General features: G+C 45.8%; 1 long non-coding RNA gene across 2 annotated transcripts; it reads left to right on the top strand.

The window, feature by feature from the left end:
- The first annotated feature begins 17121 nt into the window (after window positions 1-17121).
- Window positions 17122-68364, top strand: LOC120843488. 2 transcript variants are annotated; one of them, XR_005716197.2, is made up of 6 exons: window positions 17122-17193; window positions 30233-30289; window positions 37999-38037; window positions 41067-41102; window positions 60612-60677; window positions 68242-68364. It is a non-coding gene; the product is annotated as an uncharacterized LOC120843488 (long non-coding RNA). The 2 variants fall into 2 exon arrangements; XR_005716198.1 differs by lacking the exon at window positions 17122-17193 and adding an exon at window positions 18310-18387.
- Window positions 68365-72089: the final 3725 nt, after the last annotated feature.

Genomic DNA, 72089 nt, shown 5'->3' with positions numbered 1-72089 from the left:
TACGCCGTTGTTCTACCGGCCCGTTGTAAGAAGCGACAATCGCTTGAACGTTTCCCGATACGACTCGCGCAGCTAGTGTTTGCTCCTCTCGTGATCCGACGAGTGAGCGTTCTGTGTCCTGACCGAAACTCGGTGGGACGGAAAAGGGGATAAGGGGAATCAACGGATTATAGTGGTATCCGTGATTCTTCAAGTCTATGATAATCCCCTCCCGGCAGACGAAGTCCTGTCCTAATATCACAGGAATTTGCATGCCTGGCAGATAGAGAAAACGCTGCCTTCTTCGTCTGCCGTCGAGGCTAAGGTGAAGGCGTATTGCGCTTTGTGTCCTAGCCGATCCTGCTGCTAAACGCAGCGCGGTAGGAACTTCCCGCACGTGAAGTGCTCGTCGGCGAGAGTCTTCGTAGACTCTGTCGCCGATTAGGGAAAGAGTCGAACCAGTGTCAATTAGTGCGTTGTAAATGTTACCACCGATCTCGACGCGCACGTACGGCCCCTTCTCAGATGTCAAACCCTGAGTCCGACATGCCGACGGGGCAAACACCGACCTGTCGCTGACCGCAACTCCAGCCCCGTTGGCAGACTGATGAGGGGGCTCAGCAGCGGCCGGCAACCGCGAGTCGGGAAGTCCAATTAGTGGCGCCGGCCTCTCCCGTTTCCCTGAGACCCATGGGGGGGAACTGCCGTCCATGTGCACTGACGATTGATATGCGCAAGCTGATTGCATTTAAAGCACCTGACCTGACTTCAGTCATTGTGTGCTGGGTGGCCGCCATTACCAACCCGCGATGCAGTGTCACGCCGAGGGTCATTGTAGTTCCCGCGACCCTCGTAATGATCCGCGACTCCGCGGTGGTCGGCTGTGCCGCCTCCCCTACGGGGATGCGCCCTGGAAGAGCCGGCGTCAGCTGCTCTGCGCCTCTGTTCAAAAGCGAAGGGATCTAAGGCGCGGGGCACACCAGTTTCGCCACTCCTGCGTCCTGTAACGGCTACGTACGGCGTACGTGGGTCGTCGCCAGCTCCCGTCCCTCGTCCTGTCCAGGCGCAACCCGGCTCCAGATATTCCTCTGCGCGTGGAGGGGGGCGATACTGTAGCTCGGCGAGCAAGCCCGCCTGAACGGTTCGCGCTTCTCTGGCAAGCACTTCTAGGTTAACAAAATCGCGTCCACGCAGGTAGGCTTTGAACCTACGGTGACACTGGCGGATTGCCCTAGCTACCTTTTCTGCGTCGGACGCTGCAGGCTCAGCCCTCGAGTAGAGCTCATGTAATGCGCGGACGTACTCCACGAGGCTCTCGTCCGGGTGATGAGTGCGGCTAGCCAATTCGTCTCTGATCCGCATCTCATAGTCGGGAGGTAAAAATTCCTCCGTGAATCGCACCCGAAAATCTGCCATTGTCTGGAACGGTCTTTGCAGCCGCCTCCAGCGCGCGGCGTCGCCCGTCAATGCGATCGGGACGATCTGCGTCAAGGCCGTTACGTCCGATGCCCCCAACGCCACAATGTATGCGTCCAAGTCCTGAAGAAAATCGTGCACCGATTTGCCATCTGAGTATCCCGAGTAACTCGGGGTGGGCACGCTTAACCGCGGACGGGGTACGGACATCGGTGCGGCGTTCGCGACTGTTGGGGTTGTCCCCATTTGTCGCGAAAACGTCTGGAACATCGCCGTCATGGATCGTAGAAGTTCGCTGACGTCTCCCGCGCCTGTCACCGCAGCCGTGGGCAAAGTCCCGGCCCCCGGCGTCGCTGCGCCGTCCGCCTGTGCATTCGCGGCTTCTCGCGCACCTGCAGCGACGTCTGACACCGCCTGGACATCTCTCTCGGCCGGGACGCCCTTATTCCGAGCTGACCTTAACATCGTTAGTGTCTAACTAACACTCAACGGGCTTCGGTGGAAACTTCCGTCCAAAAAGAGAGCGAGGCGCAATGTGTGTGGCCTCCCGGGACGAACAGGAGCAGCGGCAATCCGATCGGGCCCCACGTTGGAAGCGCCAATTTATGTGACTGTCCTACTGCCCCTGCCCGCTCGGACCGCGTTCCGCTCGCTCACCGAGAAACCAGACGACACCAGGCGACAAAAGAAGAGGTTTTATAAACACAGTTCTCTGCAGTGCCGGTGGCTTGGCCTCCCCGGTTGTGGTGACCGCCGCTGCCTTGCAAGTCTGCCTCGATGGTGCAATCCCTAATATGATGTGAAGGTCTGGGTCCGCGACCCCGCGATGGAAAAGCTTCTGTCCTCGAGCTCCGCCGGATTCGACTGCCCCGTACGTGCTGTCTCGTCCCACCTCCTCCTTTTCCCTTTTTCTTCTGGTCCCTCGCGGCTCGCCCTATGCCTCTCTTCTTCCTCGTCCCCTACAACCTCAAAGCAAGCTCCCTCGAGGTCTACCCACTATCCTTCAATCAGAGCCAGCCAGGACTCGTCATTTCTGACGTCACCAAAACCCCCTGCAAAGCAAAAAAAAAACAAAAAAAAACAGACGAACATGCGTTTTGCATTGTGTTGAAGCTTGTTTACTTTATCTGCTCTATATCACCCGCTAAACCAATCACCTGGAGGAAAGGCCCCCGAATCCTCAATTTCCTTTTCTTTTTTTTTTTGAGGGGGGCGGGTGTGCTAACAATTGCGCAAAAGCGACGAGCACCATGACGATACTCTTTGGGAATCGTCATTTTGGTCCCGGCGCTTTTGTCCTCGTCTTTGTACCTGTTGATAGCTTGCCTGAGTTAACGACTTCACGCGGATCTTCAAGTCTTCCGGGACAGCGCTCAAATCGCCGGCAATCTCAAACTTGGCCACACTCATCGTGAAGGATAGCAGAATTCTTTTCGTGATGCGAGTTCGTTCCTTCGTTACCACGAAGACAGAAAAAGTCTAAAAAAAGAAAAAAGGCTAGTGGCAAAAATGTTGCGCGACAAAGTTGCATTCACTTAAATTAACTCGATCCTGGGAAGGATATATCCTTCGTATTGTTGCCATTGTGGGCCATAAAAATCAGCGGCTTCTGTTTAACATCTCGATTTCTTTTATTGAGAGCCGATTTGGATTTACGGCGACAAGTTGATTTATAAATACATTTCTTGATTACGATAACGAAAGAGACATAGAAGACAAACAGACGACGGCTTGTCGAAAATAATCCCTTGAGAAGGGAAAGAACGCGGACAAGGAACAAACACAAATCTCCAAATACAGCTACGTGACTGGTGCGCGGCCGAAAAAAATCCGCCGGGTTCTTGTTTCCATCCAGGGACCTCTCCACTTCCAATGAAGAGCTCCACCAATTCAGCTAACCAGGACTTTATCGAGACCAGGACTGAGCGGCTTTTTTCGGTCGCGCACCAGTCACCTAGCTCTTTTTTGGAGATTTTTGTTTGTCCTTTGTCCCTCTTGTTCCCCATCCCCAGGGAATATTTTCGTCGTCCTTGTCCAGCTCGCTGGCACCTTTGCATTTAATTGCATTACCATCATCACGGCCCGTGTCGTCTGTTTGTCTTCTATGTTCCTTTTTTGTTATCCTAATTTATACGCCAACACGCTCAACCATCCACACACTTATTGTATGCCGAGTTTTTGTTGTCCACACACCAACGAGACAAGCGCAGCTCTCTTCACCGGCACATGTGGCGTCGCCGCTTGGCAGCGTTGAAAAAAAGATTCCTGTTTGAAACGCGCAATAAAGACAATATCGTCACAAGATATCTTTGAAGAGAAGCACCATAGATAAGTTGAGTGCCTACATAGTGGCAAAGACGCTAACAGAGACGAGGAACCCTCTAGTATCACGAGACTCCGTAGCGATCATGGCGCGGTGGGTTCACCATTACCTCTTCCCGGCAGGGGCTCCGGAACCGGGGGGCAGGGGGGGCCGTCCGCCACCCTCATGTCTTTTTTGTAGGGGTCATGCCCCCCCCCCCCCGGACAGGGGCTCCGGAACTGGGGGGGGGGGGGGGGCAGGGGGGGCGTCCGCTTCTTTATGTTTTTTTCGTAGGGGTCATGCCCCCCGACGCTGAAGGCCGACACACAACCCTCCCTTCTGCTTCAGAGGCCCGTCACGCGCTGTTGCTTTGTTATGAAAGAATGTAGTCAGAGAAACATGCTACAGCGCCTTCCAAGCTTGAAGAGGAGTAAGAAAGGACAGCGACGTTTTGTCGGGACGAGAATTGGTAGTAAAGCTGATACCCCTGTTAAGTGCTGGAGTAAACGTTTCTTCTGAGCCAGCCTTGAGGCGCGCGTATCGGTCACATCTTAATCACTGGCAGCAGGACGAAGACAGCTTAGGAAAGGCACCTTTCTACCATTCCTTGTCATCGGAAAGGATGGCGGGGAGGAAGCCTCCTTCCGGCTCTGGATAAGCCTCCCCAAACGTAAAACCTCTTGCCGCGGGAAATTGGTCTGTGGCAGAGGGCTTCGACGAACAGCAGTACGGAGCATATGTCCTTAAAGAGACTGCAGAGTCTCTTTGACGAGTTTTGCTTGGGATCGGCTCTCGCAGGCTCGGCCATGCCAATACCGTGCCAATTAAGCGCACTGATCCGATAATGGCCGGAGAGGGTTGAGAGTTGGCCTAGCACGGGAGGCGCCCCTTGAAGTTTCTGCTCGACGCCTAGACACGAAAAGCATTTCTGCCATCCGTCAATCATTTTAGTAATTTTGTTCGGTGTGACAGGGGAGGCCAGGGAAACGCTCTTGCGTGCTAGAGATTTTCAAGATCTCTTTTTGCTACTCAGAAAAGATTTCGGCTAAACAAAGGTCGCTTCCTCCATTTCGGTTTTTCCGCGCGTACGGTCTTCAAAGTGTGTGTGTGTGGGGGGGGGGGGGGGGGGGGGGGCGGATACCTTAGCATCGTAGATACCGTCGTGGAATCATGTTTTGTGATTCCAACAATGTGAGAGCTGTGGCGAAAAATGTACACGAGAAAGTATAGAAAGTTGTTTACCGAACTATTCTGGCACTGTCATTCAAAACAGGGATTATTTATTAAACAGTGTAGTCAGCAATAAACAGAAGAAAAAGGCAGCGGCTGCAGTGACAGGCCTGCAATAAGATAATTACTTATTGTCCGAACGTTAGCATTACGTTTTACGTAAAACGGCAGGATGCATTTATTATAATTAATATGGCACGCATGCTCTCTAGCGTCTTGCGGTCCCGGGAAGTACCTAGAAAAGGCAACGGATTTGGCCTTCACAGAGTAGTAACTTGCAGATTCTTGATTGAAAATTACTGCAACTCATCGGACAGGACCGCTTTTTTGGTTAAAGTAGAATCAGGCAAAACATAAAGAACCGCTGTGGGACCGCTCTTGTTCCTTGTATATTCAAGAAGCACACACACAAAAAAAACGGAATATATATTTTACAAAATCAGTATTTATTTTTACGCGCTAAAGTTTTAGTCACTTGTATAGTGCTCTCCATCTGATGAAATACACCTGTGATGTTTCATGAACTGCTCAAAATAACCTTTAAACTTGTTGGTTTTGGTGCCTTTCAGTGTCTCCGCCGCTTTTTGTTTCACATCTTGTACGTCGGAAATTTTCAATCTGAGAATTTCTTCCATTCACCGACACCAAAAAGTCACTCGGGGCGAGTTCGGATAAGTAGGTAGGATGGGGCACGAGAGTCATGCTATTCTTAGTCAGAAACTCTCGAATACTCAGCACGGTGTGGGCAGACCGGTACATTCACCAAGACAAAGCTCCAGCCCACACCGCGTTGGGTGTTCAGCAGTTTTTTACCGAAAGCGGCATGATTCCCCTGCCACACCCTCCCTGTACCCCGACCTCGCCGCATCTGACTTTTCATTTCGTTTTCCCATATAAAATTTTGATTCAAAGATAGACGGTTTGACGATTTGGAAGCGGTCACACAAAAAGCGCCACAACTGAAAGGCATCAAAATCAAAGAATTTAAATGATGCTTTAATATTTGGCGGAGACGTCTCGACAAGTGCATTGTATCAGTAAAAGCATGCTTTCAAGTTTGCCTGAAATTTAAGACCGTAAAAATCTATACACGATTTTGAAAAACTACACGTATTCTGTTTGTTCCAACACTCAAAGGTTGTTTTTTTTGTTTTTGCTTGTTTTTTTTTATAATATCGAGCATAAGAATGAACGCTCGCGACTTTCATCTGCAAGAAAACTAACCAAGTCTCGAAAATTATCCTCTGGCTGCAAGATCTAGATCCATCCGAATCCTGCATATTATCAACATACACGTACAGTTCTGCAATAACAATTATAATAAAAATGGAAGACGTTTAAAAACCTCTGTGATGCGAAATTAGAGTGCAACTCTTGAGAAGGAGGAGGAGAGAGTACGGAGGGGAGGGTATGCTCCTCCTCCTCCTCTCCTCCCCTTCTCTTCCTTCTTTTCTTTCTCCCTTCCTCCTGCCTCTGAATTTGTTCATGGATGACGTGACATGAAGTCGTGAAGTCACTTTTCCCGCTAAATTCAGCGGGGAAACTTAAGCCGCGAAAATTAGCGGGGAAATTTTCTCGCAAAATTTAGCGGGGAAGCAAACGCCTCATAATAGTTTTCGTAGGACGCGTTTCCCTCTCCGCGAAGCCCTCCATAACGAAGAAGCCGCTCTGCGCCTGCGCGCCGATGGCCCTGACTGTGCAGTTGCGGGTATCGTAGAGGGTTGCGGGGAGGGCGTTGCGGGACGGCGAAAGCGATGTACGAAAAATTCCTAATGTAACTCGCGCGCTTACGCCGACGCCAACGGCGACGCCGACGCCTACACCGGCGCCGCTCAACCCGGAAAGGGGCACCTAAGACCTGCGCTCTAAAATAGCAATAAATTAATCAAAATCGTATATGCCATCAAAGCGAATATGTTTGATTTCAATTACTCAATATCAAGCTGTCTAGAAAATACCCGCCTTCCGTTTTTTTTTGCCTTTTTTTTGCCGTTTTTTTTACTGCACGATTATTTAGAGGGAAGCTGACGGGGTTCCTGAATATAGAAAAAAAAAGTGTGGAAGGTTTAACGCAGGCATCTCAAAAATGACGTATCCTGGTTTTTTTCTCTGTCTTATCTGTGGAGCGTCGTAATTGTCAATTAAAACTTCAATGTAGCACCGCCCGCCTTAGAGCGTGAGAGGTGTGGAAAAACATGCAAAAGTGAGGTCTTCGAAGATGTCAGATGACCCTTGCTGGAAAACGAAGCTGGGACGAGGATGCGACCAATGATTTCATGATGCTTTGAACCAATAACACTCGACAGAGAAATCTGCTGCATGCTCTGCGGCAATCGCTGCAAGCAGTTTTCAAAATCTAGGCGGTTTACGTTTACATCTGGCCAAGTTAGGTGCGATAACTGAATTTACGATACAAAAAGCTATAGACGCCCGCTCCTAACTAGATTTTTCTGAAAAGTACTTCAGCTTCCTTTTAAGGGAGGTTTTTCCCGAAGAGGGTCGATGCAGGTGCTTTTGCGTTTTTATGTTTTAGAGGTTCTGCTGGCTCTTTATTGAGAGCTTGGCAGGTGTGGGTTCGTACATATCGTTGGAGAGGGAAAAGATAATACTTTTGGATATCAACTATACATATGTTTGGTACAACAGCAACGCGCATCTCGGTTTAAAATAATATAATAGCATATCATGGTCAAGCTCGTCCTGACATTCAATATAGATTAATAATCAAAACGACCTTCAGCTTTTGTTTCCTCTTATTCTGTCTACTTCACTCTTTCATTACCATAGGAGGCCAGGTTATTGTCATTTCAGATTCTATTGTGTCCTCCTCAGCATTGGCCTTTGAGGAGGTTCGCCAACGGCAGCTATAAGACAAGGGCAGCAATGGCGGCTGTAACCTGGCGTTTAAAGCGTCTGGCATGCTGAGAGTCAAGCGCTAATGCATATAGTTCAAACGGTAGAAAAATTGTACAACGCTCTTACAAACGGCGCCTCCCTGTGGAAGCCGGTTCCATTTCTCAAGGGTAATAAAAAGAAGTCGTACGGCTTGAGAAGGGCATTAGTGAACGCAGTGAATACTTTTAACCCCGCGGGTCTTTATTATTCTTGCGTACTTAAGGAAATTTATATTAAATGTGTTGTTTAATAATCAGAGCGAGAGAGTCAACTGAAAGGAGTATTTTGTGAATAAATGATAAACCTCGATTGCCAGGCTTGCAACGCCATATACATTTCGTCATACGTGTCCAACGTGTACTGGCTTGTCGCATAAATATTATAGGCTGACTCTGACAGAAAGAACAAGGGTCTCTATAAATGCAGGAGAAAAACTACATAAAAGATGACGAATTTCGGAAATATTGTTTTATTTCCGCATATGATGAAAGAACAGTCCGCTTGCACGTTTATACTGCTGATGTCACAGCTGTCACAACCACTTGTAATTCCACCTTACAGCGTACTACGTTATAACTCGGATAACGAGATCTGCCACAGCCGAAACCATATGTTGCAATAGGAAAGTCTAAATGCGTTTCCAGCTATTATATACTTTTTTAATTCCACAGTTTTATGTTTGACGTGATTTTGGTAAAGCGTATGCCCTCAGCGCATCTACGCTTTTGGTTAACTTCCGAACATTTTTCAGTCATGACCTAAATAAACAAATGGAAGATTCAAGGCGTTCTCATAAGAAAGCTTACCTCAGATATTAACGGCTGGGGACTAAATAAAAAAAGTCAGTACGTTCAATTTTACAAGTTTCAACTACCCACAAAATATCCAAATTTAAACTGTAATCTAGACCAGAGGTTCAGAAACTTTTCGGCTAGGGGTCCAGATCGGGGATTTGTCGCTGTCTTAATGGCAAAAAAAAAAAATATATGCACGAGGAACAATTAAAAACACAATTCTGGACAAGTATAGAAAGTCAAAGTTAAAATGTAGAGTAAACATTTAAGAATAAAAATCTAAGATGGATGAATACCTGTTATTTAGTTTATAAATCAACATTTATATTTAGCTAATGATTATATTCAACTTGATTGAGACCAAAATGTTGAACGTGAACCGAACCGGAAACCGGAACCGAGGCGTTTTGTTTCTGGTTGAACTGAAACGGAACCGAACCGAAATCGTCGCCGGCATTTTCAGGCTGAACCAGAATTGAATTGTAAAAGTAATTAACGGTGACCGGCTCAAAACAGTTCACCTTTTTTTTTTTTGTTAATACCGCTTGAGAGTTTAAAGCGGAAATTGTAGCAGGTTTTTAATATCTATTAGAAAATCGTCGTATACGGAATTGCAATGAATGAGAAAATGTGAAATTTCCACGGCGGGTTTGTATTAGCACTCTAATTAATTATAGGACGTCATGGATCATGTGGTAACGTGAAATCACGACGTCAGGTAGTTGCGTAGCGTTACGCGATAACATAACTTTACACTAAGCGATTACACCTAACGTTACTAGATCCAGTATGCGTTGCTGAGACCGAAACATCAGGTGACATCACAACTTGCGGCCTGTGTCAAGGTATACCATGAGGCACTCGATTGTCGTACGCCCGAAAACTCTACTAGGCTCATGACAATTTTAGCATTGGACAACATTCGAGCAATGGGTCGTGTTCAATCAAAGGTGGAAACATAGGAACTCTTTTAACACCTTCTGAAGCTCAGCCCGTGCCGTATGCTTTGCCGTTCCCAGAGCATGGTTGATTGACATCGACGGGATCTAACCAGAACAGGAGCACCTGGCCGCTTGTTCAATTTGCGAGTCTAGGGGGAACACTGCTTTTTTTTTCTGAGACTGCCACTTTGTGGAGAGAAGAGCTACTGCTTTTTTCCGCAAGTTGTCGACTGCAAGGATTAGTTCCAAGCGGAATGTGTACTGAAAGAGCAAACTTCGTTGATTGATTGAGTGGAGTTTATTGACACTAAGGCACCTTAGACCATAGAGCGCCAAACATCGTACTATTGCAGGAAAAGGTTTAGAAGGAGGAAAGGAGCTTTAGTAGCCATTGAACAAATAAAACGATGAGCATGACACAGTGTGTATAATTATGTAAGTGATAATATAAAAATTATGGTTTCAAACTACAGTCGGTGTAAAAGGCCGAGGTCTTTTAGGAAATTAAAAAAAATTAACATGGTTAATGAAAGGTTTGTCTTCAAGCAACAGAGCAATGTGTAAAGGAAGGCGGGCGCTATAAAACTGGGAGAAGTGAACTTGGTGTTCACTGTCATATGCAGGGCATTCAAGGAGAATATGCACTACACTTACGGGTTCTGTACAGCGCTCACACAGGGGTGGATCCTCTTGGCAAAGCAAGTACGCATCCCTGAGATGCGTATGGCCAATTCTTAACCAGCACAGGATTACCTCGAAGAAGCGTTCCCGGTGCCGGGCGCTCGCCCACTCCTTTAAAATGGGCTTTAGAGAATAGAGTGTGTTGTTGACTTCACTGTTCCATTCTTGTTGCCCTTTATATCTGATGTGTTTCCTTAGGGCTGCACGGCGGTCTCTGTATTGTATGTTTTCAACATCCACATTTCCTTCACTACATTAGTTTGCAGCACAATCAGCGTCTTCATTTCCGGCAATTCCTACGTGGCTTGGAACCCAGCAGAAGACTATTTGAATATTGTTCTCCAATGCAGTACTCACTTTGAACTGTAAATCCCTAACAAGGGCATTTTTTGTTGCCTCAAGTGATGCGATTGCTCTTAGAGCACTGAGGGAGTCAGTGTAGACTATGGAGGATGGAACTCTATTTTTTGTTATGCGATTTGTGGCGAGAAGCAAACCATATAGCTCTGCCGTTAAAATTGGCGCGTTGCTATTAATTTTCCGCACACATTCATACGAAGGCCCGATTGCGGAGCAACCGACCGAGGAGTTACTTTTTGTGCCATCGGTGTAAAAGCTGATGTAGTTGTCATACTTCTCTTGCAGTTGAAATAATTCCTGCCTTAAAACTTCGTGGGGGCGTCTTTCTTGTTGTATTGGGTCAACGACCGGTCTACAACAGGCAAACATTGCCATGGAGCTATTGTTCTTAAAACCGAAGCGAGAGGTAGGTTGATGTCAAGACCTGCCGAGACGGCTTCAGATTTATTTCACATTCAAAATGATGCAACGATTGAGGGTTCCGGATACCCCACGTCTCGGTCGGATTGCCGAATACGCGCATATTTACGCCGACCTCGGAAGCGCTCGTCCTGACGCCCGCTGTACGTCGGGATTACGCCCGCCAGAACGCTCGCAAATGCGTCGCAAATGCGCCCTATGTGGTTCGGGCTTTAGGACGTCCTCTGAGATCACACCGCGTACGGTGTTCAATGTACGATGGGCGGACACGGTGACCTTGATATCTTGGATGGTTTCATGGTTGAGTAAAGCTGTAGCTTCGTATTTTTCATTCACATGAACGAGGAGATGTCCTGAAAGGAGCCTTTTTGCTTCAAATTCAGCTCCCAAGATGCCTTGAAGCACCTTAGTAACAATGAATAGAGAAAGCTTAGAGAGTGGTTTGAAGTTTTCTTCAGGGTGCAAGACGAAGAATTTTGTAAAGTGGTCACTTGAGTCATTTATACTAAGGAAATTAGACAGAGCTTCGGTGCGGACCCTTTTCCGGGTTAAAAGGTTAAAACAGCGCAAAAAACGACGGACAGGGTAAAGAAGGACACGGACAGAGAACTGACTAGCAAATAAATCTTTACCGGACTCAACGGGGCAATATATACGCACAATTGAAAACAAAAAGAATAAAATCAGCCTAAAAAACACTTAAAACAAAAGCACAAAAAACGAAGTATCACATCTAAAAAGACAAACAAAGACACGGGCTACAACCAAGCTAATCAAGTGGCCAGAAAATTAATCTCCTTCCTTGATAAGGCAACGGAAGGGCTGCTGACGCACATGAGTCCCAATCTGTATATTTCTAGGGCCTCCAAAATTTCACGTATCAGCTGGTCCCGGTGATGTTTAACGACCTCGCACTGTTGAAACTGAGGCTGGCATCTGCAGTCACGGCAATGTATGCCAAGGTGCGGACCCTTTTCAGGGACCAATCGGAGGTTTCGTTGTGCTTGGAATCCACATAGATGGGAAAGAAATTTCAGTGCTCGGGTGCACCGCCCACCACGGAGCCAAACAAGGGGGTAGGTAATGTGCCATAGCAAGATGGGCTTGGCTGACACAATTACTCTACCAGTGCTGCCCGGGCACTATACCCTAGTGTGGTTGCACGGACAGGACCTGTTTCCACTCAAGGTTGGCCCTTGCCGCCTGAGAAGGTGAAAAAGGAAGGAAGAGAGTGTAGAAGAAAAGAGGAAGGGGTGGAAGGAAAAGTGAAAGAAAGAAGAAGAGGGAGGAAGAGGCGACTGACTGAATCATCTTGGTCTGGCCAAGCCAGGACACCCGTCTGCGAGAAGCAGGGGCCGAAGCGGCGTATTGCCTCACCCGGGGGGCCCCGAAGGGCCCAAACACACCCCGGGCTCAGCTCAACCACCAGGGTCCCCCTTTCCCCTGGCACGGGTTAAGCCACGCACAGCCAGCCTGTTTGGGCGAACCCACAGGGCTCGGGGTTCGTAGTGACCCCACTCACCAAGCACCTACTAAGGTAGGTGCGTGCGGGTATGGTGGCCCACGTGGCTGGGATCCGTGCTGACGCTACTCACAAAGCACCAAGCAGCTAAAGTGCAGGCGCCCCCTGCGGAGCTTGGGGTCCATGGAGACGGTACTCTCCAAACACCTGCTTTCACAGGTGCCCCCTGCGGGGAGCAAACATCGTTGCACGGCCAGTTTAACATGTACGTAACAGCAGGAGACTCGTATGCCCCCTTTACTTCCATAGCGCTAGAATGCTATCGTTATATTTTTATTTACATACAAATGATTTATCTTCAGATGATATTTTCCCCTAGAGATTATTCGCCGGTTGCAGACTGTAGTCCGTAACTCGCGGTAGGGGCAGACAAGTTAACGTCACTAAAATTCAGTATATATTATGTATCTATTCTTCTACTTCTGCAATGATCCGATGTGTTTAATTGTCTCGTAAACAAGTCCATAAAAACATGCAATGGCTGCATTCATACATATTACTGCGTTACAAAGACAATTGCGTTTCCATATGTTTTGTTCATTCAAAGTATTTTTGATACTTTCACAATTCAATGAACCTCAACAATATCGATTAAATGATTAATTAGTTAATGAAACTAATAATCAATACATAGTCGGTTATATTTGTTATTTTTTTTCGCTGCACGGCTTTTGAAAACATTTTCTGCGCCCGGTTTACTGGTTCCGCACCGCGCAACGTGTATAATGGATAATTATACTCCGTTATTTTTGTCAGCACGCAATTAAAAGTGAAATTTAGTTCGCTGTGTCCGAGGCGTGTTGAACGTTGTCCTCTATAAATGCAATATATATATACTAAGGGCAGCCCCAATAGGCAATTTGATATCTGTAACATCAAGGAGATGCGCATTCTCGGGAGGGTAATCAGTGAATAAATAAAAAAGAGCAAACAAAACTGATAAATTTTAACAGGAATCAATTTCAGGAGATTAATATTTTTGCGAAGTTTTTCTGTGGACACTTTTCGATAAAAGAGCAGAGCGTGACCTAACCTTCTTGTGCAAGCTAGTAAATGAATCGTAACAAATATACTAGAATGCTTTCAGCTTACGAAGAAATTCATGTCCCACCTCGTTCGACTAGAAATCATTGTACCTTTTATGCTTACACCTTACATTTTTCATCAGTTTTAATGCTCATTCACTCACTTTTTAAACCTATAGATAAATCAAGGAGAGACTTATTTCGCTACTTCACTAATTTCAGAAAGCAAGGGGAAAGGCTTCGGAAATTGAGAGTTCCTTAGGTTCCTGACCTCTTTATCGTATGTTTTGCTCTCTTTCTTTCGTTTTTTCTTTTCATGTGGCCTATTTGGGCTCAAAAGGGAAGACCTTCCGGTAGTTTTTGAGCACGCAAAAGTAAATATTATTATTATTGTTATTATTATTATTATTATTATGAAGATTAATATTTTCTTTTTTATTTTATATTTGTGTATCCCTGCCTTAGATTTTGTGGTAGTTTAATGACACATATATACTGTAAGCAATATTAAATTTACTCTTTTTTACTTATGTGTAACAGGAAAAATATTTTGTGAGCACTTGATTTTCTGTTTTGTCTCTTCAAGAGTTGCACGCTCGCCCATCAAAGTGGTGTTCTTCATTCAAGTATTAGATGATTTTGATTAACTCGAATCTGTACCTCATTTTGTATGTTCCTGCAATAGAGGATTTTATTAATATCTTTATTAGTATCAATATTAGTATAATTATTAATAATATTTTTCGAGCCCGATGCTCAAACATTGTGCCTTGGAAGATAAAGAAGTTATGATGTGCAGTGGTCTTCTTCTCGCACAGGTGTGAGGATGTCAGGTCAAGGCGGTCACTGGAAGTGCCGCAGTCTTCAGAATGCCTAGCAAGAAGAAAGAGCGGTCTGAAGGGGAGAGATCTGAACGGATCTCTCCCCTTCGTGTAAAAAACATATTTCTTTAGTGAAAATGGACGGACATTTAATGCGCAGTTACCCGCAATGAGAGTCGCCACAATTTAATTAGGGAATTATAGTCTTCACAAGACACTATCACTATCATGTTACATTTTGACGCTGTATGCGCATATAGGCTAAACCGTGGTTCAACATTGACACCAGTGAATCGCGCAACAGTGGTTTGGGTTGCACTTTTGAAAAAGCCGAGCAATCGCTTCATTGTCGACACGAAGGAAAAGACCAGCTGTGCCTGACAAGAAGCCAGTCTCACCTACAATCGAATCTTACTTCATGTAATCAAAAAGTAGTGCAGCTCCTCACTCTTAACACCCCCCCCCCCCCCCCTTGTCATATGACCTTTCTTCATCCGATGATTGGTAACAGTGCAATTCATTGCGTCGGAACGTCCGAGTTTTATTTCAATCTGTCAAATCTGTATTTATGCGGAGGCAAACAACTAAAACATGAAGTATAAACTGAAGGATTGACCAAGACAAAACCAGAGAGTGAGTTTCTACAGAAAAATACAGTTGAGAGTGCCTACCGACAATCTCTCTCGGTCGCTATGTTCAGAATGACCCAAAATATAGCAGGAATGAAACTTAAATAAACATTTAGAAGGGCAGTTCACAAATGCTAGCACCTCCATGCACACGAAGGTGCTCATTTTTACACTGTTCGCAAAGTAACAGAAGGTGCAATGTGAGCCATGTTGTCCCTCTCGAGGGGATTGCCCCTGTTTCCCACCTTCTCCGCGTTCTTTACTTATTGTTTTCAAGCCAAATTCATAAATGACCTCGTATCTTCTTAACGTTTTACAAAGTGCGAGTTCGTGTTACGCACCTTTGTCCCAGATGAGCCTGGACTAAAAAAAAATAAACCAAAGTTTTCCGTGGAAAGTCCAGCCCCGCCCGAGCCTGGCCCATGCACGAAGGCAGTCGATTTTACGGAGCGCTATGCTGAAACGCGTTGTTTTCTAAAGGGTTTCATTCACCAGATTTTTCTGCTCTTCCTCGATTTATTCGAAATTGCCAAAAAACCAAGCGATGTTGTTATTTGTTTATTTAAGAAGTTTATTTACTCTTTCGTTTGCTCGTGGTGAAGGCGGTAGAAGCGAGGAATAGTATATTTTTCATTAACAAAAATGAATACGTCGCGTAGACGTCGTATCTGATTCTCGTTCATTATTGTTTTTGTATTGCGTATGCGAGCAAACGTAAGCAGTGTTTCTTTGTGTTAGCATGGCGTATTCCACACTTCGCTTGTACGAAACTCAAAGTGCGACCTGGATCGACGCATGGCGACGACGCGCATGCCAATCGTGGAGACGCAACGCTAACGTTTTTCCTCCTTTACGCAATACTAAAACTTTATATCATCAAGATTTGTACATCGCACGCTTCACTTGCGAGCATGGAGATATCAAGCAGTGTCCGTGATTTTTTCCCCTCGGCAACAGAACAGCCGCGTCGACGTCGCAGGCGTGTTAAAGCCTTGCGCCACATTCTCGAACAGCTGTCTGCTGAGTTTTGTCTGAGTAACCTGATTGGCTAGATCCATCATGGTTCTTGCCTGAAGGTTCTATTTAAAAGAAGATTATTTCTTGGGAACGCCAAATCGTCGTCGAAGACCTCTGCTTGCCTGGCCGCCGTTCCGAACAAAGGTAAGCGGTTCGTTCGTGCGTTCTACTGTCCTGTAAGGCACGTCGCTTCCAGTTAACCGGACTGCTATAGAAAGCTGAAGTCCAATACCGTTACACGGTTTTTATGGAACCTAAGCATTGCACGGACTTGTTCCAGGAAAAAAAGCTCAGTTTTAAATTACAGTTCAAGCCGTTCGCCTCCTGGTAACGTTAAACGAGCCGGTGTAACTTTGAGTATGCTTACTTTATTGAGCGCATCTAGTGAATGATTTTGAATAAACTTACTACAAACGATGACGTTTAAGCGTGAAGATATACAGGCAGCAGCAATAACAGTTTTGTATTTCTTAAACCCTGTAAAGAAGATGAGGTATTGTACGCAAAAAAAAAAAACAAAGTCTGAATTGTCTCTGGGATGACCTGCGAGTACACCCGGTCAAACGCGTTTTTGATATACTTTCACCCCCCCCCCCCCCCCGGCTCCCATAACCTCTGTTTTCAATATTTATCTGTTGTTTGGGTTGTTTCCTAAGGAAATCCAGGTAACAAAATAATGTTGATAATGCAATTAAGGCAAAGGTGCAAGCGAGCTGGACAAGAATAACGATAATGATTCCTAGAGAGGGGAACAAGGGAGACAATGGACAAACACACCTCCAAGACCGATTTTAAACATGGAAGGAAAAAGACAATATAAGTATAGTTTTAGTAATTTTCCACTAAATTTTTGTTCCTTTGAATCCTGGAGCAATTATTACGGACACATACGTTTTGAAATGGGAAGAATTGACTGGTATACATTCTCAATCGTTTTTTTTTCCTCTGGGAAACGCCGTAAAGTTGTTTAGTTTTGTTAGTTGAAGAAGGGACAACATACCTGATAAAACTTTGACATCATTATGGTGGTACGTAGTTGGCATGCTCGTTGATTCTACGAAAGTGAAGAAAACACCAGGATATGCCTTCAAAAAGTGTTTGTTTCTTTTCTATATGTGCCTCTTCAGTCTTCAGACTGCGACGCGTCAGACTTGCCTTCAAGTAAGTGTTTACATTTATGTTAACGGAGATATAACTATCATGTATGCTACGTCTAGAATATCTCCCTGTAATAGCCCATGGGCCGAGGGTACTAGAAAATAAATAAATAAATATGAAAAAACGAGCTTGTGATCATTCATGCTATTATGCTTTGTAAACTTCATTACGATCGAAGTCGTAAGCAAACTTTATTGCTCATTTACTTTATATTTGAGTCACTGCTTCTTCTCTGTTAAGATTACTGGACATTCGTGAGGTAAGAAGAAGCGTATCATTTTATGTCATCCCCTGGGAGGCGTCCCAGAGCCTCTATTTTTCAACCTATGTTGTGAATCTAAAAGGCATTACTAAATTTCTAACTTAAGATTTTCGAGGAGGGAAAACGTGCTTGTGTCATAAACTTGTTAATGCTGTTAACATTACTTTGTTTAGGTAAGACGCATGGGCAAAAGATGATTAATTTACTGTAAATCAAAGAATACATTGTTTCGTTAGAAAATAAAGCTTCTACGCTCATGTCTGAAATATTGAAATTGTTGTAAAAATAAGAAATGTATTTAAAGTATGTTTATTTTTATTATTCTCAATTTTCCTTTTAGTCATTCAATCTTCCAAGTGTGTGCGGATGTTCACGGAAGTAGGCTTATTGTTAAAAGAGTAATCCAGCAATTGTTTTGCAGTCCAAAACTGCACAGAAAAAAGACAGAAGCAACGTAGGAATGTACGCATGAAGATTCTACATACAATTTTGGAGATGCCGAGTGTTGTATATAAGTTGAGCGTGGCCTTGCCGACGCACTTTCGCGCGTTAGCCAGTTGTCAGGCCGACACATCATCGCTCGCTACTGCCGCCGGCTACGCTCGCGGCTGTTTTCTCGAGGCTCGTTTTTTCTTTTTGTTTCTGGCACAATCTCGCCGATTAAACCTTTATCTTTAGTTTTACGCCAGTCGATCCGTGTCCATCCGCCAAAAAAAAAAAGTCAAATTTGGGGGTTTTACGTGCCAAGCCTACGACTAGTAACGTGAAATACGACTTAAGAATGCGGCAAACACTTCTGTGTTTGCCGGCTGTTAATGGATCAGTTCGCGGTTTCGCGCCATAGATACCTCTTCATATCGGCGCAAGCCATTTTCGGCACTCCGCCAAAACATTCCGCGGGAGGCTGATAACAAGCAAGCAAGACAACATGCATGGTCAGTAAAACAGTCCTCGCCGCCATGTGACTCAGTATTAGTGCAAATAACACAAGGCACAAGTTGGCATAAGTTTGGCAGAAGTTCACGCTCATTAAACTTTGAGAAGGGATTTCTGCAGCTTCTGCTCGGAGCACGTGGAGCGAAAGTTCGCGCTGAGGAGCCCAGATATTCTGGGTTCAATCCCCAACCCTGCCCGTTTCTAACTGAATAAGCATAGTACCGGCGTGCGGTTGTGTATCACTACTGATTGGTGCACAATAAAGACCCCAGGCGAGCGGTTGTACCTCACTATATTGCTCATTTACAGCTGAGGCACTAGACCCCTAGTAAGGCAGACTGACTTGGACACATACTTTTTTTTCGTTTTATATTCAGTGGTAAAAAACGAACGCGTGTTTCATAGATCATTACAGGTATACTGAATCGAAATTTTGAGCTCACAAACCAAGGCTGGAAGGATAGGCGGGAACCTGCAAAACCCCAAAACATAATACTAATAGTGTGTTTTATTTTTCGTCAAAAACTGTATGACGAAGGGATACCGAGGAAAAAAGCTGCATAAACCGCTAGAGATATCACTCATACAGCGATATCTGTAACGGTTCGCCGTACTTTTGGAAAATCAATGTGCGATTGAACACGGCCGATGAGACAGGTCACGTCACGATTTCCATTCCCTCTCTTCCTCGCTACGTCCCGTCGAGCTGGCGAACGGAAGCGAGGAGGAGAGAAGCGAGGCCGCTTCCCCTTATTCTCAAATTCTCCGGGGGGACAATGACGTGAACGACCTCGCCTGAACGCGCCCTTCTTTTTCCAAAAGTGCGACCACCCGTTTGAGATTACCGATGAATCAGGGATGTTTTAGAGTTCGTAGCCTCCCGTTCAACGCTTCTGCGGCCTTATTTTGCGAAATCCAAATTTAAGTTCAGTATCCCTTTAAAGGTATTTTGCAGGGCAAGCTTGGGAAAGGTTGCAGAAGAAATCAAAAAAGGAAAGAGCCTCATGTCGGTAGTATTTTTTGCTGCAAAAACACACAAACCAGGAAAATACCTTTTCTCACAGTAGTGTCAGAGCGAGATACCTAGCTTCAGGCGCTTCGGCATACTTACAAAAGCACCTTAAAGGGGCCCTGCAAGCACTTTTTTACTGGTTTTTAATTTGCAGCGAACCTGAGCGCACTGAACCTAGTAACTTAATTAAACTTTTCTTTTCTCGAATTTCGCTTTATTTTAAAAGTTATAGGCAAATTAAAATTTCAAAAACAGCAAAAAATAACCTCCTTCATGACGTCCTTGGTTGCTTGAGTGGCCGTGAACTAGAGTGAGCTCAGCGAGCGCTCACGTCTGCCGCACTCCGTATCGACGGCGCGAGAGGGCGCCACTAAAGCATGTTCTGGATAGGCTGCATGCAGCGGGCAGCCAGAGCGGCTCTCATTGCATTTGCTGCGCGATTAAACACTAACTCGGCATCACGGTTCTTTGGCCACAAACGACAGCAAACACGGGGTAAATATCAGTTCAGAATGGGAGCCACTTCGTGCTGCCATACCGCGAAACGGCCAAACCGCAAAACAAAGCTGCTCGCCGAAAGCCTTCGGAACGCTCGGAGCCGGTCGGATCCTCCAGTCCGTAAACGACCGCAGCGCCGCCGCGTACATCCGGGACCTTTCCGTGTTGGTGCCTGATCCCACTACTCCTTTCAAGTATGCGCCGCCTTTTCCACCGCTTGGTGGCGGGTATGTCGGCGGGGGTCATTTCTTGTTTCCGTAGTTTATAAACTGCATTTGTTTCTTTCCTGCTTAAAATACTGAACAAAAACTACTTTTATAAATAATTGAAACGGTTCGCGCCACTTATATTTTGTATTTCGACTAAAAATAAGCTTTTATCGGCTCTGACCAGTAGTAAGCCCAGGACCTAAGACGTCACATATCGCGCGCTTTCGGTACCGCGGGTCGCCCTCGTCGGTGGAGGAGGTTTCCGCGTCGCCTGGTTAAAATATGACGCACTGATATTTAGTCACTCTCTCCGTGCCCGCTGGCTTGCCCGAACTCCGAGGGACGTGGAACCCGCATGAAAGGTAGACGCTTAAATATGATTGCAGGGCCCCTTTAACTTACTACCGATAGGTGACACGTTTTGCTTTCCTAACTCAAAATTGGTAATTGAATTCCTAAAAAAAAAAATAACCCTGTAGGATGCTGCGTGTTCAATATTGATGTTGAAGAGTTATATTATGTCCAATGATCAACTCATGAAGACTGTAAAATAATGTATTTGAGAACAAAATGATGAAAAAGGTTCAAGACAAGAAGCGCAATCCTAGCAGAAGAGTTCCTTGAACTTTTGTTATTTAATCTAAAATTCACATTTATCGGCTGGCAGGACAACGTTTATGTACACAAGACGGGCCTTTGCATGGGTTAAGAGGTGGCACCTATGCTTAACAATATATATTCTAGAAATACTCGGCAGGGCCCTTACACATAGATTGGTAGGTAATACAAAACACATTTTTCAAGTATGTAGATGACTACTTGGTCTTCATAGCGAAGGCAGAATTTAGCAGGACGATTGAAGACGCGCTAAGGTCATTCACCGAAGAAGGTTTAGGCCTTCGTTTCACCATTGAGTCTGCAAGGAATACGAAATTAATTTTTTGGATTTTCTAGTGGACGTCAATTAAAAACATGTATGCTGGATGCTCCAATCTCGAACAACGAACACATTATTTGAGGTATTGGTGCTTCAAGGTGAGCGTTCACAAAATCCTGCATCCACAAAATGAAAGTAAGCTTCTCCGCCTGGATCGTGAGGCTCAGAGACTCGAACTTTCCCGACACAGTTATTTGTGATTTTATTCGTTTATTTTGAGAGCCCAACAACGGCCGAAGCCTATGCATTGGTGTACTTGTTAGTAACAGCGTCGATTACATAAAAATACACATAAGAAATGATTGGTCATTTCACGCATTTCTTAAAAAAAAAAGAAAAAATAATTGAATAGTTGCAAAGCATAAATATTATGTGAGTACACGAAGCAAGCACTTCTTCAGTTGAGGTAAGTTATGGTTGAAAATGGCATTGTCATCTGATTCCAGATGGTTGAAATAGTTTTGAATTCGGCCTGAGGGTGACGTGAAATTAGTATAATGGACATAGATGGTGCGATTATAACGAACATTTACGCCGGGCATACATTTGTTAATAGTTTAAACCAGGGAGCTAATTTCGTAATACGAATGTATGTATTTCAACAAGAATACATCTTGTCGGGATGTGAGAAACGAATCCGTAACATCAAAGTCGATCACCCCCAAAACAGCAAATATACAAAGCTAAGAAAGACAAAAAGAATGCACCAGTCACACCATATATTTACCGCCTTTCTCATCGGATAAAGGGAGTCGCCTCGAGAAATGGGGTCAACGTCATATCCTCAGCCCGCAACAAATTCAGCAGGATCGTAACCAAGGTAAAACACGCGCAAACACAAGAAGTCAAACACACAACAATGAATGCCACATTAAGCGCGGCATGAACTTCGTACCTTACAGAGAGGGGAGTCTACGAAATCCAATGCTTTCGCGCACACTCATACATTAGACAAACGGGGAGACGCTTAAACATCCGACTTTAAAAACATCACAGTTCGTTAAAGGGGTTATGACACGAAAATTAAACGGATAGATTATTCTTGAAATGGAATGCTGATAGGCTACTTAGTATATACACCAAGTTACGAAATTTTTAGGGCTCTGATAATTGCAATATTCAATTTACGAATTTTTATAATTTTCATCTGGCGACCAGGCAACACTGCTCAAGTTAGTCACACCATGGTGTCCATAAACCACGTGACCATGAACACTCTCTCATTCTAGGCGCCCCCATGATCGCCCAAGCTCTTCTCGTCGCGGTACGAACAAAACCGCTCAAACAGCTCGGTAAACTGAAAGCTATTCTCGCTCTCGCCCCCCGGCCGGTTGACCTTCCAGCCTGCATGCGCCTGCGAGACATTCCCGGACGACGGTGACCACGGCGAACTCGTCGTCGCTGGAACTCGTCGCCAGCGGGTCGCAGTCAAAATGAACAGCTTCCAACATCTCTTAATTACAATCACTCTCATCGCTGCTGCGATCAATGTCGAACACTTCGACAAGGCGATCGATGCCGTAGACGTAATCGTCACACACCGGATGCTGGAAACGTGGAAGCTTAAACGAGGAAGCTGAGGCTCGATACGCCAAGAGAGCCAAGTCTGTGAGTACGTGCAATTAGACCCCACGCTGGAGGCTGGCTACGTCATCAGCCTCCAGGTCCGCCCGGATCTGCCCCTCCGAGGGGCCCGCATATAAATCGATTTATCCACGAAACTATCGCGCCTTTTTCAAAACAAATTTAGCAGGATTATAGGAACATACAATTGGTCCTAGCAGTATAGTTATGTAATATTTTATTTTTGGCGTATCATAACCCCTTTAAATGCTGGAGCATTCCCCTATTCAGCAATGCATTTGCGTGACTGCGGCTGTTAATCACGTTTCCAAGTCGCAAACATATTGTACAAACACCAAGCTCAGTTGTATAGAAAGATACTTGGTACCTACCATATAGCAAAGAAAAAAACGCCGTGCGGGAACCCACCATCTGTGAACCTTGAAGACTGAGATGGCCTTTTTGGACTCTGGATAACCTCTCACTCGAAGAAACAAGAAACAAGAAGCGACACCACAGTGGAAAAAAAAGAAGACCCTATGCCCGCGTTTTTTCACAATAAGTGTAGCAAAGTGCCAACCGAATTTCCGTTGTGGTGATATTTACCACTGTTACCTTAGAACGAGCGTCGTCATTGTCGTCTGGTCACAGTTCCTAATATATTTGCCAGCTTAGAGTGAAGCTTGAAAGGCCTGCATCTGTTTTGGCAACATGTGAAGTCCTTATTGGACTTTACATTTTGCCTGGCTGCAGAGGCCTTGTCAAGTTAAAACTGTTTTGACTTTTTGCCTCTGCAGCCCACATCAGTATCTGATGATGATGTAAATAAAATTGACTGGTTGATTGATTGATTGATTGATTGATTCAGCTGGAGCTCTGCCGCAGTGAACGTCCTGATCTGACGTAGGTGACGGTGGCAGCTCTAAGTCAGCCCATTCGGAATACCGAATGGGCTGGCACAGAGCTGTGTTGCACCGAAAGCTCATCTTTCCTGTTCCAGAAAGGTCCAAGCCCTTCTTGTTCTACCGACAGCTTCCGCGGCCATCTGCGCTGAGTATAGTTGATGACATCACGCAGCACTTTATCTTCCGCAGTCATCAGTGCCATCTGCTTCGCTGTCGCCAAACCGTTCCCGAACTCTCCCAAGGACGCAATTCTTTCTGGAAGCTCCTCTTTTAGTTCCTTTGGGGAAGTCTATACTCATGGCTTCGGCATTGGCGTTACTCTTCCCGGCACGTTACTCGTTGCGTTAGCTGTATCCACCGATGATGATGAACCCCCGTTGAATGCTAGCCGTTGGACCATTGCCGGCACGGCTTTGTCGTGGTAATAAAAGTCCTACCAAGGGCTTGTGATCATCCACCAGGTTGAAATCCCTTCCAAACTAACAGTCTCTAAACTTCGCGATAGTGAACACCAATTTCAAGGCCCCTCGTTCTAGTTGGGAGTGGTTTTTCTCCAATTTCGACAATGTCTGAGAACGAAATCTGACAGGTAGCACGTCGCCTCAACAACGATGAGAAGGGACAGTTACAATTGCCCGTGGTGAAGCGTCACATTCAAGAACCGGGGACTTTGTAGGGTAGTAGTGAGTTAACATGGTGGATTCAATGAGTGCTGCTTTTGCTTAGTGAAAGGCCCTGCCTTCATCTTGACTCATGTGCCATATCTGTCCCTTTTTTAATAAAACATACAGGGGGGGGGGGGGGGGTCAACAGCCTTGCCATTTTGGACAGAAACCGATTATAGTAGGTTTTCAGGCCGAGAAACGAACGTAGCCCACTGATGCTCGTTGGTGCTGGCGCATCCTTGAGCACCTCCAGGCATATGCCAGTTGGATGTAGCCCCTGACTGTCAATCCTGTGTCCCAGGTAGACCACTTTTGCTTTTCAGAAGCAACACTTCTCCCTGTTCAGCTTGGCTCCGTTATCGCGGAGCACCTGCAAGACCTCACGTAGTCTTTTTCCGCCGTCCCCGTTCGTCTCCGCGACCAGTACATCATCCAGATACACTTGTACTCCTTATATGCCTTGTAGCAGGGTTTCCATTGTCTGAAAAATGGAAGGGGCTGACGCCACGCCTAATGGTAAACCTTTGTAACAGAACAATCCTTTAGGCGTGTTCAATACTCTCCACCTCCTGGAGTCCTCATCTAGGGGAACTAGGTTATAAGCAGGGTTAGGCAGAAATACTCAGAAACGTATTTGGAAATACAAATACTGGGATACATTAAAATTGTAGCTGAAATACTGATACTAAAATATATCTTTAAAAATGTATCGTGATACGTATCGGGAATGCATTTCAAATAGAGGCAAAAAGTATTTGGAAATACAAATACAGGAATACATTTTAGGGAGGGCAGAAATACAAATACTGAAATACTGCTACTACTACACATTTTTCGAATTTGTTTGAGACCCCAACAGAGATGAAGTGTGAAGTATGAAGTGGAAGTTTTTGATCCCGAAATCACTTTCTGGTAGTCTTGGCACTTTGACTTGAAGTTAGTGGTTTCGGACGAAGAGGGGTCTTCAATGGGCTCAAAAGAAGTTTCATCAAGGATTGACCGCGGTCCCTTCCCTGACATCCTGTCTGTCTGACGAGTGATGCAAAAAGACTTCGACCTCTAAATAAAATCGATGCAACCCTAAATCCAATTTAAATGTCACCACGCCCCTGTCCAATAAGGACGCTCCTGTCAACATTGTTCACATGACGTCATGGTGGAATGAACTTGCATTCTTTATCTGTAGATGTGGCCTTAAACATGAAACTTTACCACTCTTCTGTATGAATGGACAATGCGTACCTTCGTTGTAGGTGACCTCATTGAAGATCATGCAGGCAGTGTCATTGGAACTTTCGAGAATAGTCAACCACCTGAAGCATCCTGGAACAGATCTCTTATCTTCTGTTACGGTTGAAAAAACGACACGGTGGCATCCCTGTTGTCCTTCCTGCCGACCCTCCGCCACCGACGCATGGGTCACAGTCCTCACGTTTCGTATAGCATCATCCGAACAGAGACCTCGTAGATTGCGACCTGATGCTGCCGCCACAGGTGCCAGCTGTTCGCGAAACAGCGCGCTCGAGACGAGTCGTAGGTGTACCAAGTCTAGGTCGGGACAGCGAGGCCACGTCTAGCCTTCTTCCTCTGTTTAGAATTACCAGAGAAGCGGGTTACGTTTACGTCGACTGGTGACGTACCTTTGAGCCGTGCAATATTACTGGCGCAGACGCATTTGGATATGTGTTGAACTTCACTGCGTGAGTCATCCTATACCATTTCAAGTCAACCCCCGCCAGGCTCGCGCTGCAACGGACTGTGACTCAGCTTTGCCGGCTGGTGACGTACCTTTGAGCCGTGCAATATTACTGGCGCAGACGCATTTGGATATGTGTTGAACTTCACTGCGTGAGTCATCCTATACCATTTCAAGTCAACCCCCGCCAGGCTCGCGCTGCAACGGACTGTGACTCAGCTTTGCCGGCTGGTTGTAGTACTGTCTACGCTAAAACAAAAGAGACGGTTAGCAGCGGGCATTGGATGCCAGCAAACAACCTTCGGACCTGCGGCAGAAGGTGCTCTGACTCCACTCCTGGCACGACACCCACCTGGTTTGGGTCTCCGACTGCGCAACCTTTCTCAGAAGAGAGAAGAGGACGCATAAAAAAATAGTTTCGAGAATCGGAAGGAACCTTGGTCAGCATAGTAACAATGCCCTAGCATCTCCTTGACCCTGCTGCCCTCAAAAGTAAAAACAAAACCAAAAAAAGAGGCGTTTGCATTTGTATTTTGGCAGGAAAGGGTTAGGGGAGAGTATTTCTCAAGAAATGTTTAAGAAATACGTTTCATTCTGATTGTATTGCGATACAAAGAAACATTCCAAGTGTATTTCGATACAGGAATACAGATACTGACGAAAAAAATGTATCGCGATACAAAATGTATTTCTGAAATACTATCGCGATACATTTGTATCACGATACTGCCCAACCCTGGTTGTAAGCTTCACGAAGGTCCAGCATGTTGAAGCAGTCAACACCATTCAGTGAAGGGAAAACGTCATCGGTCAGCAGTAAGGAATACTGCTGCGTCGGACATGCCTTGTTTACGGTGAGCTTAAATTCACCGCACAGTCTTCTATTAGATTAAACCCAATCCTGGTTGAAATAGTTTTCAGTGTTCTGCCAGAACCTCATCCAAGTCTCCACGTTCAGTCTTTCAAGAGAAAAGTTGAGCTGAAAGAAGGCCGAACGCTCGAATAACGTCGCGGCCAACCGGACTTGGTCCGTTGCATCCGAAAAATGTTGGCTCCGCGTTCACACGTCCTTCGTTACGGACCTTCAAACTTAACTTCCCCTTGATGGGAACGTTGCCGACTTGACATGGCAAGCTTAATGCTGTATGTTGCAAACGAGGCCGGCTTGCTTTTTTTCTCTTCGTATACTCTTTCTGCATTGGCGCAGACTGGGATGCCTGTGTCCAGTTCCATGAGCAGTTCAACACCACCCCACGTGAACAGCCGCTGAACTGGCGCAATCAAGTTCATTGCGCCCTCTTGATCCGTTCGCGGAAAAATGATATCAATCCCGCCGATGTCATTAGACTGTTCCAGATAAGGCGTTGGCCTCTGCGGCCGATGTTGTTGTACGTGGAGTACAGCGCTGTGCAACATGTCCTGCCTTGCCAGAGCCAAAACATGTATTTTTCCGAAACCCGTTATCACTGGGTAGGTGTCAGGCTCTACCACAGCGGTTTTAGAGGTTTGATCTTCTCACCCTCCCTTGAACCTTGTTTCGAGCTTGGATTTAAGAAGCTCGGCATCATTTCGCTGTCATCTTCTGTAGACATCCATCTGGCTTCACCATCGGCGCGGCGCCTTTCGTGACCGCCGCTATAGCGACTGCTTACCCACTGCGAAATCCACCGCCAGGTCCCTGCGTGCCAATAAAGTGTGTCGCAGCTTCTTGTGCAGCCCGTAAACAAGGCGGTTACGCTACATGCGGTCTGGCAGTAACCCAAAATTGCAATTGTCCGTAATTCGACGTAAGTTCACCAGGAAATCGTGAACTGTCTCATTATCTCCCTGTCCACGGTTGTAGAAACGAAAACTTTCCGTTCTCTCATTTGACTTAGGTGTGAAGTAACTATCCTTGCGCTCGACAGTCTCGTCATAGTTGAGCTCAGACATTTCTGCAGGTACGCAAGTCGCGGATAACACGCAGAGAGCCTTCGTTCCTTGTGCCTAGACTAGAAGATCTCGCGTCTGAGGTGCAGATGTGAGCCAACTTCCCTCGAAGTGAGCTAATAAGATACGATTCCCAGTTGTCTGTGACATCGTCCAAGGGAGGAATGCTGTAAGCCATGCCTAGCAGCTTACCGGTGGTGGCCCACCGATCAGGGAACCGTTTCGTGCGTGGTTGTCCGTGGTCATCGCAAATGTAGCAAAGTGCCAAACGAATTGACGTTGCCCTATTGAAAAAACCAGCTTAAGCTGGTCCCATCTTCAAGCTGGGTTATTACCCCAGCATGCCCAGCTTGGCATGCTGGTCATGTTGGTTCTTCTGGTCATACTGGTCATGCTGGTTGATCTGGTTATACTGGTCATGCCGGTTGATCTGGTCCCACTTTCAAGCTCGGTTATTGCCCCAGCATCACCAGCTCGGCATGCTGATCTGGTCCCAGCTTCAAGCTGGGTTATTGCCCCAGCATTCCCAGTTTGGCATGCTGGTCATGCTGGTTAAACTGGTCATGCTGGTGGACTCCCAGCCCATTTCACCTGTTTAAATTAATACACAGGATAAACAAGCCAAGCTCTTCAGAAAAGCCAACTCGGCGTCCAATTTATTATTTCGTACTTGCGGCCGCCTCACACGAACTCCGATGCTACATATCCTCGACGCTGACACAGTACTAACCGGCGCACAGACAGTGCATGGTTCTCGTTGAAAAGCCAACAATGTTACTAAAACCAGATTGCTTATCTTTCAACACGAAAAATACTAGACACACGCCAAAAACAGGCAATAGCAAAAGAAAATACTACACGGATGAGAGAAGCGAACCTGGGTCCCACCAGTGAGGGGGGCGAAGCGGCAACTTGCGCGGTCGGCAGAGGCGAGGAAATCCGTGTAGCTTGGATGGCATTGGCAATACTCCTCGGCACCACCGTCATTCGCGAGCACACACACGTTCGAAGACACGAAGCGACGCCTCAGTCGGGGCGTCCGATTTCTTCCCGGACTGAACGGACTGCCGCTCGCTGTCTCTTCAAAACCCGCTTTGCTTGCACCGTCGTTCAAGTAGTCTCGAAAGAACGCGCACACAGCCGTCCCTTTTAAAATCTACCCAAGATAGCCAAACGCGTCTCAAATTCTCCGTTTCTACCACTCTGTCTCTCTCTCTCTTTTCTCGCACACAAAAGTAGCTTGCAACGCGCCTGACGCGCCCGGTTGTCTACCAAAAACGAGAGGACAAAGAACAGGACGTGGCCTCGTTCCAGCCTAAGCCGACCTTGGCGCGCGCGTTCCCAGCAATGCCAGTTCAGATATCTCTAGCCGACCTCGGCGTGCGCGCTCCCAGCATGACCAGCTTGACCACCACGATTATTAGTTCGACCAGATTCACCAGCTTGTCTCTCAGCGTTACCAGTTTGTCTCCCAAATTGACCGCATTGGCTGCATGGAAAACCAGTTAGGACCAGACTGTTTCCCAGCTACACCAGATTGAATCTAAAACCAGATTCTAGTTAGACGATGCTGGTTTTTACTTAATCCAGACTGGCCAACTTAAATTCTAGCTTGCCCAGCTTAAACCAGCTTGATAGCCAGTTAAGCCGTTTTGACTACCACATTGAGCAGATTGACCAGCTTAGTTACCAGCTTGGCCAGTTTGATTTTCGTGCTGGGTTTTCCAATAGGGTGTGGCGATACGGAACACTGCTACTGTAGAACCAGTAGAAGGAACGTGTTTATTGCATGAGGTCGGAATTGAGATCGGCACTGCTCGTGCTGTCGGCGCCAGAAGAACGACCGTCGTCTTCGTCGTCTGGTCACAGTTCCTAACAATAAGGAAGTTGATAATCAGCGCCTCGTCTTGTGTGTTGTCTCGTCTGTGTCCTTATGTTTCGCGTTATTTTTCATCATGAAACCGTGCAGATAAAGGAAATAATAAAAATGTGAAGTATTAAAATGTATAAATTACCCAATTATACTTAAAGCTAATCATTTTAATTAATGGGGCATTTGGCACAACTCACTACTGCATCAACCTTTTTCCCGCTATGCGTAGTTTTTGGAGGAGCAATTTCACCCACGTGTCCAAAGACATCCGGGTTCAAGTGCGTTGGTGACTTATCGTCAAAAAAAGATCTAGGTGCACTGTTCGCAATGTCGTGAAATTTGCTGGAGATGCAGTTTTAAGCATAAATAACCCGCGAATACATTACTCGTAATCTCGTGATTAAAAAAAAAAAATAAAAAACAAACTACGTGGCTATGCACTTACCGACATAATACCATGCTATCTACATATTTTTAGAATTCACACGTTCGAATTCTAGCGATTATTTGCAGTGTTTATAGAAGATGGAACTGTGTACATTATTTGCTTTTTTCAGTCACAGTCATGGGAAACCTGGCCATCGTTCTTCTACTAGTGTGCATTGTGTCAAGTTGTAAGTTTCTATTTTTGTTTTCTTTATTTATTCAGATATTCTGTGTCGTGAGGCGTAATCTAGAGTAATTATTCGATGTCAAAATACCAGGCAGTTGAAATGCACTTGTGAGTTATTAGGGTTAGTGCGTTTGAGTAGATGGCGTTAGTGACTCGACAACATTATCCGATACTTCGATAGAATTAGGACAGCGGGTTGGTTAAACATATTGGTATGCGAACGCAAAAGGAGACAAGTGGGACACACAAAAATACGTCAGACACGGACAGTGTTCAATTGGCGGCAAGTTTATTATCTTTTCCGGCGTGCAGAGCCCGCGTGATCTTGGGTGCGCGCCTGCCGGCTCAAGGTCCCGCCCATTCCTCTCTCCCCCGACCCAGGCTCCCCATCTTTTTCTCAAGAAACCATTCCTCCTTTCTGCTCAAATTAAGGGATTTGTGATTCACATTGTTGTCGCTTCTCTGTATGAGGAAGGCCTCGTCCACTTCCCTTCCCAACCGCCGATCAGGGTGCCTTTTGATAGCCGTCGCTTCGTTAAAGATGGACTTGCATCCCTCACAGCTATTCACGTGCGCTTTTAGGGGGTGCCTCTCGTGTTACTGAAAGCCTATATTTGTGTTATTTTAATCTATCGTTTAGACAACGCCCTGTCTGTCCGGCGTAATGGCGAACTCGCGTGGCACTTTCTGCACGCTCTCGAGCGCTCTTTCCAGATTGCGCGAAATCTGCTGGTGGAAGGAGAGTACGGTGCTTGATCGGCTTGGTTCTTGCCGAGGGCGCACCTCCCACTCAGAGCGATCCCTAGCACTCCGTCGTCGGAGTGCGGGGCGGCGCAGGCGTCGCGCGGTACTTGGACGGGGATCACACGTGGTTTTCTTGCCGGTGGCCGGCAGCGGTCTTTGGTAGTGCGCGGTGTCCGGCATGCCGGTGGTGGACATCTGGTTCTACAAAGCGCTTGTGCATTCAACGGTGCGAGAATTAGAACGGACGGGACGACATTCGTAGGTGATCGTAGCAGGAAATGTCGACTTGGGAAGTACTCCCAGTGTTCTCACGAAGTCTTTCACCTCACGGCGGTGAACCTGCCAAACGTTACCGCCGAAGAGACAGCTCGCAGAGTACGCCGCTGTTTTACCGGGTTTTGTGGTCGCTTCAAGAAATGTTCGGGTTTGGTAAAAGTGCGTTCAGAGATTCGTGTGGTAAAGCAAAAGGAGCGCAGAATATAATGCACCGTGATTTGTATCACATGGCGATACGTGCTATATCCTGCTTGCACGATATTCCGCCCAGAGAAAAATTCGGTTTATTAACCATTTCATACTTGCCTGTTCTGCCGTACGCATGACCGCTTTCGCAGCGCGTTCAGAGTCGAAAACGCGATGAGTCGACAACACATTCCAAGCATTGGCTTTCGTTCCTTTCTGCAAAAATCAATTCGCATACTGCTGCTTTTTTTAACATGTCGTTACGTAGAACAATTTACGTCACAACCGTTATTTCATCACGTTGTTACCGTAAATTTTGCTCAATCGTGCGCCGTACGCTGTAAATTTTTTTTTCTGCAATACCAACGTTAATACGTTTTACCTCCGTGGCTGGTCTGAGAATGTTAGAGCGTTCTGAACCCAGCAGTCGTGATCGGGTGAAAAGGATCCCGAGAAACTCTGGTGGCCAGGGGGGGGGGGGGGGGGGGGTCGCTCTACTGAATCAAGGTCGGAGGAGACAGGCGACCACCCAAATGCACAACACGTTTTGCCGCAAGACAGTGGAAGCGAGTATACTACCTTCTCTTCGAATTTGCCAAATTTTTGTTTGTGTTTCATTTCGTATTTTTTTCTAGCCTATCTTGTCCGTTAACATTTTGTGCAAATTTTAAAAGTTAGTTCTTACACGTAAAGAATGCGTTGAATCATCTGAAAACAGTTTTTTGACGTGGTGAGAGAATCTGTGAGTGTGCAGAATGGTAAGAAATCGCTTGGATTTTTTGTTTCCTTTTCACTTTTCCTTCTTGCTAATAGCCTAGAGGCCACCATTTTTACTAGGTCTGGGGGTACCCTGCGCTCTCTAGTCGCAGGGCTTTGTGCTTTACGCTGTCCCCTCCGTAGGGACGTCATGACTAGGATAGGCTGTTCTTCTTCGTTTCCTGTGTCCTCAGTGAACTGTGATCTCAAGGAATGCCTCTGAAAACATGATGTTTCGTTTTTTGTTTTTTTTAAAATTTCGTTGTGTGCATTACTAAGTAATCACCTACGAAGCGAAAAATATGTAAGTCTCCCGAGGTTAACCATCGAGTTATCTCTGAATTGAGTGCGACATCCACTGCGCTCATATAAAGCTCGCTCAGAACAGGAGCCACAGCGGACCCAATGCACATTCCGGTTGTTTGATTGTAGACATTACCTTGAAACTCTGCGAGTAGCGACCGAAGGTACAACCTGAGTAGCTGTAGAACCACTCCAAGGCTTATCCTTGCGTCATTCAGAAAATTTTCAAGCCTTTGCTCAATAATCGCAGATTAAACTTTTTTAATCATAGTTTTCGTGTCAGAAAAAGACGTACACCTTTTTGATGTCAAGTGAGAACACTGCCATCCGTTTGTGGTGAACTGAGCCCGAAGTCTCTAAGCAATCTTTAGAGCAGTAATTCTCAAATAGAGTTCCGCGGACCTTTTGCGGTCCGCGAAGTCATTCTAGGGGTCCGTGAAGCCCTCATTAGTTAAGCCCGGCAATAAAAATTGTATCTTGTTATATTGAAAAGTGTTCCAAGTTTAGAGTAAGTTTCGTCGTGTGTATGTCAGCCACAAGTCAAGCCCTTAGTTATATAAAGTTATTAAATCATTAGGATAATTTCCCTTTACATTTACCTTCCACTAAGCACGAGTGGGGTCCCCCATCATTTCTGGCGATCCACAAGGGGTCCGCGAAACCTCAATGGTTGGGAACCACTGCTCTAGAATCGCGGATTCTGAAGGGATGAGAAACGTTGGGAGTTTATTTGTTTTGAAGGAATGTAGTTAGTGCCTTTGCCACGTCCCTACTTCGGGTGCTATGCACCTGAACGGCTTCTCAGTGTTGTTACCGTAATATCCCGAGTCATCGCCTACCCCCGAGTCATCGCCCACCCCCCGTTTTGGGCGAAATATCGATTTCGTAAAATGCACCGAGTCAACGCCCACCCCCCGTTTCGGGCAATCGATCTCGTAAAAAAAGCACAGAGTCATTGCCCAGACCTGAAAAACGTCAATTCCGAGCCCCACAAATGGCAAACAGAAAAAAAGAAAAAAAAGAAAGGGCGCCCTCTTGCATTTTCAGGACTCCAAAATTGGAGGATGCGTGAGTAGAAGAAACACAATCAAGATAAGAAAGCGAACCTATATTCATCTGACAAACAAAAGCAGACACGTTTCCGATCCTTTCTCTCCTGCCCGCACCCCCCCCCCCCCTCCCCCGAAAAAGAAATAAAAATAAAAGGCCAGAAGGTCCGTTTGCAATATAGCGCCTGGACGCGCGGATCATAGGGTCAGAAAAGATCGTAGGAGGGAGAGAAAGAGATAACATAATGCCGCTTTATGTTCTTTTTTCTGTTCATGACTGAAAGTCCGTTTTCACCGAAAAGGTAAGTCAGGTCGCGAAACCGCAACTTAAAGAGGACGCGGACCGGATGACTAACTCAATACTGCGAATACAAGTGGTTCAGAACAAAAAGCCTCGTTTGGATTCGATTTTCTCTGTCCTAAACCTACTCCGGCCGACTTGGCATTCTTTGAGAACGTCGCGACCACTCCGCGCGAAGTCGGAGTACGTTTATAGAACACCGCTTCCTTTTGTTCCTAACGGAAAGTCCGTCTTCGCCCAAAAGATAAAAAACGCCCATCGGTAAACCGCAAAGGGGGCAAACACACAGGCATTCTTTGCGAATGCCGCGACCGCCGTGAGCCTACCGGCAGTATAAGCAGTATAAGCCTGGAAACAAAGCGTCATTTTCCTCTCCCAAAGCATCATCCCCCCCCCCCCCCCCCAAGCCAATCGGGCGCCGGCGCAGAGCGTAACCGGTGGCTGCATTCTGAGAACAATCAATGGCTGCGCTCCGCGTCGGTGCCCGATTGGCCTTGGCCGCCCGCAACTCCGGTTGTACTGCCACAGAAAGTTATCCCGAAGCCGCGCGCGCGCACGCACAAACACGAAGGTCATTGAGTTTGTGCGTGCGCGCGCTTTCCGCGGCAACGGTCGCGCCCGCGGAGAGAGCCTTTTTATGGTTTTCGCTTTTGTCATCTTATTTGTGCTTTTGTACTGGGTTCGTTTTAAGGGGTGTCCAAACTGGACACTACAAAACGCACGACTCCGACAAGTCGTGAAAATTGAAGCGGGCACGAAGCGGGCGCGTCCGCTTCAATTTTTACGATTTGTCGGAGTCGTGCGTTTTGTAGTGTCCTGTTTGGACACCCCTTTAGGCGTCGGTTAAAGGCTGCCGGTTTGCTTGGTTCCGAAGTCGAAAAGGAAGCGGGGACCCGCTTTCCTTTCGGCTTTCGTCACCTTTGCTCGGTCACTGTGGCTTCTTGTGATTTTTCTTTTCTTTTTCTTTTTTTCGATGATTCTTTTTTTTTCCGTTCACGGTGGACCGAACGCTGCAGCGGTCGTGGCTTCGAATTGCGCTTGCTCGGAGGAGGCGGAAACGAGCTACCCGCGAAGCAGTGGATTTTGCTCGACAGTAAAATGAGTCGCAAGTAAGATACCAACCCGAGATTTGAGTTCAGCTAGATTCCTGTCGAGCTTCGCTATACACAAACAAAAAAAAATCGCATTTTTAAACTTTTTCGAAACTTTTTGAGCTCGGTACCCGAGTCATGGCCCACCCCACAATTTTTGAGAATTTCAGGCGGGGGGGGGGGGGGGGGGGGGGAGGGGAGGAGGAGGAGGAGGAGGCGTTGACTCGGGATATTACGGTAGTTTTAATTTTGAAGGACACCTTTAGATGGTTATTTTTTTCCTTTCTTATAGATGCACAAGCAGACTCCAATTCGTTCTTTTCCAGTACTTCGCACACCCTTTCCTTAGTCTCCCGAGAGGGGTTTGATCGTTTTTAGAAAAATATTTTTTTGCCGCTCTTAATGATTCTTTATTAAACGTTCTATCCCTTAACACTACTAAGTCTCCTTCCTTGTCTGATTGCAGTAAGCGCAGATCAAAGGAGTTTAGGTAGGTTAGGTTGAGGTAGCTCCTCTACTTTTGCATCAAAAATCCCTCTTTGCAACTTGAGCGCACTTCTGAGTTCACGGATCGGTCCCGCTGGGTCTCTGGCACCATGATTGACGCTCGATGAATAGTCGCCACCATGTCGACAGGAGACAGTACGACGGCTGGGTTGAACTTCGGTCCTTGGTGAGAACTGTCGCAGTTTAGGGTGTCAGATGCTGGTTGGATAAGTTGAGAAAACCAGGCCCTTGGGGTTTCTCAATGTTACCTGCTTTCTTGTGGGGTGGTAGTTGTGTTTTGCAAAATAGTTTCCATGCTGATTCAAAGAACCTAAATGATCTGGTCTCCACGAAATCATGTCCTTTTGTGTGTTTTAACGAGACCTACATACTTTTCGCTTTGTAGATGATTACCTCGTAATGCACACAAATGAAATTCATAAGAAAACGTAACATCATATTTTCAGAGGCATTCGTTCAGATTACAAATCACATAAGGCACAGGAAACGAAGAAAGACTACAGTTCATAAATCAATGATAAAAATCCAAAACTAAAAACCAGAGACCTGCTGAATCTACGAGCAGAGATCTAATAAGCCTTCACTTCCGTTTAAAAGCTCGCATTCAAATATCGTTAGACAAGGAATTACTAAGTCGGCCATCTCATCATCACTGTTAAAGCCATGTCTTCACTGTGGGGAAGACAGCCTAAAGAACAAGCCCTGCGACTAGGGAGCGCAAGGAACCCCACACGTTTAGTAAAAACGGTGTTTCTTGGCTATTAACAAACAAGAAAAGCGAAAAGGAAGCAGAAAGATTCCAAGAGACTTCCTACCATTCCGTACACTCGTGGGTTCCCTCACCACATCCACAAACTGTTGTCAGATGATTGAAAAACACTTTTTACGTGTAAGAACAAAGATTCGAAAATTATGCATAAAGTTAATGCGCAAAGCAGCACAAAGAAAAATTTCCCAAATGCGAAGAGGAGATAGTATACTCAATTCCAGTCTTGCGGCAGGACTTACATTGGGCAGACAGGGCGTTGTCTAAACGATAGATCAAAAGAACCCCTAAAAGCGCACGTGAATAGCTGCGAGGGATGCAAGCCCATCTTTAACGATGCGGCGGCTATCTAAAAATACCTTGCCGGATGGGACGATGCGGCGGCTATCAAAAAGTACCTTGCCGGATGGGACGGGAATTGGTCGACGCCTCACTCATACAGGGTAGCGACAATAATGTGAGTCACAAATCTCTTAATTTGAGCAGAAAGGCGGAAGGTTGCACGAGAAGGAGATAAGGAGCATCCGTCGGAGGGCAGAGGGATGAGCATGGGCTGGAGCCGGCAGGGGCGCTGTCAAAATCACGCGGGCCATGCACGCCGGAAGAGAGAATGAACTTGGTGGAGTTGAACGCTGTTTGTTTCTGACGTGTGTTTGGGTGTCCCTTGTCTCCTCTCGCGTTCGCATACCAATATTCGATACTTCGTTTTTGCCTTTACGAACGCGGGAAATTTTTATTGGATATGGTTATCGAGGCTTCTCTTGTACAATTAGAAATTGTTACGTCATAAAAAGTGCTTTGAACAGTAAATATAGACACTAACATCTGCCCTTATCTCCAAAGTCATAAAATGCATAAAATGCAAGATTTAAAGAGTTTGTTTAAATTTGTTTAGAGGGCATTATACGGTCGTTTCAGAGAGTAAATAACCTTTATTTATATAAATTTCCACGCTAAATGAAAAAGGCAAACTTAGTACAAAAGTCACGTGACGTCAATTTTCCCGCTAAGATTAGTGTGAAATTGATCTCCTGATGTCAGGTCATGTGGCATTGATTTACCCGGTAAATGTAGGAGAAAATACACGAAGAAAGGGACGGACTAACTTTTGTGATGGTGCTGTTTCGTTAGAAATTAATTTATGCTTCCATGAGCAGTCTTACTTTTCACAATCATAACTACCACTGCAGGCATCTCAGTGTCGAATGTTCGGCAGCACATTTTCCATCAATGTCAAAGATACAGGCTCAAACCAGATCATTTCTTCAATCGTTGTCATTGTCAGTAAGAAACTAAAAATACCTCTTGGTAGCGACATTTATTTCTATCTATAAGTGGGGCCCGTTGCTCGTCATTTTCTTATTGAAATGTTAGAAAATCGTGTATAAATTTTGAGTCAAATGACGGTAAATACTTAAACGTTGGCATCTGGTCTTAGTCGCTAAAACTGTACTTTGGGTGGCGAGTGCAGACATGATATCCGACAATGCGTATATTTTTTTTGTTTGGTGTGAAGCACGTAATGTTTATGTTCTCCTGAACACACATTGCATTTTATAACCTCCTTTACCTTAGATCATGTGAAATCGTATTGTTCATTGTTTTCAAACTGTGTAGCCGGTGTCTCTAAACATTAAATATAATTTTTTTTCTTTATTTCGAAAGCTTTTACGCACGCAGTGTTCCTCTTTACTGCCTCAACTTCTGAGTTTGTCTTGTTTGCGTCTTCAGATGGGGCTTTTCCAAAGCATTATCCTTTTCCTGACTTTGGTAAGTGCCATTCAAGCTCACCTCCACCTTTTAGTGTATGTATAATATTCGTCACACTTAAACTAAGCTCGACACCACCATGGTGTTCAAAAACTTCAGTTGTCTCGAAGTGGAATTCATCCCAAACTTACACATTGCAAACTAAAAAGATAAAAAAAGATAATCTGACACGTAAATAGAAGTGAGGACCGGTAACCCGCGGAGCGAAATATGGCGACCCGCGAAGCGAAAGAGACATCTGGTGACTCGCTCTGTCGGTTCAGGATATGGACTTTCTCTCGCTGGCACATGGACATTGCCGGACGAAAAAAGAGTGCGGGACTTATAGCCCGTTCACACTGGAGGCGATCATCGGCTTCCAGTCTGAACGCGTGATTTTAAGCACAAAGCGGCTGGGATCGCGTGGATCCGCCTGCCGCTACCGGACCGATTCCTCCCATCCGCTTTCGTCAAACCCCGAAGCACCAACAATTCGCAACGCGGCAGGCTGGCCTCACGTTCCTGACTTTCGAAACAAGACGACACCCGTCTATGGTAAGACGTCCTGTAAACCTTTCTCGCAAGGGCGCCGCCATCTTGAATTATCCTCACTTCCAGTATGGTTGAAAACATTGTTTTGGCGCCGCCACGCCGATAGAAGGCATTTAGGACATAAACGTAACCGTCACACATTCTCGTTTTACCTCCCCTCTATTTCTTTACTACCTGCAGGTTGAAACGTTTTGTTATTTGTTCGTCGCCCATACCGGATATGCCTACTTGGCGGTCGGGGGCGAGAGTAAGCAGAAAAAGTCTATAGTCGGTGACAAGTCAAGGGCGGTCTTAAGGCTCCACCCACGAGAACAATCCACATGTTTTAAGTTCCTCCGCTTTCCAGGAAATGGTGAGCTGGAAACGACGCATTTCGCTCTCAGCAAAGCTTTTTAGGTTCAAAGTACGCTGACGAAGTTTTGGTTTGTTCTACCGACGTGTATTTAGGAGAATGCCTTAAGAAATAAGTCGGTAAAAGCGGTCCCAAGTTAAAGAATTACTTAAAAAGGCCGAGGGACGGTTACATACGATACCTGGGTCTTCAACTTAAAACTGATGCAGGCTTTTGTTGGGAATATGGAACGTTCACAGCAAACAACTTCATCAAAGCAGTAGCTGCCCCCCAAAGTATATAAAGTGGGAATGATTGGGAACCTTTAACGGGGGTTGCGACCTAGTCAGGTGATTTGTTTTCGATTTTTGTCCCACCCTCCCTGACAATTATGTCAAAAATAAATAAACAAACAAACAAACCAACCTTGTCAATGCAGCAGTTCAAAGGTCCAGTTCTCATTTGATTAGTTAATCTCTTCATCGCCTTATTGATCGCTTCATAATGGCAAGTTATCCTCGGAAGTATTCTTTAAGACAATAGGTCGAAAGAGTACTAAAACTTCGAAGCGAGTATTCGTTCCCTACTTTCACAGAACATTCGACAATATCAAAACACTAGCCAGCAGGTTTAATGTTAGCCTTTCCTTTCGCACAGGTTATAGGCTGATTCAGATGACCCCCTTTGCTTTATCAACTACAAGATTTGCGAAGAAGCTCATTGAACTATATGTTGAGTGTGTGTCAGGAATTTTGTACAAGGTACCTTTTGATTGTGGCCGGTGTTATATCAGGCAAACTGAAGGTTGTATAAATGACCGCTTATCAAAACACAAACGTTGCACAAAATATAAGGAAAATACTCCGAAGTATATAAAGATGTAGTTTAATGAAACACCTTCTTACCGTTGTGCGGCACGCAAGAGCTTCAGTATAACTGCGAGGAAAAAGTTATCACAAGCGCTTGATAAAATAATAGTTAAAATACTATAATACGGGAACACTGTTGAGAAGGCTTCATTTTGTGTAGCCTCTGAACTACGACGGTTTCCTGGGTTTTTAGTGGTGGCGACCTTGAAGCTTCTTTGCTGAAGGGATTAAGGAGACTGGGTGACGTGGCCTTCTGTGTTTCGTTTTGTGCTCCTGAACGAAGTTCCTCCGATGAAGAATGAGGTTGTAGCGTTCACTGGGGGCCAAGAGTTTAGCGGTGGGAGAAGAGGAGTTTGTCACTACGTTCTTTTATTTTCTTATGGTAGTTCTTTAACCCGCGGACACACAGCTTATACACCATACAAAATACAGGCTACAGACACGACTCACTGCAATATCCATAGTTCGAATGCAGCCTGCCAAGTTTTTTCTTGAACTCAATGCCACCAGTGTGATAACGGCTTTAGGATTCAGTTCTGGAACTTTCTGTTTTGCTTGATATTGCTGCCTAGTCCAAAATTACTTGCGTCTGTTTGAGCAACAAACGGTCGGTCAAGATCCGGCAGGTGTAAGAAAGCAGCGTCATTTATCACCCATGCGTCCTGTTGCTTTTGTCCCCAACGCCACTTTTCTCTTTTGCACAAAAGCAGATTCAATGGGTTAGCGATCTCGGCGCAGTGTGAGATTAATTGGCGATATAATCCGGCCAATCCTAAGTAGGGTTGCAAGCTTTTGACGTTTTGTAGTTGCGGGGACTCGGTTATCGCGCGCAGATTGTCCTCGTTCGGATGGAAAACTCCGTTGTGAAATATAAAACTAAGAATTTTACTTTGCCGAGAAGCGAGTTGCATTTTTTTAGGGTTATTTGTCAAGGCGGCGGATTGCAACTGCTCGAGGAAGATCTTAAGATGTTAGAGGTGTTCTTTGAAACACTGGAGGAAAAAAAACAACGACGTCATGCATGTAAGATATCGCCAAGTTGTACTTTCTGTCACCGAGAATGATGTCCATTATCACTGAAAAATGGCGGGCGAGTTTGAAAGACTGTAATGAAGGCGAGTAAACTCTAACAATCCTCTGTGACTTGTAAATGCGGTCTTCGGGGGATCAGCGAGGTTGCCTCGATCTGCAGGAACATATCTCTAAAGTTTTATATATCATTTATTTTTAAGTTTGTTCACACGTAGTGTTCCACTTTACTGCCTCCAGTTTTGAGTTTTTGTTTTTCGCATCCTCAGGAAGTGATATTCCATGTGATCTCCCCTATGATCTCGGTAAGTGTCATTCAAACCCGTCTCCACCTTTAGTGTAGGTATAATATTCGTCCCACATAAGTTAAGCTCCACACCACCATGGTGTTAAGAAACTTCAATAGTCTAGAAGTACGATTTATTCCAAACTTAAAAGATAAAAGTAAAAAAAAGATAAATAATCTGCCACACAGGTATGAGTGAGGACAGGTCTCCCTCGGCATAAGACCTCCGTGAAGTTCAGCAGGCATGTGGTGTCCTGCTCTCCTAGTTCAAACTTTGGACTTTCTGCCGCTGGCGCTTGGGGGTTGCCGGAAGAAAAAGGGGTGCGGGCCTTACAGCGCGTTCACACTGAAAGCGGATTTTTTCTTCCAGTCTGAGCGCGCGTTTTCAACCTATAAGCGGCTGGGATCGCGTTGATTTGCCTGGGCGGGCACGATTCCTCCCAATCGCTTTCGTCAAACTGCAAAGCGGCAACGAATCGGCACGCGACAGGCTGGCCTAACGTCCGTGACTTTCGAAACAAGACGACCCCCGTCGATGACGAGGCGTCCTATAGTCGCTGACAAGTCAAAAAAGGTCTCGAAGCTCCGCCCACAAGCAAAATCAACCCGTTTGAAGTTTCTCCCCTGTTGAGATAATGGTGCTCTGGAAACGAGGCATTTCGCTCTAAACAAAACTCTTTTAGGTTCAAAGTACGCTGACGATGTTTTGCTTTGATATACGAACGTCTCTTTAGGGGAATCTCTTGAAAAATATGTGAGCAAAAGCGCGCCCGAGTAAAAGTTTTTCTTAGAAAATCCGAGGGGCGGTTACATACAATACCCGGGTCTTAAACTTAAAACTAATTCAGGTCTTTGTCTAGAATATGGAAAATACTCAGCGAACCTTTTCATCATTCCAGTTGCTACCACTCAAAGCGTGCAAAAGTGAGAATAATTAGAAACCTTGTCAAAACAGAAGTTCAAAAGTTCAGTTTTCATTCGATTAGTAAATCTCTTTATTGCCTTATATAGCGCTTCATAGTTACAAGTAATCCTAGGGAGTACATTTTAGGACATAAGTTCAAAAGAATACTAAACCTTTGAAGCGAGTAGTTTTTCCCTACTTTCACAGATTCTTGCACAACATCAATACACTAGCCAACAGGTTGAACGTTAGAATATCCTTTCGCACAGGCTATTGGCTGGTCCAGATGGCCCCCTTTGCTTCAACACAGGTTTTGTGAAGCACAAAAAACATGATGTTGAGTGTGTGTCAGGAATTGTGTACAAGGTACTTCTTGATTGTAACCTGTGTTATATCAGGCAAACTGAAGGTTGTGTAAAGGACCACTTATCAGAACACAAACGTTGTACAAAACATAAAGACAGATACACTGAAGTATATCAAAAATGTAGTTGAATGCAACAATCGCGTACCGCTTTGCCGTACGGAAGTGCTTCTGCAGAATTGCCAGGAAACATTTATCACAAGCGCTTGATAAAATAATTGTTAACATTACAAAAACACCGGAGCATTGTTAAAAAGACTTCGTTTTGTGTAGGCTCTGAACTACGACGGGTTCCTCGGTTTTGAGTGATGATGACATTGAAGGTCTTTGTTGAAGTGGTCAAGGAGAGTGGGTGTCGTGGCCTTCTGAGTTTCGTTTTGTGCTGCCGAACAAAGATGCTCCGGCGAAGAATGAGGTTGTAGCGTTCACTTCGCGAAAGTTTAGCGGTGGAAGAAGAGGTGTTTGTCCCGACGTCTTTTGCTTTCTTGTAGTGGTCCCTTAAGCCGCGGCCACACAGCCCATTCACAATACAAAATACTGGCTGCAGACACGACTCACCGCAATATCCATAGTGCGAATGCTGCCTGCCAAGTTTTGTCTTAGACTCATTGCCAGCAGTGTGATCCCGTCTTTGGGATTCAGTTCTAAAACCTCATGTTTTGCTTGCTATCGGTGCCTAGGCCGGTATCGCTTGCCTCTGTTTCACCATCAAACGTTCGGTCAAGATCCGCCAGGTGTAAGGAAGCGGCGTCATTTATCGCACTTGAGAGCCGAAGGGTAGCGTCCTGTTGCTCTTGCCCCCAACGCCACTTTTCTCCTTTGCGCAAAAGCAGATTCAAGTGGTTAGCGAACTCGGCGCAGTGTGGGATAAGTTGGCGATACAGTCCAGTCATTCGTAGTTAACGTTGTAAGCTTCTGACACTGTGTGGCTGCGGGTGCTCGTTATCGCAAGCAGCTTGTCCTGGTTCGGACGGAGAACTCCGTTGTCCGCTACGAAACTAAGAATGTTGCTCTACGGAGAAGCGATTTGCGTTTTTCTAGGGTGATCAGTCAAGCCGGCAGATTGCAATTGTTTGAGGACAATTTCAAGATGTAAAGGTGTTCCTTGAAAACCTGGGAAAAAAACAACGGCATCAGGCATGTATGCTATCGCAAACTTGTACGTCTTGTCACCGAGAACGATGCCCATTAGGGGCTGAAAACTAGCGGGCTAGTTCGAAGGGTTGATAGAAAGGCGAGTGGACTTTAACGACCCTCTGTGACTAGGGATGCGAGGGCGCAGAAAAAAACCTGAAAATTGAGGGGGAAAACTGTTGTTTTAAGTGTTTAGCCCCGACATAGTATTCGAAAAAAAAACACACACCAAAACCCCAGTTTCTCAAGTATTAACTAACCAATTAAGCACATTTTCGCAAGAACGTTAAACCTGATATCACTGACCCAATCAAAAGGAAAAATAGTCTTTACCCACCGCTGAATTGAGTTTCGTCGGCAGAGCAGGCGGAAATTTAATTCGGCTATGCTCAGCATAATACACCTTTCAGCCCCTAAGAAAACAAAACAGCGCGACAACGGGGAAAGTGAGGGAACAGAAGCACCTCGGGTTGTCTGGCACCTCGACCCGTCGTTGCACCGTTTTCATCGAATCGGAAATCGCTGAAATATTCCGGTATGTGGACAATTTTGCAAACATGATGACGGGTGCCTAAATACCATTTTGAGGGGTTCCAACAGTGTTGCGTGGGCCTCAACTTCACGCATGAGCTGCCCATAAGGAGAACCATCAAATATCTTGATTTGGCATTAGAATTAAAAAAAGACATGTATGCTGGAGCTATCAAGCTCGATCGGGTAAAGGGTTCCTTCCCTTCAACCAAGAGCATTCCAAAACCGTAAAGCAGGCAGTAGCCACCACAGCCCTGTCATCCAGCCTAAAAAAGTCCTGTGAACATCAAATCACTCGAAGCTTCCACACACAAGTATCCAGACTTCAGGTTGCTGGCAACCCCCCACAAATATTGGCCTCCATATGCGAAAGAAGAGGCCTAAACATCAAGGAGGCTAACGACCATATTGACTCCACGACACAAAAAAGACACGTAAACCTTTTGCTGTGGTCCCGTATATCCATCGGATCACACATAGATTAAAAAAGAATGCGAGCCGACAAGAAATACAAGTGGTGTGCTCGGCTCCGAATAAAGCTTATTCGATGTGCCGTAAAGTCAACCAGGCACAAGTCAACAAAACAACTGTATGCGGCACCAATCACAAGACCAAATACGCCACGTGTGAAAAGGAAGTCATTTACAACATTCCCTTTGCATGCAGGCGTTGCTACATCGGTCAAACGGGGCGCTGCATTAATGACAGAACACGGGAACATGCGAACAATTAAAAAAAAATAATCTTGACGACAGAAGGAAACCTAGCCGCACATTGTCGCGCATGCTCGTGCAAGGCCAACCTCGAGCATGTCACCATCTTGGGGCGCAACAGAAACCAGTTTGCTCGCGAGGTGCTGGAGACTTTGGCCATAGAAGCTAAAGAAGAGGAGTGCGTTAGTTAACCATCAGTCTCCCTGGCCAAAAAAAGAGGAAATGTTCCTGCGAGGCGACAGCACTTCTAACAAGTAAAAAATCGACGAGAATGCATAAGCTAGTGGATGGAGAGTCTCTCATGAAGTACCGAACGCAGAAATAAATGACGAAGAAAAATAGAACAAACAAGCTAGTTGTAGAGGAAGAAGATTTATTAAACAATTGGTAGTCCAGCGGTTGAAATCGCATTTTTTCTCTTATCCTTTGTATGAATGGTTGCATTTGTATGTTCAGCTGGTTTCGCCCAAATATGAATCACCAACAAGCTCAACTTTTCCCCGTCGTAAGTCATATGAACAAAGCAACTTTAACGCTGTCACCGGCAAAACCAGTGAGTTTAGAAAAAGCATTGAGCACGAGGTGTCTTTTTTTCAAAATCTTTTTAACGCCCCCCCCCCCCTTTTATTCATAAGTACTGACTCATTCCTTTATTGATACTTTCAGCCCATTGTGCTATCACAGGAGTGGGTATACAAAAATAAAAGATGAAAGTAACCACCATACAAAGAGTAATTAAACAAGACAGTGGATTGCACAACACCGCTTTGTACATTTAAAAGCGCACAAGAAAAAAGTTACAAAACTGAAAGCAGCACAGGTATTAACATTTCACAAGAAAGCAGAAACTTGGTCCGTATTTGTACAAGTATGGCTTTGCAGGACTGTCACATTGGACAATGTTATGTATACTTTCTAAAAAGGCATTAAGGGATGCTCACGAGACAGCAGAATCAAGCAACATATTCCACTCTTTGGTGGTTCTAGGGAAAAAACTGAATTTAAAACAATCATTTCGTGCAGATGGGTTCCGAATGAGCATGCTATGGCGATGCCTTGAGGATTTGTTAGTGCTGGTTTCGAAGTAAATTGATTTGTTGTTCTTTATAAAGTTATGTATAATTTGGACAAGGAATTTCAATCTTTCGTACTTAGTCCGCGATTCCAAAGTTGGGAAAATTGCGAGTTCACGCAGTTTTGGAGGAGAAAATGCTTGGCCGAATTTGTTAAAGATGAACCTGGAAGCAAGTCGCTGGATTTTTTTTCAAATTTATGGCAATTCGTTACAGTATGTGGATCCCATACAACTTTCGCGTACTCAATAATCCGTCTTATCAGGGCTGTATAAGCCAGGCTTCTTCTTTCCGGAGTTGCACTAGTAAGGTTTCGCCTGAGGCACCATTGTGCATTGTTGGCCTTAAGACAAACTTTATCAATGTAGGTATTACAACGTAGGTCACGTGTAATAACTAAACCTAGGTACTTATGTTCTTTTACTCTTTGAAATCTGACGCCGTCAATGTGATAGTAGTATGCTAAAATATTTTTTCTTTAGATACTGATATAACGACTGGTTTTTCAAGATTTAAAACCATCTGCCAATTATCAAACCAGTGTTGAATTTTTTGTACATTACAATTTCATTCGTCCTGGTCATCTGGAGTTTTTATCTTATGGTATATCGCACAGTCATCTGCAAATGGTCTGATTGGAACGGTTTTGTCTTTATGCAGTTCATTTATGAATGCTAAAAACAAAAGGGGACCCAAAACACTCCTTTGGGGACCCTGAAGATACCGGTGAAAGTCTAGACTTGTGTCTCTTAACTTCTACACACTGTTCTCTCGAAGAAGATACGACGAAAAGCACTCTGTGGCGGCTAGATTTTTAAAAATGACGTCATTTTCAGTAATAGCTTAGAGTGCGACACTTTATCAAACGCTTTCGCGAAGTCAAAAACACTACGTTAGTTTGACCGCGAGAATTAATTGTATAAGAAAGGTCATATACACTTTTGATAAGTTGGGTTGCGGTGGAAAGTCCTTTCCGGAAGCCTTGCAGGGATCCCATCCCACGTTGGCCCTCGACCTTTCCGGTTTGGTCTATCTGCCCCCACACTCAAATGTGTTTGAGACCGCTGGCCTAGGCGATATAAAACACCATTGAGCCGGCTAAAAGAGATGGGATGGTTGCGAGTCTATAGGTCGAGAGACGTACATCCCTCTATAGCCGGCTAATGCAGATTCAAAGGTTGGAGGCCTGTGGCTTTGGTGGCATCAAGCGCCATTAAGTCGTCTAAAGAAAATTTCATGGTTTAATATTAACCAACTTTGACCAGTATAAATCCAATATCGGAAAGCCATTGACTCTGAGAGTCCAATATTGGCCAACGTGGCTCCAATATTGGAAGACATATGGCTCAGTTTGGCCATTGTTGGGCCATTGTTGGGCCATTCTTTGCCACATCAAATCTAATGTTGGCCCAATACTGTGTGCTGTCTGGGGAATCTCTCACCGTGATCGCGTTGAGTTTTCGGTAATCCACGCAGAGGCGCGCGGAGCCGTCTTTTTTTGGTGGCAAGACTGCGGGGGAGGCCCTTGGAGCCCGGGACTCTGAAACAGCTCCGGTGTCCAGCATCTCCTGTAGAAAGGCGTCCAGGAGGGCTCGCTTGAGGACGCTGAGAGGTCTCGGGTTGCACCGCAAAAGCCTGGCGTCACAAGTCCCAATGCGATGCAGCAGCACGTTGGCCTTGCCCGGGACTTCCGTTAACATCCTTGTGTTCGGCCGCAAGATGGTCTCCAGCTGCCGCTTCTGCACGCTGGCAACTGGACACTCCTGCAGAGTCTCGGACGCCGGCAGGTTGGGCAGCAGCAGGTTGCGCTGCGAAGTGGGCTTGTAGGGGTGGCCCGGTGATGCAGTACTTTCGCCGGATAAAGGGAGTGCCTGAGTGGCTCTGACACAAAGCGTCTCTCTATGGATGCCCCAATGGCCGGTTAGAATTCCAGCCGAGGTGCCCGCAATCTGACGGAGGCTTATTGCGGAGGAGGCAGCGTGTAATTGAGCTTCCGGTTGCACTTCACAAGGTCTCGTCGAAATTAGTCCTCAATTCTCCACTGGGGCAGGCCAGTTGACCCTCGCTGGTATGGCACGTAAAGCTCCCAAATTTTGATTTGTGGAAAAGTGGTGATGTCAGGCTGGTTGCCCAGCCGGTAGACGCCAGAAGCAAAATGGAGCGAAATATTTCGCCTGCGATAACGTCTCGGTCCAAGATAATAAAAACGGTCAATCTGGGAAGATGAAAAACCCTGACGCCTTTTTTCTTCGTTAAAAATATTCGGAGCCTTATGGCGCCTGCTGCGCTAAGCGGTGATCCGGACGCTAATTGCAAAAGCGTACTCGAAGAACGAAGTATTACTTCCTTTCTTTTCCATCGCTCGAAAACGACGTCTCCTAGAAGTAGAATTTCCGAAACGGTGTCGGCCAGTGAAGCAAAAGGCACGTCAAGAAACAAATTGTCATGCGTGGGTTGATATCCTGCTCCGTAGGTCCGAATCGACAGACAGAAGGGAGCATTGCTGACGACTCACAGCTATTGAGGCTGGCCGCGGCCTTCCGCGGTTAGAGCTCCAAATTCAGTGTCACTGGCCTCTATGATTTCTCTGGCTCTGCTCACGGGGACGACGGTATGGGCACTGGTTGCGGAACGAGCCACGCTGTCCGCAATTGAAGCAGGCGTCCAACTGTCGTCGCTGTCTCACGTTGGCCCGTTTACTCCCTCGTCGCCAGTTGCCTCTTGGCTCTGCTGGTGCTTTCCCACGTTGCAGCCGCCTCTCAGCTGACGTTAGGGCCTTCCGGCCATTGATGGCCTCCCAAAGGGTCAGACAGCTGGCTTTCGCCGTAAGAAAACTGCAGGCGACCTTTTTCAAGGTTTCGCGGCCCCCGCTACATGCTTCCACCCATGTGCGGGTATCGGGGGGACCAAACCAAGGTGCTTGTGGATTCCCCTGATTGGGAATTTAACCTTTCGGTAATCCCACCCGGTGCGTACAGACCAGGCCTGTTGTAGGGGGCGAAGGCGCCGGCTTTTTTAGGCGGGCGCCGCGAGCCGGAAGGGCGCGGTCAATAGGATTCCAGTGGTGGGCCGTAAGGTAACTTCTATCGCTTATGCCTGCTTTTGTTGTTCCTGAAAGTGCGCGTTCAGTCTCGCCCCAGCGCTCGATCCTGCGGTTTCGCCGACTTCGACGCCCGCGACGCTCTGTTATTATCTTTTGTGCTCTTTTATTTTTGGCACAAGTTCGCCACATTAAACGTTTATTTCTTCCTGTTTATCTATGGTTTTTGGTCACCAACCCTGACATTTACCAACCAACACCGAAGAGAACGCGCCGAAGACCTCCTTCAAGCGAGGGTTCAGGGCCCTAATGAGAGCGTCGTTAGCTTTGTCGAAGATGTTCTTCGACTGAGCAGCCGCGCGGATCCTGACGCCCCAGAAAAAAAGAAGCTAAAGATCCTAATGCGGGGCGTGAAAGAAAACATCTTCGGGGGCCTCGTGCGGAGCCCGCCTACCACTGTCCAAGGTTTCATCACTGAGGCCACCAACATCAAACGTGCCCTTCCCGCACGGGCCTCGCACTACCAGAGACGTCCCGGCTTCGTTGCCCTCCAGACGTCCAGCTGCAACAGCCCGGACCTCCGCGAGATTATCCGGGACGTCGTGCGGGAGGAAGTCAGGAAGCTGCTACCTGCTGCCACAAGCCCGGCTAAGCCCTCAGTTGCCGAAATTGTCCGGGACGAAATTCATCAGGCGGTGCAGCCAGAAGTTCTCGTCGGCGCTACTCCCGAACCGCCCACGCTGAGTTGCGCCCCACTTACCCGACGACCATCGCCCCCAGCTCACCAGTATACGACGCCACCCCGACGTGAGCCTCCAGTGCCGCAGTATTCCCGACGCCAAGAAGATCGGGCGCATGTCCGCCCAGAACAAGCTGCGCCGCGAAAGACCGACGTGTGGAGGACGGCAGATCGACACTCGCTCTGCTACCACTGCGGGGAAGCCGACCACATCTACCAGAGCTGCCCCTACCGTCGACTTGGGCTGCGCGGTTTCCACCCAAACGACCCGCGGCCCCGGTATGGTGAACGCCCTCGGGAGGTCGACGAGTACCTGCGACGACCTCAGTCCCCCGAGCCTGCGTCCCGCCGAGAGTTCCGATCGCCTTCGCCACGACGTCCAGCCTCGCCGATGCACCGACCCCGACGTGAAAGCCTGTCGCCCCCCGCTCCTCGCCGGGGAAACTAGGCGCGGCAACCCCTGGAGGTGAAGTTGCCGAAGACGACCGACGCAAAGAGCCTCCAAGAACGACGGAGCGCTCCCACTCTCCCGACGCTACGCATGACAACGACGCTCCTGCTTCGGTGTCCAACAGCCTTAACGTTGTTATCGACGGCCTCGACTCATCGGCACTCGTGGACACCGGAGCAGACTACCCTGTCTTGAGTGGGAGGCTCTCCCGCCGCCTTCGAAAAGTCATGGCGCCGTGGGATGGACCACAAATAAGAACCGCCGGAGGGCACCTGATTACACCAGTCGGGAGATGCACCGCTCGCGTCGAGATTCACTGCGAAACATGCCCTGTGAAGTTCGTCGTTCTGCAAGACTGCTCGAGGGACGTCATTCTCGGGATGGACTTCCTGTGTGAATACGGTGCCATCATCGACCTTGCGGACAACAAGCTGACGCTTCGGAAGCCTGTCCTATCGGTGGAAAATTCCAAACCGACAGCTGCAGTGCAAGTCCTCGCCAGCCACATAAACCTGCCACCACTGTCGAGTGTCTTTGTGCCCGTCGGGACCGAAGGAGCCACCTGCGGTGTAGCACTGCTGGAAGGAAGCGTCCAACTTCTCCTCGGACGAGGGATTGGCATTGCAAGAGGCGTAACCGAGCTCCAGGATGGGCGTACCGTAGCCCTTGTCACCAACTTCCGTCAAGAGTCGCAGCACCTTACAAAGGGTACAGCTGTGAGCTACGTCGAGGAAATTCAAGACTCAGCCGCGATAGCCGTAATCTCAGAAGACGCCTCTCCGACACTGAACAAGACAGTCACGTCCTCAGAGCTCGACATCGACCCGTCCCTCCCAGCCCCACAACGACGACAACTTTGTGACCTTCTCGCCGACTTCAGTGAGTGCTTCCCCGCGTCGTCGAAGGTGCGCCAAACGACGCTTGCGAAACATCGGATTATTACTGATGACGACGCACTCCCTGTGCGTCGGCCGCCGTACAGGGTCTCCGTGAAAGGAAGGGAAGCCATTCAGCAGCAGGTACAAGAAATGCTCGACGACGACATTGTCCAGCCCTCAAGCAGTCCGTGGGCTTCACCGGTAGTCTTGGTGAAAAAGAAAGACGGGACTCTTAGGTCCTGCGTGGACTATCGCCGACTGAACGCCGTAACAAAAAAAGGACGTCTACCTGCTGCCACGCATCGACGACACCCTGGACCGGCTGCACCACGCCCGATACTTTTCGTCGATGGACTTGAAGAGCGGGTACTGGCAGATTGAGGTCGACGAACGAGATCGTGAGAAGACAGCATTCGTCTCGCCGGATGGACTGTATGAGTTTAAAGTAATGCCGTTCGGGCTGTGCACAGCGCCGGCGACCTTCCAGCGCGTTATGGACACCGTCCTTACCGGCTTGAAATGGCAAAGCTGTCTCGTCTACCTCGACGATGTTGTGGTGTTCGCAAGCGAATTCGACGAGCACCTGAGACGACTGCGAGCCGTGCTACAGGCCTTCAAGGCTGCTGGGTTGACCCTCAAGCCTTCCAAGTGTCGGTTCGCCTATGGTGAGCTGAAATTCTTGGACCACGTCGTGACCCTACTGAAAAAAAGTATATGAATCTATATAAGAACTGATATGAAATATCTCAAAACTGATATGCGACATATGAAACTGATATGAAATATCCAAAAACTGATATGCGATATAAGAACTGATATGAAATACCCAAAAACTAATATGCGACATATAAGAACTGATATGCAACATATGCCAACTGATATGAAATATCCAAAAACTGATATGCGATATAAGAACTGATATGAAATACCCAAAAACTGATATGCGACATATAAGAGCTGATATGCAACATTTGCCAACTGATATGAATGTGTCCAATAAACATATAAGAAATAAATTCATATAAGTTTCTTCAGTATACGACGTGCCGCGCGGGAAAGCAAACACGTGACTTGGAACCGCAGTGGAGCGGCTTGATTTACTGGCTTTCAAATAATTACGGCATGAGCGTTTACTTTTTATTAGGAGATTCGTCCCCTGAGCCGTTCTAAATACTCTCAGAGGTACGACATTACTGAAAAAAATCCAACACGCTGAAAATATTATTTATTGCGTAGGAGGTCACCGAAAAACTTCGTACTTACAAAACGACCTGTATAAAAGGCGGAAACGCAGAGCTCCGAAGTAGTTATTGGGTGTGCTGTTGTATTCATGTTTGTTGTGCCGTGTATGTGTATATGCCCTCAATGTATTTGTTCAACTGATGCTAGTGGTATGCGTAATGTATCTACATGGTGGCGTGAGTAAATAAATATATTTTTGCAGCACATGAATTGGGCGGTACCTAGCGCCACCTAGCCTAGTGTAACTGATATGCGGCATAGGAAACTGATATGAAATAATAAGTTCTGATATGAAAAAGGTGTCCAATAAACATATCAGAAAAAAATTCATATAATTTTTTTTACTAGGGGAGTGCTCAGGGTGTAAGCCCTGATCCCGCAAAGACGTCCGCTGTCGCCGAGGTCCCGAAGCCATCGGACAAGAAGACCGTTCGAAGATTCCTTGGGCTGTGCGCCTATTACAGACGTTTCGTTCGTGACTTTGCGCAAATTTCTGCACCGCTGACGCATCTGACGAAAGACGACGTGCAGTTCCAATGGGGAGAGGAGCAAGAGCAAGCGTTCGGCGAACTCAAGCGAAGGCTCCAGTCGCCCCCTATCCTCGGACATTTTGACCAGTCGGCAGAGACTGAAATCCACACGGACGCCAGCAATACCGGTCTCGGTGCGGTACTCGTTCAGCGACAAGAAGGGGCAGAGAGAGTAATCGCTTACGCAAGCCGGGCACCGTCTAAGTCAGAACAAAATTATTCAACGACCGACAAAGAATGTCTTGCTGTCGTCTGGGCCATAACCAAGTTCCGCCCTTACTTGTATGGGATCCCGTTTCGCGTGGTCACAGACCACCACGCCCTCTGCTGGCTCGCAAACCTCAAGGATCCGTCCGGACGCCTCGCCCGCTGGAGCCTTCGACTGCAGGAATTCGACGTAACCATTGTGCATAAGTCCGGCCGCAAGCATAATGACGCTGACTGTTTGTCTAGGGCTCCAGTCAAACCTCCAATCTCCGGCGCCGACGACGATGACGACTCCCGTTTTGTAGGCGCAGTTAACGCTACCGACATGAGGGCACTGCAACGCGACGACGCGGAACTTAGCACTGTGATCAACCACCTCGAAGGTCGAGGAGGCTCTGTCCCACGGGTCTTTTCTCGGGACCTACCGAGCTTTGCCCTGCGGGGAGGCGTGCTCTTCAGAAAGAATTTCGGAACCAGCGAAACTCCCTGGCATACCATCCGCAGACCAACGGGTTGACGGAGCGGCTCAACAAAACAATCGCCGACATGGTCTCTATGTACGTCGACGTGAAGCACAAGACCTGGGACGAAGTGCTGCCCTACGTCATGTTCGCCTACAACACAGCAGTGCAAGAGACCACAGGAGTGACGGCTTTCCAGCTGGTGTATGGCCGGGCAGTGACGGCTATGCTAGACTCTATGCTGCCGCACGAGTCAGTCGACGACGGGAGCGATGACGCCCAGGTGGTTGCTCAACGGACAGAAGACGTCCGCCAGCTAGCCAGACTACGAATTCAAGACCAGCAACATGTCGACGCCGGCCGCTACAATCTTCGCCGGCGTGACGCCCACTTTCAACCCGGAGACCGGGTATGGGTCTGGACACCAATACGGCGCCGCGGTCTCAGCGAGAAGCTTCTCAAGCGCTACTTTGGACCCTACAAGGTTCTTCGCCGTCTCGGGGACTTAAACTACGAGGTTCTTCCCGACGGAACTAGACCATCAAGACGACGCCAACCACGACCCGAAGTAGTCCACGTCGTGCGCCTTAAGCCGTATTACGAACGATAGAACTTTGAACTCTCGTCAAACCGTGAACTGTGACTCACGATTCTGCTATCCTTTTGTTGTTGCTTTGTGTTTTATGTTGCATCGGGACGATGCACTTTTAAAGGGGGGATAATGCCGCGCGCAGGGCTGAGAAAGCAACGCTCGATCACGAACCTCTAGAAAGTTCTCGTTTATTCTTGTTCCAGACTTAACTTCTATCGCTTATCCCTGCTTTTGTTGTTCCCGAAAGTGCGCGTTCAGTCTCGCCCCAGCGCTCGATCCTGCCGCTTCGCCAACTTCGACGCCCGCGACGCTCTGTTATTATCTTTCGTTTTCTTGTATTTTTTGGCACAAGTTCGCCACATTAAACGTTTATTTCTTCCTGTTTATCTATTGTTTTGGTCACCACCCGCGACAATATTAGTTAATTGTGCTAAACCAATATACATTAAAACAACGTGGAAAAGTACCAGCATGAGACCTCTATAATACAGTGAGGAATATAACTAATATATTGATTTTTTTATTACTACAATGTTGGGATTGGAAACATGGAAGGAGCCAACATATATATCAATATAGATAAGCGTCGCGTTACAAAATTTATTTTTATTTTAACATTTGCTACAATCGAGAGTTCAATGAATCCTGCACTACAATCCTCACCTGTATTCAGAACTGGTGTACTGGATCCTAGCTGGGAGAGAGCTTTTGTACTTTTTTAATATTATTTCTGTTTACATTGTTGAGCATTGTTGAGGGATTATCTTTCAATGTTATATATCGTGCAGTCACATAACAAGTGAGTGATGGTTTCGTCACATGCGCAACCTGGACACTTTGATATTCTTGCGTGTCCCATTTTCTACATTAAAGACTGCGCATAGGCGACACCCAGTCGTAGTCGGTGTTTGACAGGCTCGTGCCGAGGAAGGTCTCGTGAAATCTGTAATAAGAGGCAAGGGCCCAGTCCACTGAGACGAGCATAATAATAGGATTCGTCATGCCACCGCTTCTTCGTTGCTTTGATTTCGCCATGATTAATTAAAGGCCTCATATCGTTCCGACAATACGGTATTGTAAGAGTTGCCTGTAAGGTGTTGGCTGACTTCGCTCCCGTCCGCACCTGTCGCCTCGTTGCCAGGTAACCCTCAGGGACAGTCGTTCCAACGTATTATATGGAAGCACTGAATACCTTGGGGGGAAGCCTTGGCAAAAAAAAAAAAAAAAAAAAAAAAAGACAACAAAGATTAGGCAACAAACTTAAACCGGACTATAAAAAAGTTTGAGCACTTCTTATTTTAACTGCATTCTAGCGATACCCGGAATTACAAGAAAGCATTAACATGAATTGGTTTTTGACGCAATATACATGAAAACATCGAATACAGGATTATTTTTTTTTTGCAGAAAATGGATTTGTTAGTTTCAGTAGCCATATCGTTAAGGAGGCATTTACAATATTCAATAAACATAGCAAAAGGAGAGTATTGGAATATATTTGTGGGCGGCCGAATAGAAGTGCAATTTTTAAGCAGTGATTGTGGCGAAAAGAAACGTGCAAGGCAGATTTACATAAGGCGAGCATGAACAATAGCGTGTTGAAATGAAACTCGCAAAAGTTTTAACACGAGGGAAATTGCGAGGTAATCAAGGTTAGAAATCGCCTTGAATTCCGATATGCATGCTTTTGTGGACTGATTCTAATGAATGAAGCAGGGGGCTTTGTTTTGTATGGACTCTTGTTTATTTATGAGATATTGCTGTTGGAGGGGGCATATTGTGTTGGCATATACTAGTTTAGATCGGACGACCGTTTTATATGCAGTCTGTTGTACGTTCTGTTGTGCTAAGTAACAATGTCTCCTAAGAAATCAGTGTTATTGGTGCTTTGATAACAAAGTTAATGAAGTGAGCGTGCTAAGTAAGACCTTTGATGAAAGTGATACCTAGGTACTTATGTGAAGGAACAAATTAATTAGAAGCGGTAAAAATAGAGTAGACAGAAAAGTAGTCCTAAGAACAATAAATAAATTAGCTTGATGTTAAAAACATACTGTTTATTTGTCATTGTAAGAATTCCATCAATGTATCAATGCCACGTTGAAGAATCTCTGAGTTGCTAAGATAGGAAGATCAGCGGTATGAAACGCTGTTGTCTGCAAAAACATCAAAAGTGACGAGATTAGTGAACGTAGGTCATTTATGTAGGCGAGAAACAGAAGCTGTGCCAAGACGCTGCCCTTGGGAACTTCAGATTTCACCGTGTTGGCGGGGTATGAGGTACCATCTACAAAAAAAGAGTGCTCACGATTAGTAAGAAATGATAAAATGCAACTGACAACATGAATATTAAAATTTTGTTGAGAAGTTTATTGAAGTAAACGTTAATGAGGAACACAGTACCAAATGCGTTAGCTAAAGCAATAAAAATGGCATGCACATTACTAGAGTCATTGGAGGTATTATGCACGTATGTTACAAATTAAAACAGCGGAATTCACAAGAAATGTTTTCTAAAGCCAGGTCGGTGAGCGTGAAAATATGTGGAGTTATTAAGGTAGTCAATGGTTTCATAGTAGATGACGTGCTCTAATACTTACGATAAGATGCTTACAAGAAAGCTGTAATTAGATGGATAGTTGCAATCTCTAGATTTATACATGGGGATGAATATATCATTTGTGTTTTTTCCCAGGATCGAGCAGGTGCTTGCGGGCATAAACTGACTTTTGCGTATTCATACCTTTCGGCGACGGTGGTACCGCGGTGTGAAGATAGCGCTCCCTAGCTCTTGGATGATCACTTAATCGGGAGAGTCCTCGCTTACACTTTCCTAACGTGAACGCATAAGTGGAGGCTTCTATATCTCCCGTATTTAAAAAATTAGGATTAGTGACGCGTCGCAGACCCGACCTCGTACTACTGTTTCACGACGATCATACAAATGACAACTATTTTGCGCCTCCTATAAGCCTAGAAAGTTGAGAATCATCTTCGCTCGTTTAAACTTTCTGTCCTTCTAGCTTAGGAGCGATGAAAAAGAATCGCTGCTTTGATTTTTGTTCAATTGAGACGCACTACAATGGGTATTTGTTCACCATTTTGAAATTCACCCACCCGATGCCCGTTTTCGATCAAACTATAGTTTGATCGAAAACGTGCATCGGGTGGGTGAATTTTTTTCCCGTAAGTAGAGTGCAGGGAATTCGGAACTCTGGGTACATTCAGTGACTCTAGAGAGTCACTGAATGTACCCAGAGTACCGAAGTTTATTCATTCTACTTACCGGAAGTCAATCCCGCAGAATCTTGTTCTTACTGGCTGGTTTAGCTCGTGGCGGAAGTGATCACTTGGCCATTTTGGGGATGGGGCCAAAACAACAAAGAAACACATATAAAACGTTTACGCGTAACAACGCATACTCAAGGTTGGGAGCTCTGGTCATCGATGAGTTAGGACCCAACGAAAGATGCTTCGATTTTCTCGAGTTTTCTTTCTTTATATATACCAAGGAGCCGCTCATCTGGTTCACCAAAGAAAATTGCCTGTTCGCTTGCTCGCTCGGGTTGCGCTGGTGCTGTTTCGAAATTTGCGCCTCACACGCTACGACTAACACTCAACTTCGGTGTGTTCCGATGCAAGAGAGAGAGAGAGAGACGACACAGCAAGGGAGGACGAGGAAAGTGGATTGAAGAGCTCGCACGAGAACGAAGGCTACATTGCACTCGCGTCGCTTCGACCGCACAGGGCAGCGCCATATTGGGGATGGGCTGGAGGACGACTGCTGCCTTGCGGCTGCGGTCTCAAACGAAGCTCGGTAGCTTCGGTACTCTGGGAACATGCAGTGACTCTAGATCAAGCTATATTCCAGTGGTACACGCAGAGCCCCGGAAACAAGCTTGGGAGCTGTACGTTCAGACTAGTGTAATGTTTCAGTTGGGTTGTACGGTAAGCCAAAAAACAAAAAAAAACATAAAATGCTTTCTCGGACAGTTTTTGGGGTCATTGTTAGTTTAGCAAATTATGTTGGTATTTTTAGAATTTTCATAAGGTGCGACTTTAAGTTGGTTCGCGTCATTTTTAGCTCATTGACCATCTAAGTTCTTGATCTAACTTAGCTATCATTGTGTTAATCGCGGCGATCGCGTTCATCAGCTTTTTTTTTGTTTTAGTTTAATGTTTTGAGTTACCTGAAGAAGCTTGTTCTCCTCGGCTTCTAATCTAGTCAGAAAGGCAATTATATCGTTCTCGGTTTCAAATGCACGGCTCAAATTAGCTACTGCCAAATCTTTGAGGCCTAGATTCGTTCGAATATCACCAGCGGACAAGGAAGTATCTGAATGCCAGCAAGAACACCACATGTATAACCAAACACAAATTTAAAAAAAAAAAATAGTTTGCAGGACTAGCAGGCAAGGCATCTCAAACAGGAAAACTTTATCGTATTGGAATTTTGAGTGCGATAGGTAACTGACATCGATCAGTATAAGGGCACATCCTTCCGGTACCAACCCCGAGTGGTGTGAAGCCGGTCGAAGAGACATCTTTCCGGTGAAGGCGAACTTTTCGGGTCGCCAGGGCGTGTTGGCACGCATTTCACATCGCTTTGTTTACGGCTAGAGAGACGAGTGGGGTTCAGGGTTTAGGTGAGCACCCCTCAGTGATGCACGCGTTGATCTTCGGTCAATGCCCGGATTTGCTCATCCGATTTGCGTAAGGAATATGAAAGCCGGCTCTTGTTTAACACGTTAATCACTCAAGAGTGTTTGCCTAAACCTTGAACTCTACTCCCTTTACCTCTCGCCGTAAACCAGGCAATTGGACATCCATGGAAACGAGCAAATCAAATGTACAATATTGTCCCGTTCAATCACTTCACAAAGCTTTTCCGAATACGTCACCCGCTGCAGGAAAACAAGAGGTAGCGACATCTCTCCTTCTCCTTCTCTACTGTTTTCTCTTTCTTTCTTTTTATTTATTTATTTATTTATTTATTTATTTTTTTGCTACGTGCGCGCAGTTTAGAGAAAACAAGGAGAACCAGCAGACGACGGCCGTATCATCTTCATGCATTCAGGGAGCACAATCGTTCTCGTTACGTATTTGCATGGGCAGGTTGCTCATACACCCGACCGAGGTGCCCGCAATATGACGGAGGCTTATTCCGGAGAAGGCGCCGTGTAACCGAGCTTTCGGTTGCACGTCAGAAGATCCCCAGGTGGTCGAAATTAATCCTCAGTCCTCCGCAGGGGCGTGCCAGATGCCCGTCGTAGGTTTGACACGTAAAACCCCCAAATTTGACTTTAGGTTGCTCATACATACTCATAGTCTGTAGTGCCAAGCAAATGTTTAACAACAAGAAATAAATAATGAAACGTGCCGGCCGCGCTTTCAACGTTGGAATGAAGCTTACAGAACGGAGGAGTACCACGTGGTTCTCAAGAGCGTTGTCAGCTACCGTCGCCGTAAGTCAGTAAAGAACATGTTTCTTTTTATGTTTGATTTGCACGGCTCTAAAGGGTTAGTGTGCTGCGAATAAGTCAAAAGCTTCGTGATATTTAGCCCCACCTAATCTATACGGCGAGAAATCCTCGATCCTGCGATCTTCCACGAGCCCAACGACTACAAGCGTGAATTTGAGTCGCTGCTGTCTCCGCGCTAAAAAGAGCTGGAAAAACTATGGGAATCATGCCGTAGATAAACATTGATAACCTATCGGTAGTCACGACGCCGTACTGTACAGCCATTCTCCACAAATAAACATCTGCTGCACGCGCTAATTTATGTAAAAAAAACAGGGCCGATCATGACACATTTTCAAGCGATGTATTCCATAGATTCGTTTCTGATGCATTTCATAGACCTCGATTACATTGATTGCTAAGTAGCAATTAAGATATCCAACTCAAGCTTCCTTAATTACCAGAATGGAAAATAATGCATTTAAATTGAAAGGGCAACCTACCCTTAAAATTAAAATATGTCGCACGTATTCATTTCCAAATTGACACGAACTATCGTAAAGGAGACATCATTGAAATGTCAGCTCTTTTACATATGCCAAGATAAAATATTTACATTATCAGAGACAACAGAAGAAATGTTATTGAAAGGGATCACTCTACACCATTTTAATGGGCAATTTATAAAAATCAGTTATAAAAGGGCTCGCACTAGACAGTTTTCCCAACAGAGGAAGTACCCCAAATAAATTATTGAAAGGCCGCATACTAGATGCAATGTATGTATACAACACTAATATGTACAAATATGTGCAAGATTGAATATATAGAAGAGGTTAAGATATTAATGAAGCAAGAAACAAACTTTACATGAAAGTTAATACTCTAATAAACATGGAGTAAAATAGAGGAAACACAATACTAAGTCATCAAACAAGTCGGGATCTGACCGTCGTAAAGGGAACCCCGCGTAGCTGGTGCAGCCAACGAGGAGACACGGCCAAACCTCCTGGATTCTTAATGGCGGCCAAAGGGGTGGAGCTCTAGAGAAGGGCACGTGTCATACACCGGCCAACCGCTGAGCTCGGCGGAGAGATCAAAGCTGGTCGCTACTTTCGCAATATAGGGGGGCTCTATTCAGACGTGACTAATCATAAGGTGGCCGCCCGTGGCCTATTAATTCATTGATCTCTACATCATTGTGCAGGGAAATCTTGCAAAATCCACGCCGACTGCTGCAAGGATTTGGTTTGTGAAAGTGGATCTTGCCAGGGTAAGTATAACTAAGGTCGTACGTAACCTTGGATAATTCCCATCGTGAAAACACTGTCCAACTTAAATTAAGCATAGTTGTAAACCATGACTGGGGATAATAACAAGGGACAAAACACAGAACGACACGGGCGACGTCTTGATAAATATAAACCCGAGACAGGGGTTACTGAGAAGGGACAAAACACGGAACGACAGTGACAAAGTGTTCTTCAGTGTTCTGTGTTTTGTCCCTTGCCAGTATCGCCAATCTCGGGTTTACAACTATGCTGAATTTACACCAGCTAGCCTGCACACTCACCATTGCCTCATGACCTAAATTAGTCCGAGCAGCAGCTCTTTGCTGAAAGGAAACCTTGCTGGGATAATTTTGACATAACTCTGCATGTGTAAATGTATGGATTCTGCTGCGTAGAGAGAACTATCGGCACCTCACCCCCAAAGCCGTACAATGAAGCCATTTGGCTTATACAGATTCGAACGCGAGTCATCGCGAGATTCGTGCTTCGAATGCCGCATGGAAATCAGTTCAAAAAGAAACTTGGTACGCGGCATTCGAACTAAAGATGGTGCGGTGACTCGTATTTGCAGACTGTCTTTTGTATGATGAACGAGTAGTGTGACCACGGCTTAAAAAAGAACCCAAAATACTAAACCCTCATTTCCCGATAATAATCTAAACATACACACACACTCCTTAGTCCTGAGACATCTCGTAAGGGCATTCAGTATTTTAAATAAGTAAATATCCAATTACCAGGATACATCCAACACACATATAGAGCTGCTAGAACGCCTGGACCTACCATGTTGTCATTGTGATTATTATACCCCCCTCACATAAAATAGTAAGACGGGATCGTGAGGGACGTGGTGGAGGCGTAGCTATAATAGCAAAGAAAGAAGTTCATATCATTAGGCTTGAAAACATTCCGGAACACGAAAGCATTCGCTGTGAAATCCGTTATCGAAATATTTCTATTTTATTTGGAGTCGTTTACAGACCGCCCAATAGTCCTGTATCATATATTGAATTGCTGGCAAACTATCTGGATCGCATGCTCACGCCTAATAAAAAATGTGTGCTCACTGGCGACTTTAACCTACCTGAGATTGACTGGAATGCGTTAGCTATCTCGGGCTATCATGACGTCGAGTGCGCACGCCTGCTTCTTGATTATGTCTTTTTCCACGATCTTAAACAGATAGTCAGTGTTCCCACTCGAGTCGCAGAGACAACTCAGTTAATCGTAGACCTTATCTTTATCAGGGATTATCCCGGTGACCGTACAGTGTCTGCCGCAGATAGAATCGCCGATCACAAACTGGTTAATCTAAATTTGATTATCAAAAAAAAGAAACCAAAAAAACACCAACGCCCCTACTTAAGACTTACATTGATTTTTGAGCTGCAGACCATGAATCAGTTCTTGATTGTTTACATTTTTCTTTCATGAATTTTGAGCGTATCGATGACGTCTCTCTTCTATGGAAAACGTTCAAAAGCCTCGTCACGTCCTGCATAAATCAGTTTGTTCCGATCCGTCGAAAACCAATCAGAAAACACAATCCATGGATTAACCGTTAGATTATTCACCTTTAGAGGCGTGTCAAACGCAAACGAAAGGCAAAAATTAAAAATAGCTCGGAGCTAAACGTCCTCAATGATGAATTACTCAGTAAAATACTCATCGCATGTGATAAAGTTTATGGGCAAACTCTTACTTCCTTTTTATTACAATCACCTCAACAATTTTGGCGTTTTCTCTCTGATACTAGTGAACGAGTCGAACAACTAAGAATTAATGGTATTGTGTCAACTAACGGTAAAGAAATTGCAAATGAGTTCAATGCCAGTTTTCACAGAGCGTTTACTACACCCGATTCCCTTTTGATTGAGAACGACAATTATGCCGCTTCATCCGCTTCTGTTAAAATGCGAGATGTGGTGCTCAGTCATGGGGGCATATTTTCGCTTTTGTTGAATATCAATGTAAAGAAATCATGCGCTGCTGATGTTATACCTAATTCCTTTCTTCATCGCTACTCGGAAGTAGTCTCCGAGTACTCTTACGTGCTTTTCAGTGCCTCACTTAATCAGTGTTCCTTACCAGCAGATTGGCTAACGGCTAGAGTAGTTCCAGTATTTAAATCAGGTGACAAATTAGACGCCGGAAATTACAGACCTATTTCTTTAATAAGCACATGTTGCAAGTTACTTGAGCACATATTCGCTAGCCATATATCTCGTTACCTAGAGTCGACAAATTTTTTTGACAAGAACCAACACGGGTTTCGTAGAAACGTTTCCACAACGACTCAGCTAATATCTGTAGTCCACGATTTTGCAGCCGCGATGGACAATCGTCACCAAATCGACGCAATTTTTTTAGATCTATCTAAGGCGTTCGATCGCGTGCCTCACAATCTGCTCATTGATAGATTGAAAGAGGCAGGACTTCCTGATAGGCTGGTTCGTTGGATACAGGCCTATCTACAAAACCGCTCTCAATTTGTTGAACGTGATGGCTCTAAATCTGATAATCTACAGGTCTTGTCGGGTGCACCACAGGGCTCCGTGCTCGCACCGTTACTTTTTTTATTTATATTAACAATCTTTCCAAAAGTATTAATGAATGTGTTAGTGTAAAATTGTTCGCGGATGACTGCGTAATGTATAGTCTTGTCAAAAGTTCTTCCTGTCAGACTACATTGAATGAAAACCTGTGTAAACTTGCGGACTGGTGCGACCTCCAGATAATAAAAATTAACTTCTCTAAAACCGTCTCAAAGACATTGACTACATAAAAAGCCCCTTTCTTACATTTACCATATTGGCAACCAGTGCATTCAAGAAGTTTCCTCTGTGAAATACTTAGGTCTAACAATTAAAAACAACCTAAAATGGGACCAGCACATCAACAACATATGTGCCAAAGCGTTCAAAACGCTATGCTTTCTTCGAAGAAAACTCAAAGGGTGTCACTCGGCTGTGAAACTTGTAGCTTATCGTTCTCTTGTTCGCCCAGTTCTAGAGTACGCTTCTATTGTGTGGGACCCGTATTTTGTGAAATACATTGCGGAGGTGGAGCGGATCCAACGTCTTGCTGCAAGATTCATCCTATCTGACTACCGCGCTTCATCATCAGTAACTAACTTGTTAAAGCAGCTTGACCTCGAGCTGCTCCACCTTCGCCGACAAAACTCTAGGCTGAAATTTCTTTACTTACTTTATAACAATTCATCTGGTCTATCAAGTGACACTTATCTTCGCCCTGTGCCACAAAGGTCAGCTCGACTAAATCACTCCAAAGTCATATGCCCACACTATGCCAGAACTAACCTTTTTCAGACGTCATTTTTCCCTAACACAATTCAACAATGGAACTGTTTGCCGTCATTAGTTGTGGAATGTACTGATGTCAACCAATTCGAACATTTATTGACTAAACTCCTTTTGTAACCCTCCCCTGCTTGGGCAGCTCCGCTGCCTGCTGTATATGTAAATAAATAAATAAACCACGACAATAGAAATTGCTATTACTGATTTTAGTGGTTTGCCTTTGAAGCTCCACTGCATGCTACTGCTTTTGATGCGAAAGCTCCCAAGGACAATGGTTTAGAAAACGGTTTTCTCTTACAAGTGACTATTTCGATGTGTACCGTTAGAATATTTCGAAAAATTATTTCGACGTCTGTGACGTCACTTTTGTAAAACGTCGAAATAGCGGCTTTATGATTTCGAAGTCCCTCGTCTATGCAGCCGTCGCATTGGTAGCCGTTTCAGGTAGCCGTTTCGAGGTTTCGTTCTGTTTACTTTTTGATGAAATCGTCGCTGTTGCGTTGACGTGTTGACGAAGCCATGTGTCGCGTGCCCAAGAGGTTTCGGTCTTAGGTGCAGTGACAATGTCTTATTCAACGCGTGTGTGGGACTGGCTCGAGAGTTGATCCTTTCGGACGTGACACTCCCGGTGGCGGTGCTCTGAGCTCTCGCACGTCATTTCTGCGCGCGTCTCAAATAAAAATTTCGAATTTAAGACAGAGGCGAGCTGCATAGCCCTCAGTCTTCCCTGAATGTAATAAATTTAAGTGCGTACATTATCTGACACTGAGAAATTTGGCACGCTTTTTGTGCCTTTACATCGTGCGAGCGCATCTTCGTACCGTTGCAGTCTCTCTTTACATCTGGCTTCCACCGTTTTCAACCAGGTTTCGTGAGTTCGTTGTTTAGTTTAGATTTCCTGTTTGGTTCGTGTATAGCGAGCGGGTTAAACACGAAACGATCGAAATCTTCAACAGGAGGTTGTAAATGAAGACACTGCCTCTTTGACGTCTCTTGACCGGTGCGGACAGAAAAAGGTGCGGCGCGTTTGTACGAGTATCTCGTACAACCGCGCCGCAGTTGATTGAAAGATGCGTGTATCACGCATCTTTCAATCAACCGCAGATTTTATAAAGCGACATTCAGCGCCATTGTTTGTGGAAAACACGTGAAATAAATTTTGAGAAGCAACAGTGCCGCATTCTGTAATGTTAGGCACAAACAAGCAAAGGTTACTTGCGGTCTTTGTTGATGCTGTAGTTTGATAAGTTTTTTTTTTTTTTTGCATTGTACAATAATTAACACATTATAAAAACTGCAGTAGACTGCGTATTTGTGTTCGGAAAATGCGTGTTGAATTCGATGCCGCCTGCAAAGAAGGCGATATTTGTTTGACCGCCACATTCGGCCACTTTCCAGTCCGAACTGTGAAGCCCCAAATATCCCAAAGTTTTAGTGGGATATGAGAAGAAGGAGAACTATTTTCAAGAGGGACGTCAGTAGGATTTTTTTTTAATTACCACGTCTCAAAGGAGTGGCGTCACAGACGTTAAAATAATATCTTTAATTATTTTGTACGTGAATGTCGAAATATTCACTACATTTTCTATGCCGTACTTGTAACAAATAGGAGAAGTGGAACTCTATTGAATACGTACGATGCACCTTAAGGGCATCTGATTTCTCTCTACGTTTTACTGATTAGGAATTTAGAACGGGAATAGGTGTTTTTTGTTGCATACCTAATAGAAATGCTATACACAATACGAAAAAAAGCTGAAGCACTTAAAACATAAAAAAAAAAAAAAACTGAGTGAGGTGCGGCTTACCATAGCGTAACTTCTGAATTAGATAATTGCACGAAAACTGGACGGTAGCTAGCGTAAACAACTTTTAGTTTTAACATCTGGGAGAGAGAGAGAGAAAACGTTTATTGAAACAACAGGAACGGGGTAGGGGAGAAAAGAGTCAGGAGCTGTGGGCGGCCATCCTATTCCGGTAGGCCGCGTGCCGCGGCTGCCATCCTCGCCCGAGAGATCCGGGCCTCCTGGTCTTCGAGCTGGCTGCTCTGCAACACGCACTCCCACTGCTCAAGGGTAGGGGATCTGGGTGGTGGAGGGTTGGTGGGGCACGTCCAGACGAGATGAGCTGTGGTGCTGGGCTCATCGCATTGGGGGCAGTTCAGTGGGTAGTTAGCAGGAGAGATGTGGTGGAGATGGAGGTGATTGTAATACGTGTTGGTTTGAAGTCGGCGCCAGATGCGGGCGTCAGCGGTAGAAAGGGAAGGGTGTGGAGGGGGATAGGTGCGTCAGGTTGCTCTGTAGTGGTAGAGGATGTCAGCGTATGTTTGGGAGAGGGGCGTAAGGGAGTTGGCAATGCTGGCTGCGTTGTTGGCTTCTTCTGGGAATGCCCGGTGAAGGAGAGGTCGGGCGGTGGCGTGTGCCACCTCGTTCCCAGGGAGGGCAGTGTGGCTGGGTGTCCACACTATGCGGGCATGAGGGAGGGTGGGGCATTGAGTAAGGATGGCCAGGGTAAGAGCTGAGACTCGTCCGAGTGCAAAGCGACGGCAGGCAGCTTGTGAGTCAGACATTATTGTTATGCTGGGACTCGTGGCTTGGGTCATTGCGAGGGCAATGGCTGCTTCTTCGGCCGTGGTAGTAGACGCTCTGTGCAGACGGTTGCTGAGGTGAGGAAGGCATTGTCGATGCGGGCAACAGTAGCGACGTGAGCTGGTCGTTGAGGATAGGGAGAGGCGTCTGTATAGAGGGTGGTCGGGTCGCTGCCGTATTTTCTGATGAGGAGGCGGGTGCGATGCTGACGACGGCCGGCGTTGTATGTAGGGTGCATATGACGCGGAATGGGAAGGACATGGATGTTGCGTCGCATTGACGGAGGTATGCGTTGTGGCGAGTACGGAGTTTGTACCACCTTCCGGCCTAGCGTTTTGAGCAAATGACGACTGGCGGGTGTGAGTTGTAGGCGCTGCAGTTGGTTTTGGAGATGGGCTTCAATAATCTCCGAGAGGGTCTTGTGTAGACCCAGTTTCAATAAGCGGTCGGTAGAAGTGAAGGTAGGCAGGCCGAGGGCTGTCTTATAAGATTTGCGGATTAGGACATCAATCTTGGCATGTTCTTGTGGTTTTAAAGTAAGATAGGGTGCCCCGTAGGTGATGCGGCTGATCAGCATTGCTTGAAGGATGCGGGAGTTATCTGTTTCCTTGAGTCCGTGTCGGCGAGAGCATATTCGTTGAATTAGGTGTGTAAGTTGGGAGACTGTCTGTATAAGTTTGGGGAGATACGCGGCCCCGGAGCCGTCGTGGTGGTAGTGAACTCCTAGGATGCGGAGGGTCTTGACGGTGGGGATGGCTTGCCCGTTGAGAGAAAGGGAAGGGTCCGGGGTAGGGTTTGGTGGGCGGCCCCGGGTTCGTGCTCGGAGGACGAGTAAGGCGGATTTTGATGGGGCGCAGCAGAGACCACAGGTTTGGAGATATTGGAGCGTAGTGTCGATTGCCTGTTGAAGACTGTCTTGCTGTTGTCCGGGAGAGCCTGTGTTGGACCCTATGGTAATTTACATTTTTAGTAAGGAGCGCCGTTTGGGAAATTGCCTGCGCTTTCAAATGGAGAGCAGCCCAACATACGTCCGCCCCTTAGAACACGTTGACACTGAGCCGTTGCAGCATTTTCAATACTTCGTATGCCCCACGCTACCGATACTCAAAAAGAATAACAAAAAAAAAAAAAAGACAAAATACGCACAAATATAGGGGATGACAATGTTGGTCGGGCCTTCGGTGGCCTTCGGAAATGGCGGCATAAGGAAACAAGGTGATGAGAGAAGGCCTAGGAAAGCGCAGGAGCTTACTGGAAAAAAGTCCATTGCCTCAGGTAATGGCCGAACCTGTTCACCGCGTCTTCTCTGTCAAAGACATGGTGACTTCATCGTAGCAACCTCTCTGAGCGCAGTGAGAGGCGAGCAACAGTCAGTTGACATGTACGATGACGTCATTTCCGCTTCATTTTCTTCTTCCTTCTTCTTTTACACTTGGCTGGCAGCACAGGGCGGAGCTACGATAGAAGTACATTTTGCGGAAAAGTGGCTCTTACGAAAGGCATGAAATATATACACAGATTATGTTTAAGGCGATTACAATTAGATTTACAAGTTTACAACTTTTTTTTCTAATCCGGCTATAGCTTTGGTTTTCCTGTACCTAAATTCGACCTTTACATTTATGTTTCCACAGTTCCCTGAACTGAAATGGACTGCGGCGCCAGTGCTACAAATGCTACAATGAGGAAGATTGGGATGCTTCCAAGAAACGCTACGGTCTTGTAATCTCAGATTAAATAAACAATTACGCACCTCATCGCTCTACTTTGCAGTCCTGTTCGCTCTGCTTTCATTCAGTTGCCTGCAAAATATAAATCCTTATGGTAGCGGCAATTTCCCTATCACTTTAGAATTCAGACTCATGCTGCTCCAGTGTTTACACGGTACTCAACTTTGTGGGTCCGACAAGACGAACTGCTCAGTTTTAATCGAGTCTTTATTTTCTTTTGAATTTTATACGATCTCTGTATTGGCGATATACTACACCACCATGTAAATTTTAGATACGTCAATCCTGGCTATTCGCAACTCCAACGCCCTATAGGTGGCGGGGTGGTAGTTCCAAGATGGCGGAAGAGACGGGGATAGATTCTCGAGGATATCCCGTGCGCCTGCTTGCTGACGCTGTTCAGCGCGCTAAAAATGATTCATCTGTTTACAAATGCGAAACGGTTAGGGAGGGATCATATAACAGGTGACGGAGATGCTGATGCGCGTTAGGAAAACGAGCATGCTGTTATTTAGAAGTTGCAGAAACCTCAAAGTGCGAAGCTTTGTAGTGAGCGAGCGCGTTTTAGGCACCGGCCACGTTACTGTTTCTGGCAGGATATTTTTGGGGGTGATGAAGATATATTTGCGCTTTGCCTGGCAAATTAGGGCTCTAAAAAAAGAGCCGCGAACGGTGACCGTCAAGCTTCGGAAGAGCAGCAATACACAGTATTGGTGTGTTCGCGTCCTAGCCTCTCAAATCGCTGCTCACCGTCTCGGTTTCAGTGTATTGCAACACGTAATCAAACTGCTCTATGGTTATTGATAGAAAGTTTGTTACTGCAGGCTACCGTGCGGTGTAGCATTACAACCGCAAGCTCGCGCTGCGGCTTTGAAGCGCAATTTTCAGTGCGCGCCAGAAGCGTTGCCGTGCTCATCTTCAAAAAAAAAAAAAAAATGTTGTAGTCCTTACACTTCTTGTCACGTATACGACGCTTCAAAACTTCAGTTCGCCGTGCAGCCCACTCACGCCAAACTAACGGCCCCAACTTTTACGAGAACCTTGATGACGGCGCAACGCAAGATATTAAACAGCGAAAGTACGCATCAAAGAGTACCGAAAAACAAAACAAAAAAACAGCGAGATTTTGCAGTGGGGCCAAGAAAACCCCGATTTCTCTTTCTCTTTTTTTTGTTTACAGTCCTTTACACTTACTTAAGCTATTTCAAAAAGTTGCGCAACTCGGCTATCAAGCCGCTTGTGAAAGTTAATAGCGCCGGTTGAACGTCAGTGCGCTGTGCGTCCAACTGATGTCGTACGCTATGCAGAAACTCTCTAAAATTTTTTTAATATACCCTACATTTGTTGTACCATGTTATTTGCAACATTGCGCTCCCTCTGGCCAAAACTGCGCGTTCTAAGGTCTCGTCGCGAACGGCTGGCTAACACAGACGCGCTTAAAATGCTTCGAGCATTTCTTTATTTGCTTTGTAATCACGTGAAAGCAAGTACGGTTATTCTGTCTTTTCAAAGTGCTTGGAATAAATGGTCCTGTTCCTTGTAACGGCCTTAAAACGGGAAGCCATTCCCGATTTGTATTGCTCGACATACCGTTGCGCGACGACGTTTTTCGTACTTATGGCAAAGAATACTTTCCGTAGACCGTACTCTGGAGTTCTTCATTATTAGCAGGAGCGTTTTCCGTCACGTTGAGCACAGATTGAGCTGGCGGCCATGCACAAGACCAGAAATCCGCAGCGTATGCGATACACAAAAAGTCCCTAATGAAATTAGACCTCCCGGTCCTTTGTGCAAGGCTGTTGCAAGGTGGAGCACAAGAATTCCCTTTTTAACGCGCTCACTTTTTTTCGTTAAAACGGCTTCACGCATCAAGGCCGACAGTCCCTGCCACCGTTTCCGCGCCGCCGTCGCCGCTGCCGTCCCCGCTCCTCTGGTTCTCCGTTCGTCCGCGGGAGGGCGAGCGGCGCGCTGGAGTTGCGAATACCTTTGGCATCAACTCATGTTCCGATGTGTGCAAAACCATAGTCAAACGGCGACTGCCGTGAACCTAAAAATTGACTTACACATTGTAAACAAAATTCAAAAGCAGCGCGAGTGACAAGAACAGAAGAAAGGACATACAGAACAGGACAAGTCCCGACTCGCTACTACTGTTGTTGTTTTTTTTTTGTTTTTTTTTTTGCACTTACAGTAAAGAAAGCAAACACGCAAGGTACACATTCACCTATAAAAAAAAAGGACAAACAACAACGCATCGCACAGTCACACGCCTATCGTGTATTTTCCTTCTTTGGTCCTCGTCATTTGCGCTGTCTTTGTCCACCATGTCTACCGACTACAAACTAGCTCAGTTTTCAACTTCATCACAAAACATTGGCGACGACCTTTGTATTCAAAGTTCTACAATGCAGGCAACACACTAATTGAAAAGTCAGCTTTGAAATTCGTTTTGAAAGACATTCGACAGCCTTTTCGGAAAGTGTAGGCAAACCTATTTTTATTTATTGATCGATAAATATGGCATGTAACTCAGATTGATATTTAGGCCACATGACATGAGTTACTCCACTAAATTTTGCAGGAAGAGTGAGGTAATATGTAGGTCACGTGAGGTAACATTTCCCTCTTAGTTTAGCGGATATACTTTATTGGTTTGAAGGTCTTGCGACGTCAAATATTCTAATAAATTGACCGAAGAAACTCAATAGGTGTACATGTCACGTGACATTAGTTTCCTTGCTAGATTTAGCGGGAGAACACAAAGACGGACGGACGCATGTTTGGTTGAGTTAAATTGAATCATATAATTTAAAAAGAAACTAAACTAACTGTGGCCGAACTTTCTTCGTTATCCTACAATAAGTAGATGTAAATAAAGCAAAGTTTATATTCGTTATCCTACAATAAGTAAATATAAAGAAAGCAAAGATTATAAGTTTTCGTTTAAATAAGCTATTGCATTATGACACAACGTTGGCGTATCAGCAGTTGTGAAATTACGCAAACAAACGCCTGCAGGGGTTTAGGGGTTTGCTTTAAAACTAACTTAAGTCGAAATGATTACATTAGCAACCTGCGAATAAAAATAGCGGGATCTATTGGATATAATATGCCGGCTAAAAACACCTATCACTGAGTGTAGAAAAGAATTACACTTCTGCCTAGATCACTCCCCTCATGTGTATTGTCATCTTATCCTGGGGTACGTGCAATAAGACTGATTTAGATCGACTTCTTTCACTTTTTGAAAGGGCCCTACGAACATTGCTTATGCGTACAACTGTTGCTAACTGCTACCTATATAACAAATTTGTGACACTACCATTTTTTGAGTTCTCAAGTTGCTGCCTAGGTACTTTAATCTATTACAGTTAAACACGGCTTTATTTATTTTGTGAACAAATACTTATCAGGAAACAAAATAAACCTACGCACTATTTCCTTCGTGGGGTAGCTGGTCCCGAGCATATTATGGTGCCCAAAGTATTGACAATAAAATTATAACCTCATGCAATACGCACCCTTTGTTGTTTACTGAACGTGCTCAAAAAAGTAGAACCATCTACCAATCAGAAAAAAAAAGACTGCAAATTTCTTTTTTTTTTTAGTTTTTTCTTATTTATGCGTAATAAAGTAAAGTAGAATATTTCAAGCACAACTCGACAAGGATAACCCCCTCCCCGTCAGTAATTAAAAAAAAACCTTATCCTCTGTGTTTTTATTCTCTCGTTATTGTGTATTAATTGAGCTGT

This window comes from Ixodes scapularis, unplaced genomic scaffold, assembly GCF_016920785.2.
Source record: "Ixodes scapularis isolate PalLabHiFi unplaced genomic scaffold, ASM1692078v2 PGA_scaffold13__105_contigs__length_92229423, whole genome shotgun sequence".
Lineage (NCBI taxonomy): Eukaryota > Metazoa > Arthropoda > Arachnida > Ixodida > Ixodidae > Ixodes > Ixodes scapularis.
Note: the sequence above shows the minus strand (reverse complement) of the source record. Positions and strands in the feature narration are given on the sequence as shown.